Genomic DNA, 72,089 nt, shown 5'->3' on the forward strand with positions numbered 1-72,089 from the left:
ATAAAGTATGGTCCTGAGGGGACCAAAAAGCTAATTTAAATCCGGAATAGGGACGGAAGCGGCTCACAGGCTTGCGGCCAAGATGGCGGCGTCCTCCTCCTCCTCGCAGCACAGCACTCCTCGGGCTAAGAAATCTCTGCCCCTCAGCCAAAAAGCACAGGCTGATAAGGGTGAGACGGAATGTGATATTAATGACCCACAAATGGCAATGCAGTCTGACATGTTTAAAAATTTTTAATTTATGTTACAGAAAGCTCTCAAGCAGACTTATGATCATATTACAGATAAATTAACAAAAGAGATAAAAGAACTTGGTCAGAAAACCACTGAATTAGAACTGAGAGTAGATGAAATTGACAATCAAACACAGTATTGTATTTCTGAGTTCATGGCCCTTAAAGAGTCTAACATCTTACTATAGTCACGTTTGGAGGACCAAGAGAATAGAGACCGACGATCAAATTTGAGGATCAGAGGTATACCTGAATCCATACTGGACTTACAGGCGACAATCACGGCACTTTTCCAAGAATTAATGCTTGGCATCCCTATTGACAGGCTTGAAATGGACAGAGTGCATAGAGCCTTAGCACCACGTAAATCTAATGGTCCCCCCAGGGACATAATAACTAAATTGCACTATTACAAAACCAAAGAACAACTGTTAACAGCTGCCAGAGGAAAAGAATCTCTCAGCTTCCAGGGTCATTCCTATCAGATTTTTACGGATCTGTCCCCTCTCACGGTGGCAAAGAGGCGTGAACTCAAACCCCAACTGCAGGTGCTTCAGCATAATCAAATTACCTATCATTGAGGGCTTCCTTTCTGTCTTCGATTTACTCACTTGGAAACTAGATATGTCTGTCGCTCTTCAGAAGACCTATGCCGTGTACACACGAGCAGACTTTCGACAGACTGAACTCCGAAGGACTTTTTGACGGACTTTCGACGGAGTTTTGACGCAACGGACTTGCCTACACACGATTACACCAAAGTCCAATCATTTTGAATGTGATGACGTACGACCGGACTAAAATAAGGAAGTTCATAGCCAGTAGCCAATAGCTGCCCTAGCGTCGATTTTAGTCCGTCGGTCTAGCATACAGACGAACTTATTTTTCGACCGGACTCGAGTCCGTCGGAAAGATTTGAAACATGTTCCAAATCTAAAGTCCGTCTAATTTTTCGACAGCAAAGGTCCGATGAAGCCCACACACGATCGGATTGTCCGGCGGATTCGTTCCGTCGGGCCTTTGCTGTCGAAAAGTCCGGTCGTGTGTACACGGCATTACAGTCAGCCCTAATTGAAACGGGCTTAGTGGATGCAGCCTTACCTAATGATCAGTCTCGCAGACGTTTAACCACTCATTCTTCACAGCATAATAAAGATGCAGGATCCAGCTCTCCCTCCTCTTCACATCAAAATCTCCATAAGCGTGGCCGTTTTGAACATTCACCACCCAAAAATGAAGATTCAATGGACTGACATACGGTAATAGCTTTCATTAATTACCTTCTCTTATTACAGGTTCCCAGTTATTTGTGCTGGTTGAGTTCCTAAATTGACCATATTCTTGACTAGAATGAACTCTGGCGACATGGTTCTGTTTAAATTATAAAAAATTATTTGATTTCTCTTTTTTTCTTATTTCCATCTTTTTGGAAATAACAAAATATTATAGCAAATTGTTATACATTTCCATGATAGTTCTTAATTGGTTCCTGTAGTTCTCCGGTGTTGTTCTTCCCTTAGGAACTACTTGCTGCCCCCTTTTTTCCATCTGTAGACTCCTGCTATTACTATGGCGGACTCTGCTGGTGGGCCCGCATCCTCTCAGGGAGTTCTGAAAACTCCTATGAGATGCTCTCAAACCCTACTATACTGCTTCATTATTAAGTTGCATTGTTTAAATAATGGGTTAATAAGATTGTTTTATTTATTTTTTTCTTCCTTTTATTTTTAATTCTTTTTGATTCTCCAATCGGTGGTTCTGGCTCTCCGTAAGTACTGTTTTTGTTCTGATAGAATGATCATCCTAGTTGGTTTATGGTTCCCATAAATGTTCTTTCTTTAAATGTAAAGGGGTTTAATATCCCACATAAACTCACCAAGGCACTACGATCCTTTTCATCTAAAAAAGCTCATATTATATGTTTACAGGAAACCCATTTCACAGGTAAAGTTCCCCCTAGATTTCTCTCGTCCTCATATCCACAATTTTATACTGCCTCCGCCGTGGTACGCTTATTGGTTTCCATCGTTCCACTGCGTTTAATCTGATATCACAAGTGATAGATCCGGAGGGACGACACATACTTCTAACAGGTTTTATTTATGATAACCCTATTACTATTGTATCCTACTATGCTCCCAATAAACACCCAACAGCATTCCTATCTCACCTTTTCCAAGTCGTAGAGGCCCATAAATTTGGTACAGTTGTCATATGTGGGGATTCTAATGCAACAATTTTCCCATTTATAGATAAATCTCCTCCTGGGCCTACAACAGGCACAACAAACCTAACTTTTCAATGCTTACTTACTACTCATGGTTTGGTTGATACTTGGCGCGAAATTATTCCTACCAGTAGACAATTCACTCATTATTCCTACCCGCATAATTCTTTTTCATGGATAGATCATATCCTTATCCCATCTAGCATATTGACAGAAATTATCTCAGCCAAAATCATTCCCTTCCCATGGACTGATCATTGTGCAGTACTCACTAATATTGCTTCCACACTTCCTAGATCTCATGACAGTACTTGGTGCATGAAGGATTCCATTTTTACTCATCCATCTCTTAGTATTGAGATTGAGAGAACAATCTTGTAAACAATGACACAGGTGACATCTCTGCCCTTACGTTATGGGAGGCCCACAAAACTGTCATTAGGGGTAGAATGATAAAACAATCAACTATACTCAAAAGAGAACGCAAACTCTTGTTTGCAAAGCTTGAGACTACTTTTAATGACTCATCTGGCCTTTCAATCCTTCCCGACTGCTATTAATAACTCTAAACTAGAAAAAGCTTGTCTTGATTTAGATCTTTTTATGACTGATTCAGCAGACAAAATCTTACGCAAAGGCCAACATACTTTATATCTTAAGGCAAATAAGCCTGATATGCCTATGGCCAGAAGTCTAAAAATTACACAACACGCAAAGACACCTATCCGATTGAAAATATCCCGAGAAGCGCACACTAGTAACCCAGTAAAGATTCTAGAGGTTTTTCGTTCTAATTTGGCTAAGCTATATTCCCCAGCTTCTAATTTCGATAAGACAAAAGCGGATACCCTGTTTTCTAGCATCACGCTTCCTAACCTTGATCAAAAACAGCGAGAACTTCTTGAAGGCCCACCACTAATACTGAAGATTTGAACACTATGAAAATTTTAAAACTACATAAGAGACCAGGCCCGGATGGGGTTCTCGGCAGAGTACTACAAACAGTTTGCACATATCTTAGCGCCAATCCTTACTAGTGCCTTTAATTCGATCCTCAATGGACATTCATTTAGAACGGAGATGCTTACATCTATCATAGCCATGATCCCGAAACCACATTCGGACTCGACTTCCTGGACTAATTATCGTCCTATATCACTCCTTAATTTAGACAGTAAATTATTAGCTAAAATCCTGCCCACTAGATTGAATACTATCATGGGCCACCTAATCCATAAGGACATGAAATATGCTGATTATAAGTCTACAAAGTTTGACATAAGTAGAGGCACCAGACAAGGTTGTCCCCTTTCCCCGTTACTTTTTGCCTTACTAATAGAGCCCCTAGCACAACTAATTAGAACTAACCCAGATATCAAAGGTATTGAATTAGGTGGTCATCAGCACAAGGTATGCCTCTTTGCGGATGATACCCTTGTTTTTTTGTCTCACCCCCCATATATCTACCCTAAATCTACTTAATATATTAGATAACTTTGCCCATATTTCTGGACTTCATATTAATCCCACTAAATTGAACGCTTTAAATATTTCTTTGTCACAATCAGAACTCCAACATACAAAAACTGCCTTACCTTTTAATTGGGTTACAAAACAACTACCTTATTTAGGGGTGCAACTCACAATCTCTCTCAAGGACCTGTTTGCGGCCAATTATCTGCCTCTCCTGAAACAAACATCAGGCTACGTGAAGCAATGGGCCTCTCTTTCACTCTCATGGCTGGGTAGGATTAATGCTATAAAGATGTCTATATTGCCAACATTGTTATACCTATTTAGGGTGCTACCTATATCACTACCATCTTATTTTATAAGACTCACTCAACGTAGAATCCTGTCATTTATTTGGGGTACCACTAAACCTTGTATACCCAAATTTACACTTTACTTTAATAAATTAGGAGGTGGTTTAGGATTACACAACTTTTTCTCTTACTTCAACGCTGCTCAAATAGTACTCCTTCCCAAATATCATGCTACAGTTGAAACATCCTTATGGGTGGCTATTGAATCAGTGGATAGCGATCCTATTTTTGTGGCCAACATGTTATGGCTTCGTCCGGCTGATAGATTAAATCTATCTAATCCCATAACAAAACATACTCTAGCTATTTGGGATAAATTCAAGAATTTGCATAATCTCCAATCTCCACATAATCCCCTACTTTCATTCCTTAGCAATCTGGCCTTCTATCCCGCTTGGAAATTTCCAAGATCATTTTCTGTATGGTTCTCTAGGAACCTGAATCGCTTATACAAATTAACTTCTGTTACCACAATCCATTCCTTTCTTGTATTATGTGAAAACTTTGAGCTTCCTAGAAACTAAATATTCCGCTATTTACAAATGAAAAACTTTTACGAACCACTCCTTAGTACAGGCTCATCTCTTAATCAAATTTGAACGGATTTGTATAAGTGACCCACACATCAGAGGACTAATTTCAATATTATATCAACAACTCAATGGGAATTCTGACGAGATTTTACCCTCATATGCTACTAAATGGGCACATGATATGAATCAAGTGTTTGATACTAATGATTGGTCGAATATCTGGTTAGCCACCAAAACTTCTTCTCCAAATTGTTATACTGTAGAAACAAATTATAAAGTTCTAACACAGTGGTACCTTGTACCTGCTAGAATAGCAAAATTTGTTCCCACATATTCACCTAATTGCTTTAGAGGCTGTGACTCGCCAGGTACACATTTTCACATATGGTGGCAATGTCCTGTGGACCAGGAATTCTGGAAAAATATATTTTTAATGGCCTCTAAAGCCCTGGAAGTTTCTATTCTTCCGTATCCTGCCATAGCACTTCTAAATCTTAAGCCCACTACATTTTCCCACACTCAATTCCAATTACTTATTCAACTTAACACTTCAGCCAAACAAACGATTGCCAAGGCGTGGAAGTTCAAATCTCTAATCTTGGCAGAAGCTAAACATAGAATGAACAGAGCACTCATATTTGCTAAGATGACAGCTATGGAAGATAATAAGATCAATAAATTTCGCAAGATTTGGCAACCATGGGTTAAACACTACTACCCCACTGATTTTGACCAGTCTTTGTTATTACCACACTAGATTGTATAGTTAACTTAACTAAATGTGTATATCTATCGTGAGCCAGACCACCACTACTGAAACTTCTACCTTATATATTTTTTTTCCCTTTTTTGTTGTCATTTCTCTTTTTATTTCTCTCTTTACAAGCTACATATCTTACTACTGAAAATTGATACTTTGTCTATTTGTCTGATCATTATCTTTCTCTTTCATCCTTATATTCCTGAGTGTATAAATTAACATAGTGGTAAGATAGTTCTAATTTCCTATTATAATGTTAAATATATTGAATGTATGCTATGTATTCATGCTTTATATTGCTTTGTTTTTTTCTTGTGAAAACTCAATAAACATATTTAACAAGGAAGGGTATCAGAATTGGCTGCTCTTTCTTGTAAAGAGCCATATTTTTATTGTTCACAAGGTTAAGGTTGTATTGCATCATCATCCTAACTTTTTACCGAAGGTAATATCAGGTTTTTATCTAAACCAGGATGTTGTTTTACCTTAATTTTTCCAGAACCCTGTTCTATGGAAGAAAAATCACTACATTCTCTTAATGTGGTGAAAGCAGTCAAAGTCTACTTAAAGGCGACTGCTCAGGTTCGGAAAACGGATGTTATGTTCATGTTGCCTGAAGGTCCTAAAAGAGGACAGGCAGCATTGAAATCTACTATTTCTAAATGGATTAGACAAGTAATCATTCAAGCTTATGGTTTAAAGAGGTAGTTCTAACCTCTCAAATCAAAGTGCACTCCTCTAGGGCTGTTAGTGCTTCATGGGCAGTGCATCACCAAGCCTCCATGGCTCAATTCTGCAAGGCCGAAACTTGGTCTGCAATCCATACATTTACCAGATTCTATCTGGTGGATGTAAAAAGACATGAGGATGTCGCCTTTGGGCGCAGTGTACTGCAGGCAGCAGTATAAATCCTCTGATCTCATGGTGCCCTACTTGGTTGTGTCTCCCTCCCCTCAGTTGGCATTGCTCTGGGACATCCCACATAGTAATTACTATGGCTCTGTGTCCCTTGATGTACAATTAAAGAAAATAGGATTTTTATAACAGCTTACCTGTAAAATCTTTTTCTTTTGAAGTAAATCACGGGGCACAGAGGTCCCGCCCCTCTTTCTAGTATACACGTGAATTGCTTTGCTACAAAACTGAGATACTCCCAGTAGTGGGAGGGGTTCTATAGGGAGGCAACTTCCTGTGTAGGGTGTGCCAGTGTCCAGCACCTGAAGGTGAACTATAACCCACATAGTAATTACTATGGCTCTGTGTGCCCGTGATGTACTTCAAAAGAAAAGGATTTTACAGGTAAGCTGTTATAAAAATCCTATTTTCTTAACCTATGTATCTGTGAATAACTAACACTGATTGAGAGAACAGGAAAGAACAATGAAGAAACAGGAAGGCTCTAGCTAGGACTAAAGTACCTAGCACTAAACAGGAGGGCAGAACCATGGGGGAAACCAAAAATCACATAGTAAACAACTTGTAGTGACCCAAAACCTCCACAAAATGTCAGCATACCACAAAACAATTATATTCTGATCCAATTCAATACAAGTTAGAAAAATTACATAAAAGTGAGGCAGAGCGGGTACAATATAAACGGGTAAGTAAAAAAAAAAAATATTTGCTTGTCAACTGAAAATTCCTGTGCTCTCTGCTTGTGCTACAGTCTTATCAGTTATAGTGTATAGGGTGTGACTTATGACTCTAAGGCAGTCCATAGATATTAATTTTATCTGTTCAAGCAGCGGGTTGAAAAAAAAAAAAAAAAAAACCTGACTCGATTTCCCCATGCATATACTTGATATGGATAGGGGAATCCACCTGTTGTGCCTTTGTATTCTAATAGCGGGGAGACTTCCCTGCCACTAGAATACACTGATCAGTGCTGGCGACTATGGCCGGCAGCGCTGATCGAGCATACATTTTCAAACAGGGAGGTTGTACAGAAGTCAATTGGAAGATCGTCTTTACCCTGCTCATACATGGATAGAAATTTGGCCAGTCTCTGCTGAACCGGCCAAATTTCGATCCATGTATGGCCAGCTTAAGTTTGTGTCAACTTTCCTCAAAAAAGTATCACACAATAATATTCATATGGGTATGCGGAATTTTTTAGGCATATATCTAGCCAAATTCATATGTATATAAAATAATGAATCTTTTATTGTTGCAGAATAAAGTCGTGATAACATAAGAATTTTGGCTGACAGAGTATTAGTAGCACTCACCCCCTTACATAGGTTCTCCTTATTCCAGACTTGGTTCAAATGTCTTATACAGCTTTTATGTGTGGACAATGCCCAACTCTTTTCAAACAAGTCTTCATCAGAGTACCTTTATATCTACAATGTATACAGTATATAACATCAGTAATCCAACTCATAATGTACAGCAAATACTCTCAACTGTTAGATAAAATCAAAACTGGTCAGGGTGCCCCTGCGGATCTGTGTCCACAGCCAAAATGCCTACAATGGGCATGTGAGCATCAGAACTGGACCAGGGAGCAATGGAAAAAGGTGGTATGGTCTAATGAATCATGTTTTCTTTGACATCATGTGGATGTGTGGGTGCATGTGCATTGCTTACCTGAGAAGAGATGCCACCAGATTCAGTATGAGAAGAAGGCAAGCCAGTAGAGGCAGTGTGATGTTTTGGGCAATGTTCTGCTGGGAAACCTTGGGTCCTGCCATTCATGTGAATGTTACTAGACATCTACCTAAATATTGTTTCTGACCAAATACACCCCTTCATGGAAATGGTATTCCCTGATGACAGTGGCCTCTTAGCAGGATAATGTGACCTGCTACACTGAAAAAATGGTTCAAGGATGGTTTGAGAAACACAACAATGCATTTGAGGTGTTGACATGGCTTCCAAATTCTCCAGATCTTACTCTAATCAAACATCTGTGGGGTGTTCTGGAAAAGCAAGTCTAACCCATGGAGGCCCCACCTTGCAACTCACAGGACTTAAAGGATCTGCGACTGACAGCTTGGTACCAGATACCACAGCATACCTTCAGAGGTCTAGCAGCGTCCATGCCTCAGCGAGTCAAGGCTCTTTTGGCAGCAAAAGGAGGATCTACTGAATATTAGGTGAGTGGTGATAAAGTTATGGCTGATTGGTATTGTATAGAAAAAAGAAATGAAACTGCGCTAAGATAAGTATAACCACAAAATTAACTGTAAAAAATGGAAGCAGCTATTCTCCTGTGTAACATCAAACAGTGAAAAGTATGGGAAAAATATAGAACTGCGATCTGTATTGTAACCTGGGGGACAGGTAACAGGTACAAAAGCTTCCTGGGAATGGGATAAGCAGGCTTTCAGGCACAGATACCAGAACAAGTGAAGTAGTGACAATCAGTGAAGTGTTTAATGGTGATATTTACAAGTCTATAGAGGTGCTGTACATTCTTCAGAAAAAAACAAACAGAACAAAATAGACAAACAAAACCCTAGCCGTGTCTCGGCTCTAACTATACACTATGCAGACCCTAACTACCAGGCTGAGCAAGCCTACCGCTTGTCAGTTTCCACATAAACTGCTTAACAGCTTTTTACCAACCTTTTTGCTCTCACAGACCAGCGTTGTCTGTGTTTTCCAGGCAGAGAGCAAAGGCTGCCTGCTCAGGTGAGCTTAAATTAGCCTGGGGAAGAGGACCAAGACCTGAACTGGATCATGGATCATGGATCAGAGATTCCTGAATGTGTACGAGAGGAGCCTGGGAGACGTATAAACCCTGAACAGGACTTTTCCTGGCTCTCTCTGCTACAGATATATATATATATATATCTATATATATATATATATCTATATATATATATATATAGATATATATATATATATAGATATATATATATATAGATATATATATAGATATGTTTCCTCCGGGTACTCCGGTTTCCTCCCACACTCCAAAGACATGCTGGTAGGTTAATTAGATCCTGTCTAAATTGTCCCTAGTATGTATGAATGTGAGTTAGGGACCTTAGATTGTAAGCTCCTTGAGGGTAGGGACTGATGTGAATGTACAATGTATATGTAAAGCGCTGCGTAAATTGATGGCGCTATATAAGTACCTGAAATAAATAAATAAATAAATAAATAAATATATATCAGAGACTGCTCCTGACTCAGTCAGAACACTAAGATAGCCCATAGACAGATCATTTTTTTTCCCATTCCAAAAGAGTGGCATGGGTGCCTGTGGCAGATCCTGGCCTGAAGATCCTCCGGGCAATGCAAGAATACAGTGGACGCAGAACTGGAGCCCGTGCACAAGGCTGCCTTAGGAACTTGAAGGTACAGGATCTTGGAGCATTGTCGAGCAGGCAAAAGATGATGTTGGGTTACAAGCCAGGGTAGATAACGGGGGGTTAGGATCAGGCACTGTCAGAGGGTAAACAGAGACAAGGTACAGAGGAAAGGACAGTACTGGTCATGGATCACTGAAGCTGACCACTGAGCGTGTCTCCTAACTTCTGTAAAGCTTTAAATAGACCACAGGGAACCAAAACACCAGTGCCCAATGTGCATACTCATTCACGTTAAAGTGCATGCATGTAAGGGGGGGATGTGTAGTAGGGTAGGTGGCAGGGGGGGTGATACTTCCTCCCTGTTTCTCTCCTCATTGGGTGCCAAGCAAGGGTCACCTGAGAAGCCTACTCCGGAGTGGATTCTTCTGGGCTCTGCTAGGCACTTTGTACAGGGTCACTGATGTGCACATGAAGTACCTTTACTTGAACCACGATCACGACCAGGTAGGTAACGAACATAAATGAACTCTAATAAACTCTCTTGATATATTAAGCCTCACCATGGTTTTCATTACATAGTTACATAGTTAAATAGTAGGTGAGGTTGAAAAAAGACTCAAGTCCATCAAGTCCAACCTATGTCTGTGATTATATGTCAGTATTACATTGTATATCCCTGTATGTTGCGGTCGTTCATTGTGCATTTAGGAGGGACACGCAGAGCCAATGCCCTCTCCACCTGTCCAGCATATCACCGCTACCTCACTTCCAGTAAAGGTATGTGAAAGGAAATAGTAGGTATTCTGGATGACCACCCTTCTTGTACGTACACCAACAGAGCCCTCAGATATCTGGAGACACCGAATGAACGAGAGGCAGGTTGTGCATTCATATGTCTGTCTTTATTGAGCACGAAAGTAGCTTATATTCAGTATAGAACAAAGGAGGTGGAGTGGCTAGTTTAATGCATACATGTCTAGGGTTATACCAGTGTAACGAGCCCCTGCTCGCTCGGTTCCACTCTCCCGACACTCCTCTGCTGCTATAGAATCAGATTGCAGATCGCAACGTCTGATGGTTCAGTCATCCGATGCTCCGGAATTTGAACTACATCTATGTGCCATTCGAATCCAGTTGTGATAGCTCAGAACAAACACCAGGCAGGCTGTATGTAAGTTCAAACAGGGATCTCCTTTATTGAAAGGAATACAGGCTCTTTTATACAGTAAAAGAGGAGGTGCATACCTCCTGCTCATATTACTCTGAACATATACCTGTGACCAGAAACCTAATTAACATGGGCTAATTAACTAATCCCTTTTGACAGCCTAGATGACTCAGTCATGACCCTTAGGCCAGACTGGCCGTCTTATAGCTCATAAAACACAATCAACATTATCACAAATCAACACAGAACTCTTCTTCACACAATAGCTGAGTTAATTAACACAAAAAACAATGGGGATCTAATGACTCTTAGATCCCATACTAGACTTATTTACAATAAACACATTCTAGCAGGCAATAGGCAGACAGGTATCTGCAATTGACATCAGCATCTCCTAACAGTATTTGTCCCAGCATTATGAATCAGCCACTATTTCTAATATGGCAAATCTGGGGTCCCCAGAGTCTGTGTGTCCTGGGGGCCAGGACCCGAATCCACAGTAATACCACCTCAAGGGTCCCCAGGCATACAGCTCACAAAGAGCACCGTTCCCCCAAATGCCAGGGCCCATAATCGGTCGGCAAGAGGCTTGCATTCAGTCCCCTCCAAAAGCCTCTATCCCGGGTGAGTCTGTCACATTTCTCCCCCATCAAAGGTTGACTAACAAGGTCCCAGACCTCCACCTGGTCTGCACATGCGTTAGTCAGGCAGAGTGAACTCGCAAAGTCTGTCCACATGATCTCCTTTCTTGGCTGCAAGGAATAGTTGACCTCAGTAGGTGTGGGGCAGAGGTCATTGACTCTGTCTGGCTGTCAGCGCTTCAGCTGGGTGGTGTTTACCATTCCATGGCTTGGCCTGTTGCTGGACAGAGGGGCCCACTGTCCCAATTCCCTGAAGCTGAGAAGAAACTGTAGGTGCGAGGCAGAGGCCAGCAGCGCTCTGCCCTGTTGCCAGCGATTCAGCTGGGAGTAGCAGCTCCACTACATCAGCTTGTTGCTGGAGAGAGGGGCCGACTGCCCCGGCTCCTTGGATCTCCACAGTTGTTGCCGGTGCTGGGCAGAGGTTGTTAGCACTCTGCCCTGTTGCCAGCACTTATGCTGGGGACTTCACACCCTCTGCTCTGGCTAACCGTTGGGGCAGGAGGCTGGATTCTGTGGTACTGTCTCCCAGGTGCACGGATCTTTGCTGGGGAGGAAAGACCGGTTCCTCCACCCTGGCCAACTGTTGGGGAGGGACGAAGAACACCTCTCCTTTCTCCCCCTGTATCTGCTGCTGGGAAGTGATTGCCACCTTCTCACCCTGAGTCTCCGAAACTGCTACAGGGGTGGAGAAGAGGTCTTGGCCCCTCTGTCTGGTGACCAGCACTTCAGCTGGGGAAGTTCCTTGTAACTCCACAGATACTGCTGTTGGTGCTGAGCAGAGCACAGTGAAGTTTGGCCCTAATAACAGCTTTTCTTCTGCTGGAGGCTCACCAGGTTGTTCTTCCTCAGCAGAAAAGTCTATCAAATCCCCTGTCTCTGCAACTGGTGTCTGGGGATAAAGGTTCACCATCTCTTCTCCGTGGAACCCAGAACATGCTATCAGTGCTGGGCAGAGGTTAGCAGAGCTCTGCCCTGTTGTCAGCACTTCAGCTTTGGGGATAGCAATCTCCAGATTTTCCACTGCCAATTCTCTGTCACTCTGCTGGACTGGCACATTCCTCCATCCAAGATCATCCAATGCAGAAACAGGTTCATCAAGGTCAGTCAGCACTTGCTCCATCCGCCATAAGACCTCCACATCCATAGCTGTGGGGGCAGGTTGGCAAAGCACACTGTTACTCTACCACATTGTTGACTCTTCAGCCAGGATTTCAGAGTTGTCAACTGGTATTTCCTGATAGTCCCAGGCAAAGGGAGCCCCACCCTGCTGCTGAGCAGAGTCTAGCAGCTGTCTGTAGGCGATCTCCAGCTCCCATTCCTGAACAGCCAGAAACTCCAAATCTTCCTGTGCCCAGTGCACTTCCGAGACATTCAGTCTTCGCTCTCTGTGCTCCATTATTTCCTCCAAACACCACTCCTGATCGCTCCCAAAGTCAGGGTCCCTGGACAGCCTCCAGTACAACAATCCCAGGCCATCGTAGTCAAAGCCTTCCATGGGGCTGTCATCCGCTGTCCACGGGCACACTTGGGCTACATACCACTGGAGGGCTCTGTAGCTCTTGTCCAACTGCATTTCTGCCCAGATCAGCCTGCTTAACTCAGCTGTCCACTCCTGGTTCGGCTGTTCCCCCAATAACAGCATTCGCACTTCATACTGTGACCAGTACCTTACATGGATGGAGGGGAGAACTTTTCCCTGGTGTCGCTGCTCACGGGCTAGCGCTTCCTTCCAGAGTTCGCAGCGGATATAATCAAACCATCCCAGCAGGACCTGCTCTGATATTGGTCCTCTATGCTGTATCTGCATCTCTCGCAACCTCCTTCCGAATTCCTCTTTCATGGTGGCTGGTATCTATACCTCTCCTCTCCTGCTATCTGGACCTTGGATCCAGGTGATGGTTTGGATGTGTTCACGGCAAGGAAGCACGATCCCACCGGTCCCTCCCGGCTCTCAAGTAAGTCTTTCAGTGTGGCTCTCCTGCAGGCTGGTTTGGAGTGTCCCAGTAACTGGAAAGCAAATCCCACGGCTGCCAACCAATGTAACGAGCCCCTGCTCACTCGGTTCCACTCTCCCCAAAACACCTCTGTTGCTATAGAATCAGATTGCAGATCGCAACGTTTGATGGTTCAGTTATCCGATGCTCCGGGATTTGAACTACAGCTATGTGCCGTTCGAATCCAGTTGTGATAGCTCAGAACAAACACCAGGCAGGCTGTATGTAAGTTCAAACAGGGATCTCCTTTACTGAGGAATACGGGCTCTTTTATACAGTAAAAGAGGATGTGCATACCTCCTGCTTATATTACTCTGAACATACACCTGTGACCAGAAACCTAATTAACATGGGCTAATTAACTAATCCCTTAGATCCCATACTAGACTTATTTACAATAAACACATTCTAGCAGGCAACAGACAGACAGGTGTCTGGAATTGACATCAGCATCTCCTAACAGTATTTGTCCCAGCATTATGAATCAGCCACTATTTCTAATATGGCAAATCCAGGGTCCCCAGAGTCTGTGTGTCCTGGGGGACCAGGACCCGAATCCACAGTAATACCACCTCAAGGGTCCTCAGGCATACAGCTCACAAAGAGCACCGTTCCCCCAAATGCCAGGGCCCATAATCGGTCGGCAAGAGGCTTGCATTCAGTCCCCTCCAAAAGCCTCTATCCCGGGTGAGTCTGTCACAACCAGTTTCTAACTTGAACAGTTAGATAGGACATCTGGTCATTAGTAACATATCTTAGCTGATTGCCTAAGGCTAAACAGGATATACATCCCGAGAACAGGCTTGACCACAGTGAGCACATAAGGGAGGGGGGATGCTGTGCAAGCATTCTTACACAAGCTTAAACTTACACAACAAGGGACTTCATACAAAATGGCGGGGGTATAAAAATGGAGTCATGATGGTTCATTCATATTATTACAAAAAGGCGCAGTTCATATATTAGATTACAAAACACAAGGGGCTTTTTACATGATCCTTTCAATCCTCTCTTGTCAGGAACATGACAATCACAAACCCTGTTGCCCCCAATATGCCCCTGACATTCACCTGGACTACTTTCCCACAAATTTACCATTATCCTAAGCATGTAAAAATACAGAACACATAATCTCAGCTGCATAGCATTTGTCCATGAAATACAAAGGGGGAAGGGGCGTGACGGTCCATAAAAACAAGTGAAAGGGGCATGACAGCCTTTAGGCCAAATAAAAATCTCTTCTGAGTGTCCATTAAATTAATAAAAAGGAAGGAAAAGGAAATGTCCACAATATAATTCTCATTCTCCTAACCTTTTCTCAAAACGTTTGGTTTGATTCTGTGCTCATCCATATTTTACAGAGATCCTCCACCCCAAAAACCCTGCCTCTTTGTAAGGATAGAACTCAATATCCACAGACAGACTGGAACTGATGCATTGGGCTAGACTTGGGTCTTCGGGCTGTCGTATCTGGATCTCTCTCTTGTGATGCTCACTGGAATTTCGTAGACCTTGGGCGTGCGTCATTTGGCTAACCCTCAAGGTGTCATTCCCAGGAACATTTTCCAGCAGGAGTCCACCTTTACTCATCTCAGCACCTCCCATGGCATTTGAACAACAAAGATGAACAAAGAAGATTTCCATGTAATTATTTGGCCATTCCATTCATTCTTCATTTAGAAATGTTTTCCATATTTTCCCTTCGAACGCCTTTGAACACTTTTTCCCATTTTTTTTTCTTTCTCAACATCAACAAAAAATTTTTTTTATATAACAACATATTTTTTCCCTACATAAAACACAACTTGGTTCTTCTATAACACTATAATGCCATTTACTAAACACTGAGCCCAGGGCAATTAATCCGAAATATAGCACATTTGCTGAAAAAAAAAAACACCTTTCAACTTCAATAATGTAAGGATAGGCAATTACAATTAAAACAGTCCTTAAAGAGGAGTGCCAGTCAAAAAAAAATAAATTAAAAGTCAGCAGCTACAAATACTGCAGCTGCTGACTTTTAATTGGACACTTACCTGTCCCAGGGTCCAGTGATGCGGGGGATCGAAGCCCCGCTTGTCTCCCCCTCCATTCAGCGGCACCGGCATTGCAACTGTGGGCGCCGGGCTGTGGCTTCACAGCCTGGCACCCACTGCGCATGCGCGAGCGGCGCCGCACGCCGTGATTGGCTGCTCAGTCACCTGGGACCTGCAATGGGTCCCAGATGATTGACAGGAGGGAGGGAGCAGAGCTGAGCCCTTCCTGTGCCGAGATGGAAGTGATGTCACCAGCCCAGGCACTGAAAGAGGCAGACTACGAGGGACCCCCTAGCAACAGGCATTTAGAGGTGAGTAAAAAAAAAAAAAATATCCAAATGTTTTTTTGTTTTTTTTTTAGAATTTTTCATGTAGTTTTTTTGTTTTTTGGGTGGAAACCCCACTTTAAAGTCAGACTCTAACTGAAACAATCAAAATACCCAATACATAAGTTGAAATGCTACTCTTAAAAATTTGTATCTGATCAGATTCCTAGATAAAAACCATTTGGTACCATCGCATACATGTAATTTATCAGTGACGTGTCACATTCCCCTTTTAATGTTTCCAATTAACTATGCATTGGGCATGGGCTTAATATGTGCCCAACACATTTCATGAATAGACTGACAATAGTTGCAACATTTTAACATTAAACATGTATTTTTAATCTATAAAGATAACTTTTCTGAATTAAATCCTTCTTTAACATGCATTCTCCACCTCGGCAAGTCTCTCGGACTCGCTGAATATGGAATGCATATATAGCAGTATGCTTTGCGCAAAAGCGGTGGCAAAGTTATGGTCGGAGGTTTGATCCCCTTTTTCACTTGAAGCAACATAGCAGATCTATGCAACCGGATATGTACCTCTGTGTATTTTGCTAAACAATACTTTGGATAGGAGGAATCACTCAAATAGTAACTTGTCCTTGTCCAAATCCGCGATTCAATCCTCTTAAAGCACCACACACAGATGAGTAGCCTACTCTGTTCCTCTCACCTGCCCACTTTAGCAACGCTCTCCATCTTGGCAGGATCATAGGACATATATCAACTACCTAACAATTCATATGCATTCAGAAGAAAAAACAACTTATACTCTAAACTGGAATTCCAAGACAAGACAAAAATTCACATGCACATAAAATTAAGCACTTCTCTTTGAGCAGGGAAGAGAATTTCCTATACTAACAACTTTCCCTTAACTAATAACCAGTAATTCACTTTTTATTCATTTAACACTACCAACGAATATTATGCTAAATGGCAAGTTCCCCCTTTCTTAGTTTTACATTTTCCTTAATTTCTTCAGTCTTTTAAGAACTTTAAGTAATGACATACACACATTTGAATTACCTCCTTTCATTCTTTAAAAACTTAGCAGATTTATATAAACATACTTACAAAAGTACTTACCACTCTCACGATATTTGGATATAAGCAAGGGAGATTTCTAATTACTTTGTCCCTATTTCTGATTAAAAATTCCTGATCGATCACTTTTTTTTCCAGGAGCACCAAGCTACCAATGGACATGAACACTTTTCCACAGCGTTCCCAAAATGCTTAAAGCCAACCTGGGCATAACATTATAGAAACCCCAGGCTGCTACAAAACATACAAGTAATCTAGAAATACCAACCAGCAATCATAATTTATGTTACCAGTGTAGCAATACTAATTTGCACAAACTTCCTACACTGAGGCGTTTATCCTATAAGGATAAAGGATTTGGACCTGGATTTGGTGGAGGGATATAGTTCCCTTGTCTTTGACCGATAATACAAAATACTGTAGACCACTTTGACTGTCCTACCTTACCATCAGTGTATCTACACAACAAATCTTATTACTTCTATGCGACAGAAAGAAAAGCAAAGATTTAACGGTTGCTGTTGGTTACCTAAATACCCTTCTCAAAAGAATACTGAACTGCAGTTTCTAATATACGGAGTCTTAAATAAAGACTCGGTCTCCCTAAGACCCCACAATGTTACACTTACGTGAGTTTGTCTATTAAGGCGTGGTCCGTCCTTCCTTTCTCTTTAAATTTAAAAGGTTAAGACTTTACCCATTTGAAAGGAAATAGTAAGTATTTTGGATGACCACGACTTCTTGTAGGTACACCAACAGAGCCCTCAGATATCTGGAGACACTGAATGAACGAGAGGCATGTTGTGCATTCATATGTCTGTCTTTATTGAGCACGAAAGTAACTTATATTCAGTATAGAACAAAGGAGGGGGAGTGGTTAGTTTAATGCATACGTATCTAGGGTTATACCAGTTTGTAACTTGATGTATATCTATCAAAAGTTAGATATGACATCTGGTCATTAGTAACATCCTGTCCACCTTTAAGAGGTCCCTGAAAACTCACTTATTCAGGGAAGCCTATCCCACACCCACCTAACAACTGTCCCAGAGCTAACCCAATCAAATCATTCCCTGCATCTATTACCTTTTGTACCACCACTCCCTCCCTTTAGAATGTAAGCTCTACAAGCAGGGCCCTCCTGTCCCTTCTGTATTGAATTGTACTGTAATTGTGCTGTCCCCCCTCTACGTTGTAAAGCGCTGCATAAATTGGCGCTATATAAATCATGAATAATAATAATAATAGTAATAATAATAATAATAATATCTTAGCTGATTGCCTAAAGCTAAACAGGATATACATTACGAGAACAGGATTGACCACAGTGAGCACATAAGGGAGGGGGGATGCTGTGCAAGCTTTCTTACACAAGTTTGAACTTATACAATAAGGGACTTCATACAAAATGGTGGGGGTATAAAAATCGAGTCATGATGGTTCATTCATATTATTACATATACAAAATGGAGTCATGATGGTTCATTCATATTATTACAAAAAGGCGCAGTTCGTATATTAGATTACAAAACACAAGGGGCTTTTTATATGATCCTTTCAGTATGGGGTCCCACTGTGCACCTAGCGTGGAGTCCATGCGTGAACTTTACTTCACTTAATACCCTGTCTTCCATAACTGTGTACAGGATGAGGGCCTCGGCAGTGCAGATCTGCTCCAATTGCTATAGAAGACAGATCGTGGTCAAAGGAGTGCTGACAACATCTCCCTAGCTGCAACAGGCTATCTCACCTGCCACATGTACACGCTTAATGACAGGCTGCTAGAGAAACCATTGTTACCCTTGGAAACCACTGTATCTTCACACTATATTAACTCTTCTACTGATGTCATCATACTCCAGTGTGTGTGGAGTGACCCGAGCTGTAGACTATGTGTGCCAGTTACTTACATTGCACCTTTAGTAACTTCAGACCAAGCAAAGGCTCAAACAATTTACTTGAAGAATAAGTTAACACTATGACAGAGGCAAACGATAGTCCAAGATAAAGTACAAGCATTCCCTATCTTCCATAGTCCCTAACTACTGTACTGGCTTGTGGCTGCCCCAGCATACCTGCATGGGTAAGAGTCTACTACTGGCAGAGTCCATGATCAGGAAAGTCCATTAGGGCGATGCTCTAATGCATTGGTGGCTTCATGGAGGACTGCAGGTCCCAGCAATCCCCCTTACATGTGGAAGGCAGAGAGCCCTGGCAGAAGCAGCAGCTGGAAATTATATCTTGCTGGCTATCTGTGTCTTTTTAGCTGCAAACTGTCTGTCTGACTCCAGGCAGAGCCCCCCCTCTTTTAATTACAGCACAGGGAAAGAGAGGCAGAGCTCAGAGAAAGTGCAGGAACTGGGTTAACCCTTTCCCTCACTGCTGGGGCAGCATTAACCACTACCTGCCTGCGTGCACTTTTAGCAAACGCGTGTTGACATATGTACAGCCCAGATTCTGTGGATAGGTGAGTGAACTGTGTTATGCACATGTAACGCACCCCCTAAGGAGCCGCAAGTAGAAAGGGACCCCCCACCTTTCACAGCCAGGCACACTGCATCTTCACAGCACACTTGGGTTAGAAGAACAGTCCAGTGCTTTGTTTTATGTTTTATTGAGAACTTGGATAGAGATAGGGATATTATGGGATGACCACTTGATCAAAGTAGTAGAACTCTTCAGGGACATAACTATATACAGCCTGTATATACACCTCTCCTCCTACCTCCAGCACAATCTTGCTTGTAAAACAACAACTCCCAGCCTGCACTGTTTGGATAATCTAACAAAGGCTCAGTTACACAAGTAGCAAACCCCCCACCTGTGGTTACTGATCCCAGCACTACCTCTTCAGGCACTGCCTGCCCTCCTGGCTGCAGTTGCCCCTTTCACTTGTCCTCCTGGCTAAGACTCCACAGTACTTCCAGACTGACTCTGCATCCATCTCAGGCTGCTTGCACCCAGTCCTCTCAAGCATGCCTCTTAGTCCTCTTGACTGTAACACTCACCAGCCCACCTGGCTGTCTTCTTCCCTGGAGATTTCCTGGCAGTGTTCTCCTGCTGTCCTCCACTTGCTTCTGTACCTCTGGTCGGGACACCTCTTTGTGTTGTCAAGAGGGTCCCTTCCGCATCCAAGCCCAGACCCGGGGTCACCCTCCCTCCAGACTAGGGGCACCCTCAAGGGCCCGACAACATAACACTCCATGTCCAGCTTTCACCCGAACTCCACTGCATCAGCTGGGCTGAACCTAAGTATTTGAGAGGGCCTGACCCCTACCAACCCATCTGTTGGGGATTGGTCAGGGCCCTCAGAAAACTCCAGGCAGCTCCTCCTCTCCCATTCTTCTAGAATGTTCTGTAAATTTCTAGAATTAGAGGGAGGTCTCAGAGATGCTGCCAGTGAGTCATCCAGCCCTCCCTGAGTCACTCAAACCTTAACCCAGAAAAACACACAGGCTTGGCTGCCAACCAAGCTTGAACAATTTACGTAGTCTAACCACAAAATCCTAGCACTCTAGCAACACAGCTAGGGGGTGCTACACGCATGTGCACATCTTCGAGCATGGCCATGAACATGATCTTACTGACAGCTAGAGAGCAGGGGGTGGCGTAATCACAGATCATTTGGTGGTTAGAGGCCACTGCGTACATCTTCCTTGCCCATTTCTAAAAGGGACGGTGTCACCTTACTTTAGGATACAGTTTGGGTACTCTATGCCAAGTACAATGGGATCCACTCAAATCTGAGCACTCCAACGCTGGAATTTTAGTCCCCAACAATTACAAATACGCTGGTCGATGGGAAGGGTTTTTGTACAGACTGACAGACCCTTAGCTTCCTGCACCGCCCATTAGTAAGGACCTCCGTAGTTTCAGGGTACAGGTACAGAAACATATGGTCCTCCCATTGTATATATCGTCATACAAAATTGGTATCTGTTGTTTAATGTTATTGCCATTCTGTTTATTTCTTCGTTGGATGTATTGCACAAAATAAATATTCTCTCTTCAGCCTTGATGTGTCAGAGGGCCTGGTGCTGCCCAGAGGGTCATTGGCACTGGGAACAGGGGGCCGAGCAACAGCAGCTCCTTCAGGGGTAAGTGCTGCAGATGTAAAAAAAAAAAAAACAGGAAGTGTTTTGAGTGATTTTTTTCTTACTTCCCGTTTTGTCTGACCAAGAAGCAATCTGTGAAAATAGGGACAGCAATAAAAGGTTTGCAGGGGTTATTACCTTCCACACACATATCTTAGCCTAAAGAAGATCTTGGCTAGAGGTGAATTTTAATACTTCATCTCATAATGTAAAGTGAGTATCCCCCGAGACATGTACACTAAATTGGAATTGCAGCAAAGATTAGAAGGAATATTCTCCCTCTCCCTGGAACATATCTCAGTAAATGCGCTTTGTCTAGTGTTACTTGCTGTTCCATGTGGAGGCTCAGTGGCACTCTCTGTATCGAGGCCGGGAAATGTGTTCTTAGCTGCCAAGAGAGAAAGATGGATTTTCTGTCAAGGAAAACACAGCTGGAAAATGTTGCCCCCTTATTTCTTCCCCTGTCCTGGAAGGAAAATAACGGGGATTAAGTCAATCAGCTTTTTTGGATGTCGGTTTAGAATGGAGCATCCTATATATGGGCCGTTATGTGTGATCTGATGAGCTGTATATTGATATTCTGTGAGCTCTGGACACAGTCTCTAGTATTCCTATCATTAGTGAATTTCACTGAGCACCATTTGTATTTGAAATGGCAGTGTAATGGACAGACAGGTCTATGTGCTCTGTACAGCGCTCCTGAATTCAGTCAGTGTTATATGAGGAGAACAAATAAAATAAATATCACAGCCACAGCAAAACTACAACCCTTCTAATAAAAAAAGGAGGTCTCTGGGTTTCTAACCCAAAAAAACAAAAAAATACAACAATTTGTATTCAATACATTATATATCAATGTGACAGAACCAGCCAGGACAGGGGCTTTTAAAGGTGGCCTCTTACCCACAGACAATGGGCCCTGGCTTTTAAGGGAACACTACTCTTTGGGAGGTGTATGTCTGGGGGACCCTTGAAGTGGTCCTGTCTCGGATTCAAGTTCACGTCTCCCCAAAACACACAGACTCTGGGAATCTTGGCCCGGGATCCATGTTTAGGGCCTAGATGCCCTTTACCAACAATGACTGCTTCACACTGTGAGACTCATAGTAGATGTTAATATCATCAGCTCAATCCACCTGTCTGGGGTTTCCTGTTGTAATGTGTTTATTGTAAGTAGGTTTCTCCCATAGTGTGCCTCCTAGTGTCTTTCACGCATTGTTAATTGTGCTAATTAAGTCACCCATTGTTTCTGTCTGACTGATCATCTCTTGCAGAGGTGATTGTTCTTCCACTGTACCTTGTTATCCAACCATTGTGGGATGTTTATGTTTACGATAATGTGTAATGTACTTTGTAACCAAGGTGGGGTGCTTGCTGCCGAATAGTCTGGGTGGGCACTAAGTCACCCAGGTGGCTAGTTGTTAAATTAACTTAATGTTTTATAGTATATGTTGGCTGTCCCTTAGCTATGTTAATTATATTCCTGTTTACAGTTTGTATTGTTAAGGTAATATAATCAGGAGGGGAATGTCCTTCTGTAGGGTATAAAGTATGTGTCTGAGTTTCAATAAACAGTCATTCCTTTGGATTTTACTTTCAAAATACTATGATTGGGGTAAAATGGGCTGGTATTAGCTCTTTTCTTTTGGTTTGTATACTGCAGAGATCTACTGAATACTTTGATACACTATAGAACCTCCCAACAGTCCTGAATTCCACAAGACAGGGAATTGAAATTTTAACAAAATCTCAGATTTGGGATGTGCTCTGATGCCAGCTGGGTGCTTAAACACTCATTACTGCGCCCGGCTTCAGCTCCTTTGATATCTTTGTCAGATAGTGTAATCTCCTACCCTATATGAGCACTATAGTCCTGCGAGAGGGAGGCAGTGTCCAGGGATGCAGAGCATGGATAGGTAAGTAGTCCACAACTGTCAGTCTGTTGTGTGGTGTATTCTAGAATAATGTGTATAACTAGGAACATTTTTAATGCATCAGTGAGCTTCTGTAGGCTGCCCTGCCCTATTCTATTGACTTAAAGCAGAACTCCAGTCCCCATAATCAATTTTTTAATAAAAGCTTCATGGGGTTACATATTCATCATTTTAGATAATTACGGTGTATTCATTATATGGTTCACATTACTTGTATGAGCACTAAACGCCACTACCTTTACTTGACTTCTACATTCATATTTGGATGTGCAAATGTAAAGGTAGTGGCGTTTAGTGCTCATACAAGTAATGTGAACCATATAATGAATACACCGTAATTATCTAAAATGATGAATATATAACAGCAATCATAAAATATAATTCAATAGCATATTATGCAAAAGTAAAGTCCATAGGTGATAGGTCCCAACACCAAACAAATTGCTTCTATGTGTAGATAGCTTCTAGTTCTTTCACCACAGGTGCTCAGTGGAAAGGTAGCAACTCACCAGAGGTGTTTGACCCCTTTTTACAGGACGATCAAAAAACGCATTTGGAAAACCAGATTGATTCCACTGCTGGCAACATTCCACTCCACTTTACCCACAGGATAGAACTAGGAACTAAAAAGACTCCACAGGAAATATGTGAAAAGTCTCATAGTGTAATACATTTTATTGATTGATATAAAAGCAGTAAGGTAAGTGATGCACTCACATGTATGTCCCAGCACTAAGTGTACATATGGCTGTATCCTCCGGCTCTAGCATGCGATGCAAGCCTCGCTCTGGATGGTAAAGCCAATAGGGTATCTCACAGGACCCAGTAGTGCCGAATCCCCCTCCCGACGTACGTTTTGCCATGCTTAGCGTCTTCCCTTCCTGCGTGGCGCAGTTTGTTCATTAGAGGTTGCCATAGCAATGGCAGCAGCGGCAGAAGATCTTGCCCTGTTGTTATGGCAACCTGTTAATCAAAGGGCAACCCGGAAGGCAAGTGCAGTCAGTTTAGGTTTCCAGAAGACTCCTAGGATAGATGACACTAGTATCTCAGAAATCAATGGGAATCGCCCAATGACGTCATCACCTAGGTGGCCGAGACAGGAAGTGCCACCCATATATATCAAAAAAAGATATATAGAAACGCAAAAAAAGTATCCATTTAGGAATGTTCACCGGGGGCATTGAGAACATAGGAACTTGCAAAAAAGGGTGGAATGCCGCTTTAATGACGTAGCCAGGTATCATTGTCCCTTTAAGTGGAGGGGGTGTGCTACTCAGCACGACTCCACCTCTGAGGGGTGCTCACTCACACTGCTCTACTGCTGCAATTCCACTCTCTCTCCTCTCTGCACAAGCAGTGGAGAAGGAAGATTCCTTACGGCTGCAGCTACAACCCTGAGAAGACCGTCTATTAGTGTTGGGAGCTGCAAGGACTCAGTTAAGTGTGTGCTCCGTTCCAGGGCTTTTGGGTCTAGCCTACTTGCCAGTAATATACACTAAATATGGGAGAAGGCTGGGTTCAGGGCATTCTCTATCTGTCAACTCTAGGGGCAATACATGCTGTAAAATCGTGTGGAGGAGACATCAAGGTTCCGGAGAACATCCAAGCATAGGAAACACCAAGATGAACTACTAACTTTCAGAGGTATGCCTGGGCAGCCTTTCAGTTTTAGTCAAGTGTTTTAAGCCTGGTCTGAAATTATTCAAAGGAGTGTATGTTGGTTCTGGAGTATCAAAAGAACCAGGGTCTGTAAAGCAAAAAGGGGTATGAAGCTCAGCTGCCACAAAAGGGTTAACTCGGCAAAGCAAAAAGGAGAAATGTAGTTGCTATGAGTTATAAAATACTAGTTCAAGACACAAAGCAACTGGTCATTAGGAAATGTACCTGGTAAAGGTGACATATCCTCTGGTAGCAAGGGGGTTGATGTCTAGCTCCCTCCTTGCAATTGTAACTAATCCCGCATTAGGGCGATTCATGGACTGGTCACATGGCTACAGAAGAGAAGGAGTTAACAAGTGCATGCATGAGGTCTGCGCTATATGCGTGACTGGACCCCCATACCTAACAAAGGTACGCTGGACTGGTGGAGAGAGCGCATGCTCAGCAGCATTCTTCCTAATGCAACATACATCAGGCTACAGTGTGTAGTGACACGGGACAGCACTTTTCAGAGGAACTCTACACTTTTACTGCACACAGTTTAATGGCTCATCTCTAACTCAGGGAACTGGCATTATGTTAGACTTTTCACATTACCGCAGTCTCCGCCTGGTCCCAGTCATTGATGAGCGCGCTCCGTGTGAAAGGTACCCCCTCGTGCAGGCTGAGAATGCACTTTAATTGGGTATGGGGCATTCAATTAAAATGGAATATCATTTTACTATCCCCAATGGCTCCTCCTTAAGTGGCAAAAATGATTCCCTTTGTTGCGTTCTGTGGTCAGCAATGCTGCTGAAAGTGACTAATTCAAGGCTGGATTGCAGCCGCAAGCCAAATGTTAGGTTAGCAGTTGTGGTGCAGTACTAAATGCAGTATTCAAAAAGTATCTTTAGCCTTCAAAAACAAATTAAAAAAATGAATGTCTGTTGGCTGTGGCTGCAACGCTCACTTCAAAGAGCAACACAGGTATACAGCTGGTCATAAACTGCTTATTTATTTTTTTTGATTAGCCAGCAGGGTTATCAATAAAAATGAATGGATTGTCCCATTCACACAAGCTTAGTGGATAGAGAAATCCTCCCTGTCCCTCCACTGTATTCTAATGCCGTGTACACACGGTTGGATTTACCCGACGGGGAATGTTCGATGGGAGCTTGTTGTCGGAAATTCCGACCGTGTGTAGGCTCCATTGGACATTTTCCATCGGAATTTCCGACAAACAAAATTTGAGATCTGGATCTCAAATTTTCCAAAAACAAAATCCGTTGTCGTAAAGTCCGATCTTGTGTACACAATTCCGACTCACAAAGTTCCACTCATGCTCGGAATCAAGCAGAAGAGCCGCACTGGCTATTGAACTTCATTTTTTCTCGGCTTGTCGCAAGTGTTGTACGTCACCGCGTTCTTGGCGATTGTCATTTCCCACAAGATTTGTGTGACCGTGTGTATGCAAGACAAGTTTGAGCCAACATCCCTCGGAAAAAAAACATGGATTTTGTTGTCGGAATGTGCGATCGTGTGTACGCGGCATAACAGTGAGGACTCTCCACTGTGAGATTACACCGATCTGCGGCTGCAACTGCTGATAGAGAAAAATTTTCCAACATTCAGGCCAGGTTCACACTAGTGCAATGCCAGGCAACGCATTTGATTCGCACCGCATTGCTGTTCAGATCACATGCGATGTCTGTGTGATGCGATTTCAGCCATACAAACTGTATGGCTGAAATCGCATCACATTTGCACCAAAATGGTGCAGGACCCTTTTTTTGGTCCGCACTGGGTGTTCACACTTATGCAATCAGATTCTTGCACCATTTCACAGATCGCACTGTGATCTGCTGACCAATCTGGGGGTGTTGTTAACTTTACATTGACAACCCACAACGGTTTGTAGATCTCAGTGTGAACCACTATGCGATTCAGGTGCGATGCGGGAACCCGCACTGGATTCGCAGAATTACCGCATCGCACTAGTGTGAACCGCCACTCAACTGACAGAAGTCAGTTGTTAGATCGTGCGGGAGTGGGCACACATGGATCAAAATTCGGTAGGTCCCTTCTGAATTTTGATCTATCTACGGCCAGCTTATAGGCCAATCCACAATAGTGCGGTGACCAGCAATTTTTCAAACTGGAAGAACAGTCACTGCTAGGACGCACAGAAAATAAATGTTTTCTGTGTGTCATATTAGCACTGAAATGTAGCTCAGAGCTGCACTGCAATGATCTGCAATAAAATGCAGGCATGCCACATTTTATCACAGTGTGCTGAAGAGGATCACATGTCACTGAATAGCAGCATAGCATACCCCCAACATTGGAGTCAGTCGACACAAGAATAACCCGCAACATTGGTGTCAGTGGATGCAATAATAACCCCCAACATTGTAGACGGGGGACACAAGAATAACCCGTAACATTGGTGTCAGTGGATGCAATAATAACCCCCAACATTGGAGTCAGTCAACACAAGAATAACCCGCAACATTGGTGTCAGTGGATGCAATAATAACCCCCAACATTGTAGACGGGGGACACAAGAATAACCCGCAACATTGGTGTCAGTGGATGCAATAATAACCCCCAACATTGGAGTCAGTCAACACAAGAATAACCCGCAACATTGGTGTCAGTGGATGCAATAATAACCCCCAACATTGTAGACGGGGGACACAAGAATAACCCGCAAAACATTGGTGTCAGTGGATGCAATAATAACCCCCAACATTGTAGACGGGGGACACAAGAATAACCCGCAAAACATTGGTGTCAGTGGATGCAATAATAACCCCCAACATTGTAGACGGGGGACACAAGAATAACCCGCAACATTGGTGTCAGTGGCTGCAATAATAACACCCAAAATTTGTGCCAGTGAATGAAATAACATCCACAGCATTGGAGTCAATGTATGCAATAGTAACTCCCACATTGGAGGCAAGAATAACCCCCCCAACATGGTGTTAATGGATGCAATATTAACCCCCAGCATTGGAGTCACTGGAGGCACTGATGGCTATCAACTTAGTTACATTCGTCCTTAAAGGGGTCCTTTCTGGAATCTCTCTCTATGGCCAGCTTTACTCAGGAGTAAAGCTGGCCATACATGGATCGAAATTCATTTGGTTCAGTAGGACCCTTCTGAATTTTGATCCATCTATAGCTGTTCCTGTTCATGAGAACTTGATCTATCAATTCAGTTCTCATGAACGGTCCTGCTGGAAAATTTCCATTCGTTCAGTGCTTGCAGCTAATTGGCTGCAGTGCTGATCAGTGTATTATGACGGCGGGGGAGTGGCATTGCCAGAATACAATTGCACAGCAGAGAGGATTCCCAAATCCACATGGAATATGTGAATGGGGAATTGGTTCTGTTTTTTTTTTTGTTCAGCCTGCTGTATGGCCAGCTTATGTCTCTTTCTTGTTGCTGGAGAACACCATTCCATGGGTGGGCAGAGCTTGGGAATGCAATGAGCAAATCTTGCTACCGTAGCCCTAAAAAGATGGTTACTCTAGAAGATGATGACCACCCTTAACTGAAAATTCAGTTATAAGTAGAGCACCCTTTAATAATTTATCAGCTTAACTTGGCACATCCCGCTCAGTGCTATTTCAGCATAAAACACCAGGCTCAAACTGAATCCTGGCACGGTGCAGTAAAAATAAAGAAGCCGGTATAACTAAAACAAACAATGTGAACGTAAAAATATACCCACACATAGTTACAATTACTGATGTATACGTTCTACTGAGATAATAAACTTCCACTGTCTCCGTCACAGCCACACTGGGGTACTCATCTGCCTCTCTAATCCACCAGATGTTTTCACTGAAGGACTCCAGTAGAAATGAAAAGCAAGATATTGTTTTAACGGATTTGCTGATTAAATCGCTAAATACAATCAATCAACTCCTTGTAATATATTAGCAGTTTATATGCAACCACAGTCACCAAAACCTTCATAAACTATGAGTCTCTTTCCCTTTCTACAATGAAATGATGACTGAAATCATCACTTATAGGGGAGCAGATCAGGGAAAAATACCACTGCATCATGGGATGCAACATCACCTCCTGACCCATTACCTAGCGCACCCATTTACTTTGATCCTTTCATTTTACTACATAAGAAATGGGCCCATTTATCGATTGAATGCAGTTCTACCTAAATGTAAAATGCAATAGAGTCTGCATTTGACCTACTTTGCCTGCAATTTGAGCCGCTTTTAATAGAAACTGACTACATCCAACTAAATGCAAAGCGGGCAAGGCACAGCCTCTGATCTGTCACCCTCATTACATCATTAAAGTAAATGGACAGCTACAGACTTGCAATAAAACAGAGGAAGACAACAACTGGTAATATATTAAATTCTTCCTGCCTCTAAGTGCAAATCTTAACTCAGTCTGCCTGTTATAGGTGTGCTCAGCTCAAGGGGAACAATGTGCCAGTGCTGTAGGCACCTCTGAGGAAGTCGGGTGTTTTCGGTGAAACCCATTAGGCACCTGCACGCATCCACCATGACCTCCCCGATACTGTCTATGCCCAAAATCAGACATTCTTCTGGTAGCAATGGCAGGCGTGAGTATGTACAGTATATGTAAGTGAACATTTTGGTATGATTTATGGGTGTTCAACTTTAATACCAAATCAATGTATATTTGTAAATATGTTGATCCGGGACACTTGCCAAGCGGTGACAGTATAAGTCAATAAAATTGACCCACTGAGACTTGATTTTTCTGCCCAGTATCAAGACTGCAGTATCGAGACTGAATAACACTTATGCCCCATACACACGATCGGACTTTCCGCCAACAAAACCGTGGATTTGTGTTTGAAGGATGTTGGCTCAAACTTGTCTTGCATACACACGGTCACACAAATGTTGGCCAACAATTACGAATGTGAGAAAGCGGTGACATACAAGACGTACGACGAGCCGAGAAAAAGGAAGTTCAATAGCTCCTTCTGCTTGATTCCGAGCATGCATGAACTTTTGTGTGTCGGACTTGTGTATACACAATCGGACTTTCCGACAACAAATTTTTTTTGGTGGAAAATTTGAGAACCTGCTAGCAAACATTTGTTGGTGGAAAGTCCGACAGCAAATGTTCGATGGAGCATACACACGGTCGGACTTTCCAACAACAAGCTCACATCCAACATTTCCTGTCGGAAAATCCGACCATGTGTACGCGTCCGTAACAACTTTCGACAACAAGTTCACATCCTACATTTCCCGTCGGAAAATCCGACCGTGTGTACGCGTCCATAACAATAGTTTTGGCTTTATATTTAACTTTGTTCTTCATATACAGTATACGTATTTCATGAACTTTATACAGTAGCTGTCCACAACAGTCCATTAACGTAGTTTCTTATTGGCTTGGTTCATGTTAAATTTACAAGAGACTCCGAGCTCAAGATGGGCTGTGGGCCTTCAGCTTGGTATTAGGTAGTAGGGACAGTATGTGTAAAGTTGTCTTAATGTTTTGCCACCTTATGGTTCAGCAGGAACATTATCCTGTATATCCTGCCCTGAGCTGATTTATATAAAAGAGAAAGCTATTTTTTTTTTTTTGTGGTTTAAATTATAATGCTTCAATAAAAAATTTTCATAACTTGTATAAAATATTTATTCTGCAAATAAACATTGAATGCACAATTTTCTCATGATAGAATGTTTGTAAAACATGCTGGGCTTTCTTTTTAGAAAGTCCAGCAACAGCCACCTACTTTCTGCCCTTCTTAAGCCCCGTATATATGGAACAAATGCTGTGCAACATCGGGCAGTTCATTAAAAAACTATTTGGCCTGTGCGTATGACAGCCGGTCTGACAGACGCTGGAAAACCAGCAACCAATCGTCTCCCGATCAGCACTCTCAGCCAATGAGAGTGTTTTGGAGGGTGGCTGTCCCCCTGTCAGAACACAACAGCTCAGCAGGGGAGATCGCTGTATAACTTCGGACCATTGGTACAACGGCTCCGACCAGAGCGGACAGTTTATTTTTGGGTTGAACGGAAAAAACTCATAGTATGTACCAAGATTTAGTCTAATGACATGCCTCTTCCCCTGATTTCTCTGTCAGGATCAATAGCACTACTATCAGCCCATCCCCGCATGCCAAGGTTCTAGGTGTAACCCTGAACTCTGAACTATACTTTTGAATTATTCAGGTGCAAAACATCACCAAAAATATAATGGATAAAGACAGCAAGCTACAAACATAAATCGTTAGTGCGTGGTAATCTTGTGGATATTCGGTCCGACGCGTTTCAGGACATTTTTGGGGTCCTTTCATCAGGGGCGTTCAAGACAAAGTGAAACTACCATAGCACATTCTAAAAACAAAACAAAAGAATATACAATAGTACCGAATAATAGTAACTGAATCGGTAGGTGATCTCCCAATCTCGGTCTCAACGTTGCTCCTCTTCTCTTGACCCTTGCGCATGATGGGTTCTCTTTGTTTGCTCTTTACTTTTGTCTGTTTGCTCTCTACCATTACTATTATATATTCTTTTGTTTTGTTTTTAGAATGTGCTATGGTAGTTTCACTTTGTCTTGAACGCCCCTGATGAAAGGACCCCAAAAATGACCTGAAACGTGTTGGGCCGAATATCCACAAGGTTACCACGCACTAATGATTTATGTTTGTAACTTGCTGTTTTTATCCATTATATTTTTGGTGATGTTTTGCACCTGATTAATTTTATATCTTCTTTAATAAATAAACATTATTTATATAATTTTTTTTGTTCATATCCTTCTCCTTGTTACCTAAAAAGTCCCTAATACTCACCTGGGGGGTATTTTTCCTTCATACCAATTCCGGGATTGGCAAATACTAGCCCCTATTGGTGGATCTATACAAGTATTCAACTGAAGTATCCTTTTGGGCCCATGTCCAAACACTTTCCAAAATCTTGCCCCCTCAACCTCCGCAACATCTCCAAAAAACGCCCCTTCCTAACCAATGACACCACAAAGCTCCTAGTTCACTCCCTGGTCATCTCTCACCTTGACTACTGCCTCCTCACGGGATTACCTTTACATAGGCTATTTCCCCTTCAGTACATCATGAATGCTGCTGCCACGCTCATCCACCTTACCAACCGCTCAGTGTCTGCTATACCCCTCTCTGTGAATCCCTCCACTGGCTTCCACTCACCCAACGAACGACATTCAAAATTCTAACAACAACTTACAAAGCCATCCAAAATTCATCCCCCAGCTACATCACTAACCTAGTCTCAAAATACCAACCTACTTGTTCCCTTGGTTGCTCCAAAGACCCCCTTCTCTCTAGTTCCCTTGTCACCTCCTCCCATATCTGCCTCTAGGACTTTTCCTGAGCCTCTTTCATCCTCTGGAATGCCTTACCCCAATCTGTCCGACTATCCTCTACTCTGCTTGCTTTTAGGCTATCCCTGGAAACCCTCCTCTTCAGAGAAGCCTATCCTGCCCACACCTATAAACTGTACCTTTATTTTCTCCATCAGATCATCCCCCACAGTTATTACCTTTTGCATCACTTGACCCTCCCTCCTAGATTGTAAGTGCTAATGAGCAGGGTCCTCTAATTCTTCCTGTATTGTATTGTAACTGTACTGTCTGTCCTCATGTTGTAAAGCGCTGGGCAATTTTTTTGGCACTATATAAATCATGTATAATAATAATAATAATAATAAAAAAATTGAAGGTTCATATTGGGCGCAATGAACCAAATATCCCTTCTCTGAGTCTTTCAGCTGATTGTGGTTAGAATAGCACAGCAAAGTAATAGCAAAAAAGAGAAAAAATTGAAATGCACTGCTTGCCATATTACATATTTACAGTATGCACTTTTTTTTTTATTATTTGACTAAAACAAATGTAAAAAATAGCAAAAGTATACCAGAATGTAAAATGACCTGTATCAAAATGAGTTCATTAAAGTGTCACTAAACCCACATCATAAAAAAATATCAATAAATGGTGTTATACATGCTGTTCATACTCAGTCGCTATGAGATTTGTTTTCTGTATTCTGCAAAAAACCTGGTTGATCCTGCTGCTCTCTATCTCTCCCTTGTGTTCATGTCCCCAATTTAGCTCGGGATTTTGCAACTGTGCACATGCTCAGTTTTCAGGGAGTTTCTATGCTAAGCATTTCCTCCCTATCACATCTGAGCAGCCCATTTGACTATAGAGTCACATATGTGGGCATATACACAGTGGTAAATGACAGCTCACTCCCTCCCCCTTCCTCCATGCCCACTAACCAGCTAAACACAATGGGGAGGGATATTACATGTAGATTAATGGTGGCTTCACCTCCCTCCTATTTTAAGACACAGGCTGGAGGGGATTTAATTACATATATACAGTACCTGCTGGTCTTCCAAAATTCACTCAGCAACTAATGCCCTGTACACACGACCGGTTTTGCCATCGGATTAAACTCTGAAGATTTTTCCGATGGCGTTCCGACGGAATTCCGCTCAAGCTGTCTTGCATACACACAGTCACACCAAATTCCGACCGTCCAGAACATGGTGACGTACAACACGTACGACGGGACTAGAAAACGGAATTTCAATAGCAAGTAGCCAATAGCTTCCGTCTCGTACTTGCTTCAGAGCATGTGTCATTTTTGGTGCGTCAGAACAGCATACAGACGAGCGGGTTTCCCCGATAGGAATTGGTTCCGTCTGAAAAATATAGAACATGTTCTCTAAATCCATCTGAATTTTCGAAGGAAAAAGTCCGATGGGGCATACACACGGTCCGAATATACGATGAAAATCTCCCATCGGACTCTTTCTGTTGGAAATTCCGCTCTTGTGTCCTTTTGAGGGCTTGACAATACACTGAAAGGTGTCTGCCCTGCCCAGTTGTCTTTTGCTAAACTACTCAAACCCACCACTCTCCTCATCTCAACAATCATTCTGTAGTCCTAAGATAAAAACTTCTTTGAGTTAACACAGGAAGTGTGCAGAGGACGCAGGACAACTAGGAATTCATGACATTATCAATAGGGTTTTTATTGCATTTATTAAACAGATATAACAAAACGATTTGAGTGATATATCTACCAGACCAAAATGGAGCAAATAAGAGACGTTCATTGTTAGGGGTTCATTGTTAGGGTTTACAGCCACTTTAAGTGCACAACTAATATGTGAAAGTAGTTGTGAACATACGTTATAGACACTTTATAATACCATTATAAATATGCAGGTACCATAACTGCTTTTGCTTAGTTTTAGAGATGATCTTTCATACCTTATTTTCAAGATTAAAAATGTTCTGTCATATGACCATACATCTCTTCCTTCTGATAGTGGGGGCAGAGTTACAGGACACTGTGCAAACACACAGTGTACCTGTATTCCATAGTCTGTTCAGCCAGAGGCAGGCTGTGCTTGACAAAGGGGTGTGTGTTTAAGATGTAGACTGTGATTGGGAGGGGGTGTGTGCCAGAGACAGGCTGTGATTGGTCGGAGGACGTGGTGGCTGAACAAACTACCCAATACAAGAATGTTGTATGTCTGCACAGTGTCCTGTACCTGAATGGCCAGACAAAGGATAAAAAATGACCACGCAAGAACAGATCAGCTTCTGTACTTTGTGTGGTCAGTTTAGAAATAGGAAGAAAGGTGACAGTGAGGATCAAGGTAGAGACTATTTTTTTAGAATAGACATATGTGAACTCGCACATAGAAAACAATAAAATGTTTCGGATAACATACACTTTATTGTTGTCCTGAAACAATGTCTCTCTAAGGCTAACCATACGCATTTATCATGTAGACCAGGGATCTTCAAACTACGGCTCTCCAGCTGTTGTGGAACTACACATCCCATGAGGCATTGTAAAACTCTGACATTCACAGACATGACAAAGCATGATGGGAATTGTAGTTCCTGAACAACTGGAGGGCCGTAGTTTGAAGACCCCTGATGTAGACTGAACAGGAGCAATCAATAGATTCTGCCACCCAATCAGTGTGGATGAGGAATCTCCCTGCTAGCTATTGTATTCTGACAGCTGCTGCTCCAGCGGCCGTCTGAATACCTGAACAGTGACTGCGTCTGATTGCCTGCAGTCAGACCCCTTTCACACCGAGGGCGTTTTGCAGGCGCTATAGCGTTAAAAATAGCGCCTGCAATCCGCCCTCAAACAGCTGCAGCATTGTCTCCAGTGTGAAAGCCAGAGGGCTTTCACACCGGAGCGCTGCGCTGGCAGGACGGGAAAAAAAGTCCTGCCAGCAGCTTCTTTGGAGCGGTGAAGGAGTGGTGTGTTTACTGCTCCTCCACCGCTGCTCCCCATTGAAATCAATGGGGCAGCGCTGGGATACCGCCGGCAAAACGCCGCTATTGCGGCACATTGCGGGCGGTTTTAACCCTTTCTCGGCCGCTAGCGGGGGTAAAAGCGCCCCACTAGCGGCTGAAATGCGCCGCTAATCCGACGGTAAAACACCGCTAAAAATAGCAGCGTTTTACCGCCGACGCTATGGGCGGCCCGGTGTAAAAGGGCTCTCACTGTTTGGCAGAGAATTTTCCACTAGGCTCCCTCAATTTTTAGATCAAAGTTTGTCAAGCCAGGTGGTGCTACAGAGCCACTCATGGCTGAATTGGCTGAAATTCATGGCGTGTATTGGCCAGCACACATTGAAAGAATAACATTAACCTCCCTAGTTCTCATACTGTCAAAAATAAGTCAGCAATGGCAGTTCCCAATTTTCCTTGACTCCACCTGGAGAAGCCGAACAACGAGATGCATTTGAGGCCACAGGAAAAACTCTTTTTTTTTCTTTCCAACGCAACTGTATCTACCCGAAATCCAAGATCTGCAATAAACAAGAACAACAGAACGTAATTATAAAAAGTATAGGGTTCATTAAATGACATCATGGAAACACAGTTGCCAGTTTCCACGGCCCAGATCTCATCTTAATTACACATAATTTAAGCCAGTGCTTGGAAGAGGATGTTGTTTTACTTTCACTGGGCATCTTGAATATATTGGCATGCTTTTAAAACACCTTCACAAGAATTTGCATTTTCCCTAGGATGCAATTATCGCAGTGTATAAAACGATTCTTCGTAGGAAATTAGGCAGCTAGAACTCAAAGTGTACCTATAAACCCTTAGACTTCCATTCTTCGTGTTGGCCCAATATTCTCTTTGTCAAGTCAACTGTGAAATCACAACCTGAAACATATCTGGGCATCGTTATTTGGTTGAATATGAAACCAGAGCTTGGAAACCAACAAAAGCATGTCAGCATATTATTATTATGATTGGTTGTCCTTATTTCATATAGAGATCTCTGGCATTCAGCTTTAGGATGTTTATCTTTGAGGAAGGGGAATTTTGTTTCACCTTTTTTTTTTTGTACTTATGTCTTTATAACTTTTTGAAAAAAATAATTTATAATTTTGCTACTGAAAGGCTAAATTTTCAGTACTAAATTTATGTTATAGTATATAATTATACAAAAAATGTGTTGTTAAATATTATGGCATTGGCTTGTGATGTGTTGTGGTTATGGCTGCTGTACATTTATGCCATGGGAGGTTGACGTTAAGTTGGTGGTTAGATTAACGGTACAGCTTGCTATTGAAAAGTAGCTATGCAGATACTGTAAGAAAAATGGGTGGGAAAACATCTACTACCCAATCCTAAAGCAGTCATTCCTTATGCATGTCTTGGAATACCTTCAAGTGGTAGCGATAAATGTGCTCTTTACAACTTCCTTCAATTTATTCAGCAATTAGAAGGAAAACTGACCCCACTGCCTAGATAATAAAAAAAAAATAGGAAAACATCTGAGAGCAGTAATGGTGTTTCCAGCGTTGAAAGCACCTGACATTGTCTTCTAAGGTAGTTCTAAACTGTCCACAAATAACAATGGACAATCAAAATAGGATAGGACCTTTGTGGCCACACTGATGATAAGAGTTTAAGGTTGCAGAAAGGGTTAAATGTTGAATTGAAAGTTAGGGAATTGGGTACAGGGCTAGGATAAGGTCCTGGGGTTAGGATTTGATTGAGGGTTATGGGTTAAACTATTGGGTACATTAATGGTTAGCATAATTTATTTAGCTATAATTCAAGTATAATTGGGTGGGTGCATTCAGCTGCTTAAGCGCCAGCAAAAGGTTTCCCAGACCCCCCATCCCCTGTACCCCTCACTAGCAATAGTGCATCAGTTGGCCCTCCCACCAACCCCAGGGTCCATATGTTGCCAGACCTGGGGGTTCATATTACCCATAGCTAGCAGCACAGATAGGGTTGCCACCTCATCCCTTTAAAACGGAACACATATTAAATACACGGTTTCTGTGGCTGATTAAGGTGATAATTAAACTCACTTGGTGCCTTATCTGCATGAAATTAGCCTCAGAACCTGTGTATTTAATATGTGTTCGGGTTTAAAGGAATGAGGTGGCAACTCTAAGCACAGACCTAAGGGAAGCTGTCCAAGGATTCTCCTTGGCTGTGACATTCACCATGATAAAAAGCTGAGGGAATAATAGAGGTCCTAACCTCACTCTGTGATGAGTGCTTGCATGAGGTCTGATAGGGTTTTTGCATGCAGGAAAAGAGGGCGAATTTCGGCTTGCAGGATGCAATGGACAGAAGACAATTTTTTTTATTGGCAAAGAAATTGTTTTAGGAAGAGGGCCCTTTTGGGTAGCTGAATGGGTCCTGGGGAAATACTCTTAAACTTTATATTGAGTATATAAGGCCAAACATTACATACCCCTGAATGCTGCATTCCGAGCTCAGTGTTAAGTACGCCTGACCACTGTACTCTGTACGCTGCAAGGGTAACAGTCAAAAACATGCAAAGTACAACCAGGGCCGAGACAAGGGGTGGGCAGAAGGGACGGCTGCCCTGGGCACTGTGGTATCATGTGAGGTTGGGGCAGAGCACCGAGCAGGGGTTTTGGGGGGGGGGTTTGTTCTAGAAGCTGAAATGGGGGGGGGGGGCGGTGCTAAGAATGGTGATTTGTGTTGGAGAGAGATGGTGGAAGAAGATTTGTGCTAGGAGGGGGATTTAGGGGTTTGTGCTAGAAGAGGTGATATGGTAGAGGGGTAGGGAATTTGTGTTAGGCAGGGACATCTTTTGGGGGGAGGGGCAATTTGTGCTAGTAGGGATGAATGTATTTGTGCTAGGAGGGGAAATTTGTGAGGGATCTGTACTAGAAGGGAAGAATGTGTGCTGGGAGGGGTTATTTAAAGTGAAGGGGAGGATTTGTGCTAGGAGGGGTGTTTTTTTTTGCGGTTCGGGGGGGATTTGGAGAGAGAAAGGATTTGAGCTCGGAGGGGGATGGGGCAAAGATTTGTGCTGACAGGGGGGACTTCAGCAGGGTCGGCAGATTTGTACTGGGTAGAGGGAGAATTTATGCTTAGGGGTAAACATGCAGATTAGTGCTCAATTTTTTGGGGGGGGGTTCAGTTTTGTATGGTTTCCCTAGGCTCTAGATGACCTTGTCCCGGCACTGAGTACAACACATCATACAGAGTGGAGCAGTTTGTAGTGTGTTATTCACAATGTATGTTACAAACTCCTGACCATCATACTCTGTACTCTGGACTGTATGTTACATACATCTCCTAGAATCGTGCTACCTGCCCAAAATAGCCCTTAATAATAAAATATAAAAAGAAAAGAATTGCGCTCGGTGCGTAAACAGTAAAATATTATAAAATATTATTAATAACTGAAATTCGTGAGAAGAGTCCTGCAGCTGGACACTATAACCCCGATATAAGGGCAAAAAAGTGGATATAGAAAAAAGCAGTGCAGCACTGGACAAGTATCACAAGAGTGAAATGTGTTAAATAAGTAAATAAATTACCAACTGAAGAGAGTAACAACCGTTAAAGTAATAACGACTGGTATATATATTAATCAATCAATAAAGTGCTCATAAAGATATTGTAATGGCATAATAAAATATAATAAAGTGAACAACAATCAATATAATGAAATGAAAGTGAAAATAAAGTCCATAAACATTGGTGTTCAAATGTACATTCTGGATCAATGTTCCACCGCTGGTGCTGCCCACCACCTTGTGATAGCGTAATGGAGGCTTACCGGACAGCCTGCGACCACCCTTATTCAGGGGGGTCAAAACAGGCTCAGTAGAAATGTGTAGACCACAGGGGATATCCCACAGGGAGCTCTGTAAATGTTCCTTCACTTTCACTTCATTATATTGATTGTTGTTCACTTTATTATATTTTATTATGCCATTACAATATCTTTATGAGCACTTTATTGATTGATTAATATATATACCAGTCGTTATTACTTTAACGGTTGTTACTCACTTCAGTTGGTAATTTATTTACTTATTTAACACATTTTACTCTTGTGATACTTGTCCAGTGCTGCACTGCTTTTTTCTATAGCCCTTAATAATAGACAGGATAAGATAGAGACTCATGTGCTTGGATAGCCCCAGTACTCAGGCATTCAAATGTCCAATATAAGAAAAAAAAAATCTGGCACCATCTCAACAATAAAACATATACAATTTTATGAGCATGTTTCAGCTTTCTACATAGGCCTTAGTCATATTATGACTAAGGCCTATGTAAGAGCCTGAAACACGTCAATAATTACAGGTTATTGCTTCCTTTAAATGGATGGATCTAATAAAACCGTATATGTTTTATGATTGAGACATCGTGTTTTTTTTCTCTTATATTGTATGGTTCATACCCCTGACTATCATACACTGTTTGCCATATTTTGTTTTGCTTACGGTAATTTACATACCTATAGCCCCTGCATTCTGTAGGCATCGCTGTACTTTGTCTAATTATAACCGCTGTACTCTTTATGCTGAGCCATACAATACATATTCTTGACTCCTGAACAATGTAGGTTACATTCTCCTGACTTCTGCAATCTTTACAGTGTACTCCTGACCTCTGCTCTCTTTACATTTCATACTTTTTAGTCTTGTACTAGTATAAACACTATACTTCACATTACATACATACATAGGGTTTTAGTAGGATGAAACTTTTGTATGATACACAGTGGTAATCCAGTTAGGTTCAGTCTAGGTTTATTTCTATAGCTTTAAAGTGCACCGGTGCTCCCCCTATCACTCTGTTCACCCACCAGGATCAAAGAGAGAAAGCTGTTTGTGAGCTCCAAGTCTTGATATGAAGCTTACTCAAGACTGAGGATTCTCTCAACACCCCCATGTGACATTGCCGAGCACCTAAGTGGCCAGGGGAAGGCTAGAATCTTTTGGCCAGGGAAGCAAAAACAGCCAAATGGCACTTTCACAGTAGGGAGAGTTATTTGCTGTCAATCTGGCGTGTTGCATCCTTGATTCACTTTCACAAAAACATGTTGTATAAAGTTAATTGGTAATGTATTGTTAATGTATATAAAAAGGAACACACAGATGTGAACCAGCCCTGACACCCAGGTGCTTGCACTGACTGTGGGACTCACTCTGATTGAGGTCTGAATAGGGAAGTGGCTCCACTTAGAACCAACAGCCCAAAATATATAATTTGTACTGACCGGAGGGCAAATGCCTTCCAGCCCAGTCCTCCCCTGTTAGTAGCCACTCACCAAATACCAGCATGGTGACTTCATTTCCTTTTGAGAGAAAGGGGAGTGAGTCAGATGATCCTTCATACTTGAAAGTATCTGTAGCACTCTGGTGTTTAGGCAGGGGTGCTAAGTAAATTTAGTTTGCCAGGCACTAGTTGCCCTGGTTAATTGTTAGTAAATCCACTGATTCCTCTCTAGTTCTGGACTTGCTGCACCTTCTCTCTTCTGTCACTAGGTGGCTTTATGCTGGTGACATTGAATAGACAAGGACTTAGCAAGGTCAGGTTATGAATGGATGGGGTGTCCCAGCCAATTGGCTGGGTTTTTTTTAGTCCCTTGGCCTGCTGGGAGAGCCTATTTATTTGGGTGGAGTCAGGTGATCAGGTTGGGACTGCAGAATTGGAGTCCAACCGAGAGTAACGGTTCTGCTGGACGAGGAACTAGTTGTGGTCGGAGGTAGAGGGGAAGCTGTCGCCACTAAGGGACCGTCCACCTTGTTACCGGAGACCGCTGTGAGTAAGCTGGAGCCAGTACCAGAGCAGTCTTCTCACCAATCGGGGATGGTGAAGAAGTGGGAAAACTTCAGCAAGTGCCAAGCCAGGGACCCAGCAGGACAGCAGAGGTGACGCTTGAGGAGGTCACCATTAGGCCTCTAGTGGTCGGGGCCATCGCTAGATATCTGATAAATTCCTCATGCTTGTGGGAAAAGGGGTTGGGGGGGGGGGTATGGGCATTACAGAAAACCTGTTTTTGCCCTGCGACCTTGAATCACAGGTTTGCATTAAAAGTGTTGCAATAGCACTGTAAATAATCTGGGCCAGCCAATTCCTTCTAATCCAACTAAAAGCCTCAAAACTCAAAATTCTACAGTGGGAACACATAGTCATATAAATTATGAACATTTTTATTGTAAAGCAAAAATAAAATCATAAGACAATAATATTTGTTTGGCGCCAGGGAATGCAATCATTGCTGTCACTGACCTTGAGATCCCCACTAAATTTATGACGGCTATAAAGCGCGATAAATGAGGGTAAAAATGTTTTCATAGGAAGGGCTATCAGCTTCTAGAAAAACACAATGTCTGGATGGAGCGGACTTTGCTTGTTGCTCTTGGCATTTCTCAACGTGAGTCTTTTTGCAATTGTGTTCCCTGGCAGAGGCAAGCATTGTAATGCTGTTATTATATAAAGTGCGATGGAACGTGTGCGGGAGAGGCTGTGTTTGGATGTGCTAAAATAAAAGAGAGATTTTCATGTTTGCCTACAATCTAAAATGATGATCTACAGTTCTTGGAACAGGAGATGGGTAGACCCAAAATAACAAGAGACAAAAAAAAAAAATCTACCCAGTAATTGTCCTGCAGACAACAAAAATTCAAAGCAAATAACAAAAGAAATTCAGTGCAAAGATTTAAAGTAGACAGATACTCAACAAAAATAGATAAATAAAGCATAACAGAAGAACTGAAATTTTCACCTTTCCTGAACTCTAGGTTCTCAGATTCGCTGGTCACATGACTACTGTTAGTAGTCATACACAGAGATCATGTGACCAAGTGCCTAGTGACTTGTGGTTACACCCCTACACATAAGGGTGCCCAAAGCAACATTTGCTCCAGGAAAAGCAATTCAATCATTCTGTTACTTATTATTTTTCCATCTTGGCAGGACTGTTAAAGTAAAATTTTAGACAACAACTTTTAGTAAAAGACAAAACTTTTTTCATTTTGGCTAGAGTAAGGAAGGGTCATAACCCCTGTCAGTTTTTTTTTTGCCATCTGTGTCTCATTGGGGAAATTTCCCTTCACTTCCTGTCCCATAGATAAACAGGAAGTGAGAGGAAATCCCTGCAAATTAAGGGGATTCCATGGGGGCCCTCAGGTCACCAGAACTATTGTCTCTATTGTAAGATTTTCCCTCAATTACTTTTCTGGGGACAACCCAAAATTTGGTATTTTCTTTTACTTTCACTTTCAATGATAAATAATGGTAAACAGGACAAATAGAGAGAATTCATCTCCCTAACAGGGACACAGAGAGGAATAAAAACTGATCGTCAACCTGGGTACAACCAGCCTGAAGGATTTTAAATGCAATTATTCCTAGCAGTTGTTAAGGCCACTAGTAACATTTACTGCATTCTTCTGGTGGGGACAGCTTCCCCCACCCCTGCTGGAAAAAGACAATGGCTCAGGAGGAGGGATTGCCCCATCCACACTGACTGTGTGGATGGGGGAAATCAAGCAACTTTCTTTTCTGCAACCATGGGTTGCAGGAAAGAAAATTGCTCTGTCTATGGCTGACCTAAGCCTCTCACAACAGCACACCTGCTTGCCCCACAAGTTGCACCTCCCAAGGTAGTTCCCAATAGTTCATGCTCTAGTGGTGGTAGCATGTAGTGGCTGCAAAGCCTTCTTATCAGATCCAGCGACACAGCAGCAGTGGTCCCTTCAATCAGGTGTCTGGGGTTGCCCATGATGACTCCAGTAGGCAGTGCAGCAAGGCCCATATCCTGGCAGTGGCTCAGCAACATGACCCTCTCTCTCTTGCAGTCTCCCCTACACGCTACATGCTTGGTGGTTTTTCAGCAGCTCAGTCTCTGGGGGGAATTGTTCCACATGTTTCTCTCACTAACCTTCACCCAGAACACTTCACTGTCCTGTTGACTTTTTGCCCGGGCAAATCTTCCTCCCTCTTTCTTTAAAAGCAGGGTATAGTTCAGGTACCATGGGACTACATGTCCCATCATGCCCCTTGGATCTCTTCTGATTGGCTGCTTGTTCTGCTTAGCCAGAGGGAGGTGGAAGAACATGCAGCAATTAGACAGAGCCGGCTGCTGACAGGAGGAGGGGGTCGGGCCAGCGGGTTTCATGTACACAGGCAACTCACAGCTGCACCTCGCCCCCGTCATAGCACAGCCAATCAGAGACTCGAAGTGGCCTGTGCAGTGGTGGGAGGAGAGATTGTTGCTCAGCTACATTGATATGAATGACAGGCAGGTCGCGCGGGCCCCTGCATCTAGGAGTGACCCTAGATATTCCACCTGATTGGCTGCTTGTTCTGCTTAGCCTGAGGGGGAACAACAGGCAGCGATTTGAGAGAGTCGGCTGCTGACAGGAGGAGGAGGGGCGAGCGGGTTTAGTACAGACAACCGCAGCTGCGCCTCTCCACTGTTATAGCACAGCCAATCAGAGACCTGTAGTGGCCCGTGCAGCGGTGGGAGGGGAGATCGATCAGCTACACTAATGACAGGGAGGCCGCATGGGCCCCTGTAACTAGGAGCGATCCAAGATATTACACCTATGGTGAGCTCAAGGGGCAGCTGCTTTGAGCCCCACAAAAATGACTGGGTCCTGGGCAGCTGCCCCTTTTGCCCCGCAAAAAAAGACGGCCCTGCAAGGAGGAGCAGTCCTTTCTTTCTGCTGACTAAGGATGAGCTCAGGCATGTTCGCAACTCCACATGCCCAAGCCCACCAGGAAGCCTACACTGTGCAGATATGGTTGCCAGTTGCCACCTCATCCCTTTAAACCCGAACACATATTAATTACACAGGTTGTGTGGCTGATTAACCACTTCAAGACCGCCGCACGACGATGTACGTGCAAACTTTGAACGGGGATATCGTTGTTATGGCAGCAGCTAGCTGCCATAACCCCGGTATCCCCGTTTTCGTGCAACGGCCGGCTGTCAGATAAAAGTGGTTTCGCTGCAAGATCACTTTTATCGGTGGCGGGAGAGGGCCCCCCCCTCCCGCCGCGATCCGGTGCCCTCCGCCGCTTACCGGAGCCGTCGGTAGCGGCGGAGGCGATCGCGTCCTATCCTGTGGTGTGTCTGGAGACAAGTGAGGCCAAGATGGCGCTCACTCGTCTCCAATATACTGCTGGGAGGAAGCGACGTCAATACGTCACTTCCGTCCACGCCTCTTAAAAGGCACATTTTTTCAAATGTCATTTTTCTAAATGACTTTTTTTTTTGTTATTGCATTTTAGTGTAAATATGAGATCTGAGATCTTTTTGACCCCAGATCTCATATTTAAGAGGTCCTGCCATGCTTTTTTCTATTACAAGGGATGTGTACATTCCTTGTAATAGGAATAAAAGTGACACCATTTTTTTTTAAAAAAACAGTGTAAAATTAAATAAAATATTGTAAAATAAATAATAAAAATTAAAAAAAAAATTTTTAAAACCCCCCTGTCACGACAAGCTCGTGCGCAGAAGCGAACGCATACGCGAGTAGCGCCCGCATATGAAAATGGTGGTCAAACCACACATGTGAGGTATCGCCGCGACCGGTAGAGCGAGAGCAATAATTCTAGCCCTAGACCTCCTCTGTACTGCAAAATATGCAACCTGTAGAATTTTTTAAACGTCGCCTATGGAGATTTTTGAGGGTAAAAGTTTGACGCCATTCCACGAGCGGGCGCAATTTTCAAGCGTGACATGTTGGGTATCAATTTACTTGGCGTAACATTATATTTCACAATATTAAAAAAAATTGGGCTAACTTTACTGTTGTCTTATTTTTTTATTCAAAAAAGTGAATTTTTTCCAAAAATACGGTGCAAAAAAAAGTATTGCAATGACCGCCATTTTATTCTCTAGGGTGTTAGAAGAAAAACCATATATAATGTTTGGGGGTTCTAAGTAATTTTTTCTAGCAGAAAAACCTGTTTTAAACATGTAAACACCTAAAATCCAAAACGAGGCTGGTCCTTAAGTGGTTAAGGTGGTAATCAAACTCAGTGCCTTACCTGCATTTAATTAGCCTCAGAACCTATGTAATTCAAAGGTGTTCGGATTTAAAGGGATGAGGTGGCAACTCTATGCGCAGCGCTAATCACAGGCAGTGAGATATTTACCGATCTGTGCAGCCGCGGATTGGAAAATGTCTCACTGCCTGTGATTAGCGCTGCGGAGTGTAAGCTTCGTGGCAGGCTCGGGCATGTGGAGCTGCCAACATGCCTAAGCCCATCTTTACTGCTGACCATCAACATTAAAGCCTTTTTTTCTTTTAAAGTGGTTTATTTTTTAGTTTGTGTGCTAGTGCCTTCTTTTTAAATTTGGGGTTCTAAGGGGAGCATTAAAAAAAAGGGTTCTGCACCAATTTGGTGCGAATGTGATGCAATTTCAGCCATACAGTTTGTATGGCATGTGATCTGCACAGCAATGCGTTGTCTGTGTTCGCACCAGTGTACCTTACATGTCGCTGGACTATTGTTTGGAGCTACTTCAGTAGTAGGTGGGAAACTGAGGAGCACCAGATCGTTTTAGTAAAGGTCCATTTAAATTGAAACATGAAGTGAGATTGAACAATCTTAACGCTATCCAATAACTATTGTGCAAAGTGTGTAGCTTTCATCTAATTTTCTATAATTCATTGCAGTGATATCCAGTGGACTTCTTTTGTGGATTTTAGGTGAACATACAAGCTTAGCTTATAACTCCATGTCGTGCACTCTTCCTTTTTTGATCTACATAGCGGGCTTGCTATGAATCAGTAAACACAATGGGCTCATTGTTATTGAAAGTGTTAAGGTGCCCAAAGGCATCAGTTGCCAGTTATCCCATATAGAAAATTCAGAGATAAATGGGTGGGTTTTTGGACATAGCAGTCATCAGGAGGAGCTGTCAACTGCTGAGTAAAAGGCTATCAGGTAGATTTTAAATTCATGGGTAATAGACCAGTTGTCTCTCTCTCTTTCCTCGTCTTTCTAGTCACAGACTCTGCAAGATCTTTAAGAAAAAATAAATAAATAAAGTTACCTTTAACATACTTTCAATATACTGCACTTTAAGGATCTGAACTGTATAAATGCTAAAAATGCTACTCCTTATGCACAATATTGTTTTTTTACGTGGGTCACTCTGCAATAGGTATGCTGTATGTGGCAGACTATCCATCTTTCCCCTGCCTGCTTTCTTCTTTACCAGTGCCAGCAACTGGATTGGTGGAATTAAATTCGTCCACAGATTGGCAGACAAGGTGGTGACTACGTAGACACGGATTTTAGGGGAATTGAAAAACTTTGCTTTGCTTTGAATTTGCTTTACCAATATTATCGGTTGCCACTCTAATACCATGCAACCACCAGGGAATTGCTCTTGTCTGGAATTCCTCATTTCTCTATCTGGAGTTTCTTCATTCCACTAGAGACTGGTGATATAATAGGATAATATGAGTGTTGTTGCCACTTAAAAAGTGCTCCATTATGTTTCATGAGATCTGCAAGCCTGCGAGTCTTTGTCATTAGATTGCTCTGACTCTAGGGATGGTGCCATTTGCAAAATGTGCATGTAGCTGATAGGAGCAAGAGACCCAGTTCCTGTGCTCGCTCAGTCCACAGTTTCAAATTCAGTACAAGTGTTATTTTGCTCACAATCATTGTCTTGGGTGTCCCATAGGACAGGGATAGATACACCAATGGGAACCTGACTATCTATCCAAATGTAAAAGCAAGCTCAAGGCTCACAGTTAACTACACAGTTTAAATGTACTGTGTATGTGAGAGCTGTTTTAATTGGAAAAGGATTTGTATTTCTGTTTATCTAGTCCTGAAATTTACACAGTTCTGCTACACAGCACAACCGTTTCTAGCAAGGCAGAAGACCTACTATTTCTATGGTGGAATTAAGTAACACTAATAGGTCTTGCCCATCCCCCAGCCTGTGACTGGACAGTGAAGAAGCTCTCCATCAATCTGCTTTCTCCCCCTATCAGCATGAGCACTGCTGCACAAATGATTGGCTCCTTGTGCTGCTTCTTCTTCTCCCACTCTCCGAACTCTGCTGTACAGGGAATTGCAAGAGGTTGATATCAGGTTACATTCAGATACTTTCACTGCTTACATTTGAGAAATACTTTTAATGGTGTATGTTTATAATAATAATTATTAATTATTAATAATTAAGTTAATAATACCAGCTCCCCTCCATTTCTGCTAGGTTGAGCATACTTACATGCCATCAAGTCCAGCATTTTTATGCAGAAATCTGCTGACAGAGGCTGTACATCAGGTTACCATTTTCTCTGCTGACATCATTAGGTAGCTGGCTGGGTCTTAGCAGTTGGTCCCCTGATGATGCTCCACTGAACAAGCACAATGCAATGTTTTCTACATAGCTCCATGGGATGTGTGACGTGGGTATCCCAGGAGGTTTCATGTGGGGTGGGGGGGTGACATCATTCTTGCTAAGGTGAGAAAGGCAAAAGTGCAGGGTGCTCTCTGCTAGAAAATTTCCCACAAAAAATACATTTATTAAGATTTACTGAAAAAGGAGGGGGGTTGGAGCAGTAAAATTAAATAAATATGTACAAACCCAAGTCCCAAACATTCCCAGCCCTTCAAGCTAACCCTAACATCTGGGCCTTTACACACCAGGTGACCAACAAAATGGAGAAGGATGTCCCAATCTATCTTCTGGTCAACAGGAAGCAATGCGCTCCCTGCAACAAAACCACGATATAGTAACCCTCGGATAAAGGGGGCAATCTGGTAGTAATGGATTGTGCCAAATACAAAAATATGGTCATGGACCTTTTGAAAAATAGGGAATGGTATAAAAGGGTATCCGAAGGTTTTGTCAAAATTATTGAGAGCCAGTATAAGAAATTAATAGGTTCTGCCTACTATAGCAATCTTATTACGAAAAAAACATGGGAATTTCTGAATATACAATCACCTAAAACCCCAACACTTTACGCGCTGCCCAAAATCCATAAAAGTCAGACCCACCCGCCGGGTCGACCTATTGTCTCAGGCAATGGATGCTTGAGCGAAACAGCTGGCCAGATGGTGGACGACTACCTTCGTCCCCATGTGGAATCTCTGGCTTCCTACATCAGAGACACTGTAGACCTTCTGGGTGCCCTTGATGGAATTCATGTAATGCTCTGGGGCCCCTACAATGGAGACAGCACAGGTAAACAGACATCAAGTAGGTAGGAGGCAGACAAGGGGAGCTTCCCCTTTTGGGTGGAGCTCCGCATTAACTACATGAACAATCATTCTGTACAGGAAATAAACAGTGGGAAAATAAACATACATAAAGTAACAAAGCTGTCCTGTGCATAAAATATATCTGCTAGATTGTTGCCTCCCCAGCACTATGGCCTCTCTACACCCCAGATATCCCCCAGTACTCTAACCCCTCTACACCCCAGATATCCCCCCAGCACTCTGACCTCTCTACACCCCAGATATCCCCCCAGTACTGTGACCCCCTCTACACCCCAGACATCCCCCCAGTACTCTGAACCCTCCACATCCCAGATATCCCCCCCAGCACTCTGACCCCTCTACACTCCAGATATCCCCCAGCACTCTGACCCCTCTACACTCCAGATATCCCCCAGCACTCTGACCCCTCTACACTCCAGATATCCCCCAGCACTCTGACCCCTCTACATCCCAGATATTCCCCCAGCACTCTGACCTCTCTCCACCCCAGATATCCCCCCAGCACTCTGATCCCTTTACACCCCAGATATCCCCCCAGCATTCTGACCCCTCTACACCCCAGATATCCCCCCAGCACTCTGACCTCTCTCCACCCCAGATATCCCCCAGCACTCTGAACCCTCTACACCCCAGATATTCCCCCAGCACTCTGACCCCTCTACATCCCAGATATCCCCCAGCACTCTGACCCCTCTACACTTTAGAAATCCCCCCAGCACTCTGACCCCTCTATATCCCAGATATCCCCCCAGCACTCTGACCCCTCTACACCCCAGATATCCCCCCAGCACTCTGACCCCTCTACATCCCAGATATCCCCCCCAGCACTCTGACCCCTCTTCACACCAGATATCCCCCCAGCACTCTTACCCCTCTACATCCCCGATATCACCCCCAGCACTCTGACCCCTCTTCACACCAGATATCCCCCCAGCACTCTTTCCCCTCTACATCCCCGATATCCCCCCAGCACTCTGACCCCTCCACATCAAAGATATCCCCCCTAGCACTCTGACCCCTCTACACCCCAGATATCCCCCCCCAGCACTCTGACCCCTCCACATACCAGATATCCCCCCCCAGCACTCTGACCCCTCTACACCCCAGATATCCCCCCAGAACTCTGACCCCTCTACACCCCAGATATCTCCCAGCACTCTGACCCCTCTACACCCGAGATATCCCCCCAGCACTCTGACCACTCTACATCCCAGATATCCCCCCAGCACTGTTACCATATACCATAAGATACCCCTTGTATTGTGATCCCACTACATCCCTGATACCCCCTATACTGTGGCCTCTCTACATCCCTGATACCTCTAGCACTATAGCCACCCAAGATACCCCAAGCATTGCTACCCCCTATACACCCCAGATCCCCCCTCAGCATTGTTTTCCCCCATACACCCTTGATATCCCCCAGCACCATTATTCCATCCACGTAGTACCCCCTTTTCCAGGGAAGATACAGTGCATGTAAACTTTTGGCTATGTGCCCACCTCCAGCACTGGACTCACCTATACCAATCAAGCAGGCAGAAGGAGGGGCGGAGGAGGGAGCATCCCTCCGGGCATTCCAAACCCTTCGGTGCAAACAGCGCTGGACAGCTGGGCTCACCATGACACCACCCACAACGTTACTTCTGCAGGCAGGCTCTCAGCAGCTCCCACTCCAGCTCCTACCCTGTGGCCTCCGAGTCCCGAGCATTCAAGCTGCATGGGGCGGGGTCAGAGCATCACTGGCGCTCCGGTCCCACCCTTCCCTGCTGGCTGTGAAATAATAGGTATCGTTCTGCACAGCACGGCGCACTGCTGCCAGCCTGCCTCCGCTGTGTATCCATCACTCTCAGTGCCATCATGGTGCCCCACAATTTTGGCCAGCGTGGGCTCAAGGACCAGCTGCTTTGGGGAAGGTGCAGTGGCCCCCCATGCAGCTGGGGCCCCTGGGCAGTGCCCAGGTGTGCCCACTCATTAAGACAGCCCTGCATGTCAGGCTGGTTTCGAAATCTAAAATGGAAACCCCAATTAGCCGCCATATGGGCCTCTTCCATGCCTTTGATTTATCAAAGATGCAATTTTTTGCATTAGAGTATTTGCCAAGAAATGAGAGAGAAGGTGACAATGACAAATTGTTACTTCAGCGAGAAGCACGCTGGATTCATAATCTATCGGCTATCAAGCCGCCTGGACTGAATAATGCATTCAGTTTCAAGCCCTTCTTGTAAAACATACTAATTTGTTTAAAGTGTGAATCTCTTATCTCTTGTTTTTATTGCCTACTTCATGACTCCAATACATTCAGAATTTTTTAACTGAATGCACAAACCAAAGCGGTAATGGTGCTACTTTAACTCCATGTCTTTGATGTGATTTTGAGAATCCAATCAAAATAGACATTTCAATGAATAACCCTCAATTTGTTCTTTGTGCTTTATTCTATTTTCAGTGTATTTGTATCACATTTATTTTCTATTTTATTTTCCTTCCTTCTGATGAGGGTACACTGTATAGCCTATTTACTGTTCTGTGATTATATGTACATGCGTAACTGACTGTAGATGCCTTTTGTTTAGATGCTATTTAAAAGAACAATTTGATTGTTCACTTTTCCCTTTTTCTTTTTCTATTATTAAATGAAGCTGTCAGGTTTTAGGGAAGAATCAGTAACCTTATGGACGCCCTGGGCACTTGTGACAACAGTGCCCAACCAATCACCTGGTTTTTACCCTATAGGCACTGTTTTTTAGCCTGTCCATTCCCCTCTTTCCATTGTCCTGACTGTGGGCTGTTTCTCAGCCCCGGTGATACGCCCAGGGAGAGCCCATCTGACTGTTGTATTGTTTGGTAGGTTGGATTTCTATCCAACCATTCCTGACGTCAGCCCGGCATATGTGGAGTATCCAAGATGGCAGATAGGGACTAGACGCATCATGCGTGTGAGGTCACTTCTGCCGCTTGCATCACGGACATGCGGAATGAGCCATAAATGGTGTCATTCATACACCCTACACTATTGCAGCAGCGCTGTATGCCCCAAATGAATAGGGTCCTTTTCTCAATCAAGTTCATAAAGTGCAAAAAAGGGGAACAGATGATAGGAATCCCACTAGTCAATATTGCCATATTCTATGAGGGCAGTTAATCCATTCACCAAGCGATACACCACGTGTTGGGACCCCCAATGAAAAACTCACTCACCAGAAGTTCAACCAATATGAGCCTTGATTAGTAATAGTTGGTCTGCACCACTTTCCAAACGACCACCAGATGTCAGTCTAACTCTCAGTAGCTCCAATGAAATATGTGGGAGAGGGGCGTGGCCAGGCAGCGCATGTAGCAGGACGCACTTCTCCTCAGCTCCGCCGAAAATCCTGACTATCATCCTCTGTATCACCCATCCAGCCCGCTGATACCTCCGATCGGAACCGCACACTATCTGGGCCTCAGCCAACCCGTTTACCCGATTTGCGGCTGCAGAACATGCCAAAAAGGGGCAAGGATGGTGGCAGCCCGCCCGCAGTACAGGCCCAAGATGGCGCTCTGCCACAGCGATCACAAAAGGAGAAATATAAGGAGGCTGCCCAGAAGCTCCTGTTTGGCAATAAAACATCAAAAGAACTACCATCACCCACATCTGACCTCAGTGAAGAAGAAGGAAGCCAGCTGGAGATGGATAATACTATTCCACTGGAGGATGGCACTGGATCCCCTGCTGACTGGGCCGCAGTGAGTACAGTATCACATTCCTATCAGGGCACTCAGACACCAATTATGCCCCTGGATAATGCTGAACCCACGCTCAGAGACATTCTCTCAGCAGTGACTATATGCAACAGATCCATCTCAACCCTGACTGATGAAGTGAAAGGTGTTAAGGCTGAGATATCCTTTGTGAGACAGGACATGCAAAAACTAAGAGAGCGCACAGCTGCAATAGAGAGCAGGGTCAGTGTAATCGAAGATGATTTAGTACCCATGCAGAGAGATTTAAAGTACAACTGCCATCTTGCAGATCAGCATGCAGCGCGCTTAGGTGACTTGGAAAATCGCATGCGCCGCAACAATGTTCACGCCTTAGGATTCCCAGAAAGGATAGAGGGTAAAGACCCGGTCACTTTCATCGAACAATGGCTCCTCACTACATTTGGAAAAGAAGCTTTCTCTCCACTATTTGCGGAGGAGAGAGCGCATAGAGTGCCATCTCGTTCACTATCCCCTGGCAATCACCCTCATGCTTTTCTGTTTAAGCTCTTAAACTACAAAGACAGAGATGCCATCCTTGCTAAAGCCAGAACCATGGGAGGTAAGCTGAATATTGAAAACTCCAAAATTTCCCTGTTTCCGGATTTCTCGGCTGAACTCCAGAAGCAGCGAGCAAAATTTATGGATGTCAAGCGAAGACTAAGAGACCTTAACTTGCCATATGCGATGCTATATCCTGCCCGCCTCCGTGTGGTTGCACTCGGGGAAACCCGCTTTTTTGAACGCCCGGACATGGCGACTCAATGGCTAGATCGTGAGGATAGGGCCCTTAAAGCTGCCAGACCACAAAGAGATGTCCCTGCTTAAGTGATAAGTCCTAGATATGCAATAACCTGACAAGACCCGGTCTGTTTTTACTGGGACAGATGCCTGGGCCGTGAGGAGGTCTTAAGATTCAAGTTTGCTGTTTAAGGAGGACAGTTTCTATTCTCATATCCGATGTTCAGGCGGCCGAGGAGTACTGTTTGTTTGTTTCACCCTCCCCCCTTTTTCTTTTGCCCTTTTTTCCACATTTTTGTTTGCAATTATCGAAGAAATACGTGCCTACCGTAGCTGTGAAACCCCTGCGAGAACTAACCTACTGGTTAACTAGGAGTTTTCAAGGCTTTTACCCCCCCCCACACCTGTTGTGTGGGAAAAGTTAACACTGTAGCCATGTGGCTGTGCGAACTGCCGACCTTTAAATTGATGCCATACAGAGCAACATGCATTAAGTCAAAAATTTACTGTCCTCTGTACTTATACACTAACCTGCTAGAATATTTCTCTTTGCCTTGCAACATGATTCCATGTCTACAGATACCTAAATGTTCTCAGAAAGGAGAAATCAAGCATGATTTGGGGAGAGGGGGCTCATCTCCCCTTCCAGATAATATGCTATTGTATAACCTAGGAGGTCTGATGAGAGTTATGCTGGCCTGGTCAGTGCTTCCGAAACAAGATGGGGATGAGTAAATTGACCATTGTGACTTGGAATGTCAGAGGTCTGGGAAATCCAGTAAAACAAGTGGCGGTCCTTAGACATCTCAAGTCGCTGAATGCGGGGGCGGTCTGCCTACAGGAGACCCATTTCTCTGCGGACCCCCCTCCCAGTCTTAGCCCACGATTATATATAAACCAGTTTCATGCAACCCACTCCACTTACTCAAGGGGAGCAAGTATACTGTTCAGGAAAGATATTCAATTCAATTGCATTAGAAAACGCATTGACCCGGCTGGCAGATATGTCTTTCTTTTATGCACAGTGGCAGGCCTAAGATGTATTCTTGCTAGCATCTATATACCCCCACCGTATAACTCAGAGGTTATCAGGCACCTGGCAGGTTTTATGGCCCAATACCCAGAAGTACCCTTACTGGCAATGGGGGACTACAATAATTTTTTTAATTTTCTTAAGGATAAATTTCCTGTGCCTACAGCTAGCACATATCAGGTAAAAGGTAGTACCCCCTTTGCCAGAATACTTGAAGAATCGGGGCTGATAGATGTCTGGAGATCTAAACATCCAAACGATAAAAAATACTCCTGTCATTCAGCCTCATATGACGGGTTATCTAGAATAGATCTGGGCCTTGGGAATGACAAGATGCTCCACTTAATAGAGGAATCAGGCTATGCAGATAGGCATATATCTGACCACTCGGCCTTTTGGGTGACCATTTCATTACCAAGTAGGTACAGACGTCCAATATGGAAACTTAATCCCTTCTGGCTCTCGCTGTTTACTGAACCAGACCCTATAGGCGGAGCACTCACACTGTTTCTACAGGATAATATCGGTACGGCTAAGCTGGGGGTGGTCTGGGATGCAGCGAAGGCCTTTTTGAGAGGACAACTTATCAAAACAATATCACGGATTAAAACTGACACCAAGGCTTGGGAATTGTTGGTACGAAATAGAGTCACCGAGACTGAAAACGATTATATCAATGACCCCACAGGAGACACTAAGAGGGCATGGTTGAGTGCACAGACAATGTCTGGGCAGCTGGCGTTGCAGCTGGCGGAGAACAAACGTTTTTTTGTGCAACAATCACACTTTGAGGAGGGGGAGACGACTGGTCATATGCTTGCAGTAATGGCACGGTCTCAACAATCATCCTCTCTCATCTCCGCCATCTGCGACGCACAGGGCGCTCTGAAATGCTCTACTCCTGATATCCTGACGGTCTTTGGTGATTTCTATGCTGATCTCTATACTTCTAAAGTTACACCCACTGACAGTGCAATAGAAGACTTCTTAGACAGCTGTGAGCTCCCCAGACTGCCAATAGAAGATATGACCATGCTTAATGCCCCTCTAACTGCAGAAGAACTAGACATCGCCCTATCTCAAGCTAAAAATAATAAATCGCCAGGTATAGATGGTCTCCCATCAGAGATATACAAACGCTACGCTGACTCCATGCTCCCCACACTACTGAAAGTTTACAATGAGGCATTAAAAGAGGGCTCACTGCCAAGCTCGATGAACGAGGCGATCATTATTGTTATATTAAAACCGGGTAAAGATGCGAATTCCCCTGGATCCTATAGACCCATTTCATTGCTCACATCCGATATCAAGCTGCTGGCTCGGATGTTAGCAAACAGATTGGCCAAAGTAATTCATAAAATAGTACATAGAGACCAATCCGGGTTCATCCCCACGAGATCCACGGCCCAAAATATAAGACGACTATTCCTGAACTTACAACTCCCAGTGGACAACACAGGCAATAGGGCAATTTTTTTTCACTAGACGCAGCTAAGGCCTTCGACAGTGTCGAGTGGCCTTATCTGTGGAAAACGTTGCAGAACATGGGACTGGGAGACACCTTTATTCGGTGGGTACAGCTTTTGTATGCTGCGCCCACAGCCAGGATACGGATTAATGGGGAACTTTCAGAACCTTTTCCTTTATTTAGAGGCACCAGACAGGGGTGCCCATTGTCGCCCCTGCTGTTTGCCTTGGCCCTGGAACCTCTGGGAGCAAAAATTAGAGGTGACTCTAGAATAGCAGGATTTCAAAGAGGTATGAATAAAGACGTACTGTCCATGTACGCAGATGATACCTTGCTCTATTTAGGGGACACAAAAGATACACTACAAACAGTCATGTCCCTCATTAAGGATTTTGGGGAATTATCGGGCTTCTCCATTAACTGGGATAAGTCAGTGCTGATGCCGCTCGACCCCCTGAATACTCCACTACCCCTAGGTGCAGAGATGATACAACAAGTAAGCTCATTCCGCTACCTGGGGATCCAGGTGACCCCTAACACAGCCACTTATGTTGACCAGAACCTAACACCTCTGTTAACTAAATTCCGTGAAAAGAGCAGGGCCTGGTGTAAACTACCCCTGTCTGTTGTTGGTAGAATTAATCTTATTAAAATGGTCTGGGCACCACAACTGTTATATATTTTTAATAATTCCCCGGTATGGATACCTAAAAAATGGTTTGACAGAATAGAGATCCAATTCAGAGAACTCATATGGAGAAAAAAAATAGCGAGGATAAAACTATCAACACTACAGTATGGCAAAGAGGAGGGGGGACTTGCAGTCCCTCATCCCAGAACGTATTATTTCGCTTCCCAATTACAACAACTAGGAGGATGGGGCTTGCTGGATCCGAAAGACCCGATTCGTAGACTTGTAACACTAGAAGACAATAACTATTCAGCACTGGCAAATTTGGAGGCGGGATTCCTGCATTTAGACCCGGAAGCTCCTACGGTTAAATTGTTGATTTTACTTTGGTCCTATGTCAAGAAACTAATAGGCATCACGGGCTTTCTATCCAGCACGCCTCTTTGGCGAAATAGACAACTGAAAGAAATACAAAAACTAAAAGGCTTCAAGAGCTGGGAGGACGCAGGCATCAAATATATCTCACAATTATACCAAGATAACACTCTTAAATCATTTCAGCAGATTCAAATAGAGTTTGGGATCCCACATAATAATTTTTATAAATATCTCCAACTGCGTCATGCCTTACAAACCCAGAATAGAACTGTCAGGACCCAACAAACAGAACATCCGATTATACAGGATGTTTTTATGGATGAAGTTAAAAAGGGCATGATATCTAGATGCTATAATACACTTATAGCACGAATACAAGATCCCTCTAGACTACCATGCAGGCAGCGGTGGGAGGAGGATATAGGAGAAATGGATGGAGACAGTTGGGATATATGCCTTATGAATGCCCCCCTGGTATCAACTTCTGCATCCCAGAAACTTTCACACCTCTACTTACTACATAGGGCGTACAGAACCCCCCTTCAACTTTATAAATGGGGAATTAGAGATTCACCCCTGTGCCCAAAATGTGAACGTGATCATGGAGACTTACTCCACATGATCTGGAAATGCCCCAAGCTATTCAGATATTGGAAGGAAGTACTGGACACGATTTCGGAAGTATATATGATACCTCTTGAGAGAACTCCAGTGGTCTGTGTACTGAGGGTAATAGATGAAGAGTTAACACCCCCACCTACACGTATAGCGCTTATTCGTTTACTATACATAGCGAGGAAACGAATTGCCCAGTGGTGGATCACCCCGCGAGTTCCCACCAGAAGGCAATGGATAGACAGCGTGAACAGGCTCCTAATAAGAGAAAAAATTACTTACCAACATAGGAAGGCCCCACAAAAATTCCTTTCAATATGGCAGGCATGGTTAGACGTTCCTGGTTTGGCCCCACACCAATTAATCAAAGATAGGTTACTCTTGGGTTGATGTAGACTTGATTACTGTATAGAAACTGTACACATGCAAGGAAGCGGGAATTATAAGTAGGGACATTCCCTGTGAGATATATGACAGTATATGTGATGTGGTACTGTATGGCAAGGTTTTGATCTGTTCTGCTTCTATCTCTCCTTTTCTTTCTTTCCTTTCTTCTATTTCTTCTCTTCTTTCTCTTCTATTTTACTTTCTTTTCCACCGATGAATATTATATTGAATTAAACACAACGAATCTAGACAAGGTTGACGGAATCATAATGTAGTAAAGTTGATCTCGATGCTACTGTTAAATGAACAACAGGTTCTCTATTTTTATACTCTAAGGCTATCAGAGATCACTAGAGCTTTCAGCATATAAGGGTAACATTATTATAGCTGGTACTTGCTTAAATTGTACTTTATTTGGAGATATACTCCTTGCGAATTATATTACATGTTAGATCTATTATTATTAAAAGATAATGGTATGATAGGTGATATTCCTGATAGAATGTAATCAGAACCGTCTCATAATAATCTTAGGTAGCTGATAAATGTTCCCATAAAATGCTTTGAGAGAATTCCGAGATATGTATACGTTATGTACTTTTACCTGTACACTATATGTAATTGTTTCTTATGCAAAATAAAAACCTTTCTGATTTAAAAAAAAATATGTGGGAGAAATAGAATGTCCACATAGTGTGATACCGCTAAAACACTTTTATTAAAACATGCAAATATCTCCCTTTAAAAACATGCGTACCAGATAATCTATAAAGAATACCTTTTTTTTTTTTGTGGAAGGTGACCCATTCATGTAAAACAAGTGCCTACAGTGCTCAGAGCTACTCAGTGTGTGCGCTGCGAATATTACTCCGCAGCGCAGCCACCGAAAAACAAAAGGGAGCACCATAGGTATTCTAATATTCCGCAATAAAGAACTTGCATAGCAATTATACATCATACCAAACCCTCTTTCAGTATAATGACATAATAACCAATGGATAAAATGCATAGCAATTTTAGATATACGGAAACATATCAAACCAAAATGCTGAGTTATATCTTGAACCAGATAGAAGGAGAACTTCATACAACTAACTGAAGCATAAAAACGGAAATGATGGTATATCCAAATTACATACAATAAATTGCACTTAGTGAATATATTTAAAATGGCCGTACTGGAAAAATGGCCAAAATAGATTAAAATGATCAATATTGTTAAAATGATCAATACTATTAAAAACCAATATAGAGTCCATTATAAATGAAATAGGAAAATGTTAGAGAATGTTAAAATGTATATATTAAATTTCATAAAAGTTACCTAAGTGTCACTGATGAAGCAATTAATGTCGAGTTCTATGTTGAGGCCCTTGGGCTAAATCACATCCACAGAATAAATCCACTGAGTTTCGCGTTTGGATAACTCCCGGATGCAATTTATGCCTCTCCAATAGGGTTGGAGGTGTTCTACCCCCCAAAATTCTAATCCCGTCGGATCCCTATTATGTTTTAATGTGAAATGCAGTGAGACGTTGTGATCCTTATAGCCTATATTAATGTTGTGTATATGTTCAGCTATTCTCACACGCAATAATCTTTTGGTGCGGCCTATATAAATTAGACCGCATGGACATTTTAATGCGTAAGCTACAAAGGTACTGTTGCATGTAATAAACTGTTTAATTTCAAAACTGTGGTTATTCACCGGAGAATAGAAATTGTCAACACCTCTAAGAGGTCTCGAGACCTCTCTGCAGGCTTTGCATTTCCTGCATGCAAAGAAGCCATTACGGTCCCAAAATGTCAGAGGGCGCTTAGGAGGATCAATCACTTTTTTTACTATTCTGTCCCCAAAACTCGTGGTTTTCCTGTAGATAAATTGGGGTACCGGAGGTAGTACTGTAGTGAGTTTCTTATCCATCAAAAGTATGTGCCAGTGTCTTTTAAAAACTTCCTCAACTTCCTTGTATTGAACATGGAATTAATAAATAAAACCCCATTCTTTATTCTGATTAATTTGCATTTGTGATACGTCAGATCCCACTGGGCGTGTTTCTTGTAAGCATGTGAACCTAGGTATTGTTGCCACTTCTTCGACCACCTTCTTCAATATTATCGGGTCATAACCTCTGGCTTCAAACCTCTCTGTGAGAACTTTAGACTGGACCAAGAACTGTGCATCTTCAGAGCAGTTTCTTCTTACTCTCATAATCTGACCCTTCGGAATATTACGGAGCCATAACAGATGATGACCACTTGAGATGGGCAAGTAACTGTTCCTATCAGTTTTTTTAAAATAAACTTTTGTTTCGAATTTATCATTCACTCTATAAATGGTGACATCCAAAAAGTTTATTTCCTCTTTATGCCAGTCTGAAGTAAGCTTAATGTTGTTGCTATTATTATTTAAAGCCTGTATGACTGCTTCCAATGAATCAGATGTGCCATCCCAAATGAAGAACAGGTCATCAATGAAGCGCTTGTAAAATATTAATTCGGGCCTTTGTTCTCTGAAAATGGTCTTATCCTCCCATTCCGCCATAAATAAATTGGCGATGCTGGGCGCGAATTTCGTGCCCATCGCAACGCCTCTTTGTTGCGAGTAGAATGCACCGTCATACCAAAAATAATTATGACTAAGGCAGAAATCCAGGGCATTCCCCAAAAAAAATCTTTTGGCTATGGGGGAGATCTTCTCTTTGGCTAAGGGCCCAATTGAGTGCTAATAAGGCATCATCATGCTGTATAATGGAGTAAAGAGAGGAAACATCAGCTGTAACCAAAATTGCTTGCTCTCTTCCTGTCAAACTCACATTTTGCAAACAAAAAAATTCTTAGTGTCCCTTATGTATGAGCGAGTTTTAATAACACTTTTTTGCAATAACCGGTCCAAATACTGGCCCATTCTGGCAGAGACCGAGTCAATGCTGTTAACAATAGGTCTTGCCAGAGGGTTGGACGGGTCTTTGTGGATTTTTGGCAAGGTGTAGAACGTGGGGATCCGGCTACTGGAAGGTAGCAGGAATCTTTTTTCTTTTTCCGTTAAAACACCACTTCTTGAACCCATATGCACTAAAATGTCCAATTCTTCCCTATAAGGTTGGGTGGGGTCATTATCCAGACGTTTATATGTAACTTCATCTGAGAGCATATCCATAACCTGGTTATGATAATACTCCTTTGAGAGTATTACCCCCCCCCCTTATCTGCTGGTCTTATGATAATGTCTTTTCTTTCCTCCAACATAGTGATCCCCTCACTAATATGTCTCATGTTCATCTGTTTATTGGGTTTGAGATGTTCCAAATCTCGTAGAATTAATCCTTTGGAAACCTCCACTTGATGGTTGGGGTTATTAAGGGGCTTAAACAGGGACTTGTTTTTAAGGCCACTATTGATCTCAACCCCCGACTTTTGAGTCACTGTTGACATATTAGGAGTACATCCCAAAAAATATTTTTTGATGTTTATCTTTCTGATATACTTGTGGATGTCAATAAAGACATCGAACTTGTTCATTGGTTTTTTACACCACATTTTAAGCCTAAATTTAAAATATTCATTTCTTTGTGTGTTAATTGTTTGCTGGTCAAATTAAAGATGCCCTCTACTCCGACTCTCTTCTTCTTTTTTTGGGCCCTAGATCCTGCCCTGCAGCCCCGATATTTTCTTCCTTTGAATATGGGTGCTGTGGTTGATCTTTCGTTCATTGCTAATGTTGGTTTTTCCAATATGGGGTGTTGAAATTGTCCTGGGACTGCGGGTCCCTGTACTGAACCCATGGTTGAGGCCTCCCTCTGCGTGGGAGTTGGTTCCGACCTTTGGACGAGCGACCCCTCCCTTTCCCTAAAAAAGGACAAGGATGTGGGTAATTATTGGCATAATTATTGACATAATTTTCTTGGTTACCTTGGTATTCTTGTAAAGGTTTAAATCTATTGTGTATGGGTATGTCATAAGCATTGGATTGTGGGTATCCGTTTTGATTGGACCTTCTTCCATTTCCCCTTGATTTCCTTCCTCCTTTATATATGGGGGTAGAATACCCAATCGGTGAATTCACATACTCGGTATCCCCTATACGAGCATTCGGATGTATAGGATGATTGATAGGTAATGGTATCGGTGTGGGTCGCTTTGGCTGCTGTGGGGGTGCGGGTGGTTCACCAGTAAATCGCTCCCCTGCCTCATTTTTGCAAGATACTTGCTGCCATGAGTAAATGGAAAACCATGAGTAAAAAAAGTGATTGATCCTCCTAAGCGCCCTCCGACATTTTGGGACCGTAATGGCTTCTTTGCATGCAGGAAATGCAAAGCCTGCAGAGAGGTCTCGAGACCTCTTAGAGGTGTTGACAATTTCTATTCTCCGGTGAATAATCGCAGTTTTGAAATTAAACAGTTTATTACATGCAACAGTACCTTTTGTAGTGTACGCATTAAAATGTCCATGCGGTCTAATCTATATAGGCCGCACCAAAAGATTATTGCGTGTGAGAATAGCTGAACATATACACAACATTAAAATAGGCTATAAGGATCACAACGTCTCACTGCATTTCAAATTAAAACATAATAGGAATCCGACGGGATTAGAATTTTGGGGGGTAGAACACCTCCAACCCTATTGGAGAGGCATAAATTGCATCCGGGAGTTATCCAAATGCGAAACTCAGTGGATTTATTCTGTGGATGTGATTTCGCCCAAGGGCCTCAACATAGAACTCGGCATTAATTGCTTCATCAGTGACACTTAGGTACACCCTGGGGTATATAACTTTTATGAAATTTAATATATACTTTTTAACATTCTCTAACGTTTTCCTATTCCATTTATAATGGACTCTATATTGGTTTTTAATAATATTGATCATTTTAACAATATCGATCATTTTAATCTATTTTGGCCATTTTTCAAGTACGGCCATTTTAAATATATTCACTAAGTGCAATTTATTGTATGTAATTTGGATATACCATCATTTCCGTTTTTATGCTTCAGTTAGTTGTATGAAGTTCACCTTCTATCTGGTTCAAGATATAACTCAGCATTTTGGTTTGGTATGTCTCCATATATCTAAAATTGCTATGCATTTTATCCATTGGTTATTATGTCATTATACTGAAAGAGGGTTTGGTAGGATGTATAATATTGCACTATATGAGGGAATATATTTATGGCAATCTTAAAGAATACCTATGGTGCTCCCTTTTGTTTTTCGGTGGCTGCGCTGCGGAGTAATATTCACAGCGCACACACTGAGTAACTCTGAGCACTGTAGGCACTTGTTTTACATGAATGGGTCACCTTCCACAAAAAAAACGGTATAGATACGCTCTTTACGATCTATAGGAGGTGACGGTCTGGAGTTGGCTGATTCATCCACTGCTGACAGTATTCAGCATTGGGGCGGGAACCTAAGACCTTTCTCGGATCTGTATCTCTGCTGATTGGTAGCTGTGTCTATCACACACATAAATACCGGCCTCCTATCTGGTGTGTCACGCCCTCAGAAGAAGTCCAGGAAGGGACGAAATGTCAGGGACGTGACGCACCGGAAGTGACGCATGCGCTCCATCAACCGAGGAGGAATCAGGAAGCGTACAGCTGTAGTGACACACAGTGAGCGCTCCTGACATCCCTGTCAGATTGAAGGATGCAACAGGCACAGTGCACTTTGTTTTCTTTGCTCTTATTTATAGATTATCTGGTACGCATGTTTTTAAAGGGGGATATTTGGATGTTTTAATAAAAGTGTTTTAGCGGTATCACACTATGTGGACATTCTATTTCTCCCACATATTTCATTGGAGCTACCGAGAGTTAGACTGACATCTGGTGGTCATTTGGAAAGTGGTGCAGACCAACTATTACTAATCAAGGCTCATATTGGTTGAATTTCTGGTGAGTGAGTTTTTCATTGGGGGTCCCAATACGTGGTGTATCGCTTGGTGAATGGATTAACTGCCCTCACAGAATACGGCAGTATTGACTAGTGGGATTCCTATCATCTGTTCCCCTTTTTTGCACTTTATGAACTTGATTGAGAAAAGGACCCTATTCATTTGGGGCATAAAGCGCTGCTGCAATACTGAAGGAAATTTATTGATTTAATTGACTCATTATTGCCTACATACATATCACCTATTATTTAAGCAGCTGCTATTTATTTATTTATTGATTTATTTATGTGCTATATATACTGTTGGGTATATCGTTCTAAGCGCGGAGCATTGTTGTAGATAGGGCAGGCACACAAAACATTGATTTTGATACACCCTACACTGACAGGGAAACATCATGAGCAAGAGAGACTGCTTTGCTGTCTCTCTCCTTTTGTTCCTCTTCAGCTAACTTTGTTTGAGATTTCTTCTATTTCAGTAAGTACCTTTTAGAACTTGCTTCTCCATTCAGCCATTATGTTGGGTGGATTGGTTGCCCTGGATGTCTAGTGATCTGCTTTTGCAGCTAGGAAGGGGATGATAGTTGCAGAGCTTTGGGCCATTTTAAATGCCATCTGACCCCCCCTTGGGCTCTGCTTTTGCCACCTCTCCCCCTCTCCTTTATCAACTGACTCCTGGGTCAATCGCCCACCATGGATGGGAAGTTGGAACATGTTCAATTTCCCTATAGAGAACAATAACAACATATTAAATGAAACTTTTTCTTATTCAATAGGATAAATCTAGGTTTTCGTCTTCAACAATAAAGCCCTCTAGTAGGCGTACAATGTGTGTGTCTCTGGACATTGTGAAGACAAAAACAAGGGGCGGCATTTTCCATCTCCAGTCCTTTGTTTTTTTCTGTTTCATCAGGTCATCCCTTTAATTTAGGGATGGAAGATTAAATTGGTTCCACTTTTCCTACTATCTAGAATCGAGGTAAATGTTTTGCCCTATATATTATTCTACCCCTCATAAGATCAGTTTGATTTATATTAACATGTTTAATTTAATTTATCTTCTCTCTGGTTACAAAAGGTCTTCTCATTTTGTAAATCCTGGCTTCATTTTGTGAATCAGAATGAATACTTCATGAATACAAGCATCCGGTAGGCACTCATTCTCAGTTTATCATTATCCTGTATAAAATGTAATCTGTATAATATATGATTATTTCATTATAACAATGTATACAGGTATGTCTTATTAACATGTCATGTGATTTTATTCATGGCAATTTTCAAGCACAATCATTTATAATTGTTGTTTCTCTTATAGTGTATATTACTTCATGCGACACTTCCAAAAACTCCTGAGGAAGCTCTTCTGAGCGAAACATGTAAAGTAATAAGTGGTTGTATATGTCAAAAGAAATTATACGAGATTCTTGTAAATGTTTACTGCGATTGTAAAGAATTTGTTTAACCACTTGCCACCCGCCAAATAGCAGAATGACGGCGGCAAAGTGGTTTCAATATCCTGACTGGGCGTCATATGACGTCCTCAGGATATTAAGCCGCTGCGCGCCCCCGGGGGCGCGCATCGTGGCGATCATTGTTGCGGTGTGTCAGTCTGACACACTGCACCTCTGATCTAGGTAAAGAGTCTCTGACGGAGACTCTTTACCACGTAATCAGCCGTGTCCAATCACGGCTGATCACAATGTAAATAGGAAGAGCTGTTGATCGGCTTTTCCTCACTCGTGTCTGACAGACGCGAGTAGAGGAGAGCCGATTGGCTGCTCTCCTGACAGGGGGGTCTGTGCTGATTGTTTATCAGTGCAGCCCCCCCTCGGATCCCGCCCAGGACCACCATCATGACGCCCAGGACTACCAGGATGGCCATCCACACTGGACCACCAGGTATGCCCCCCCTAGACCCCCAGGTAAATACTATTCTGTGCCCAGGCAGCTGCCAATCAATGCCCAGGCAGCTGCCAATCAGTGCCCACTCACAATGCCTACCACTGCCAGTGCCACCAGGGATGCCTATCAGTGCCTCATATCAGTGCCGCGTATCAGTGCCCATCAATGCCCATCAGTGCCGCCTATCAGTGCCGCCTATCAGTGCCGCCTATCATTGCCAGCCATAAAAACCCATCTTTGCAGCCTTTCAGTGCCCATCAGTGTCGCCTATCAGTGCCCACCTGTGCCACCCATGATGCCCATCAGTGCCGCCTATCAATACCCATCAGTGCTGCATATCAGTGCCACCCATCAGTGCCGCCTACCAGTGCTGCATATCAGTGCCGCTCATTGGTGCCACCTCATCAGTGCTGCCTTATTAGTGCCTCTCAGTGCCGCAATATCAGTGTCCATCAGTGAAGGAGAAAACTTACTTATTTACCAAATTTTATAACAGAAACAAAAGCAAATCTTTTATTTTTCAAAATTTTCGGTCTTTTTTTATTTGTTTAGCAAAAAATAAAAACCGCAGAAGTGATCAAATACCACCAAAAGAAAGCTCTATTTGTGGGAACAAAATGATAAAAATTTAGTTTGGGTACAGTGATGGATGACCACACAATTGTCATTCAAACTGCGACAGCACTGAAAGCTGAAAATTGGTCTGGGCAGGAAGGTGTATAAGTGCCCGGTATTGAAGTGGTTAAATAAAATGTATATTTTTCAAATTGATTATTTATTCTACTCCCTGGTACCTTAAAAGTCCCGCCTGCCCCTACCTTCCCTCTTTTTCTGTTTAAATGGGATGTGGTACCACATTCTGATCTCCTATCACCCAGTTCTTAAATATAAATAAATATGTAATTGTGGGTGGAAGCCTGCTATAAATAAATGTCCTTTATTTAAAGAGACTGTCCCTCTTTAGCAACCAAATCCTTCAGTCCTTTTTTACTTTTCAATTGTCCTTTTAATCTGATGTATTATTTTATTAAAAAACTCTCTTTTTGTAAGTATAAATAAAAACATAGTGGTGAAACAAAAACAATAATTCTTTGCAAATTAAATCTTCGTCGTCTGCACAACTGGTGGTGTGGCAGGGTTGTGTCCATTGTCTTCAAACTTTGTGCTAAAAGGCATCCCTTTTTCTAATATCAGAATGTTGGAAGGTATGGGCCTAGTTCAAATTTTTGTATTGTTGGAATGCTTTGATTTTTTTTTCTTCTACTTTAAGTGGGGTTGCCCTTTAATTAATGTCCACACTCTGTATGGTTTAATACATTATGCCATCACATAGCAGTGATTATACTCAAGCTGGAGTGAGTTTGTTTAACACCCAGTAAGAAATCACAAATTATTTAGCCCTAATTAAAAGAAAAACAGTTTGACGATGACCTTGCATGTAAAAACTGATGTCTAGAGCCACTCTCTTTTTTCCATGCTGGAAGTAGATGTGTTTCTTAGCTACTGGTCAGACCAGCGCTGCCTGCCAAAAAGCTTTCAGGGAATTTCCTCACCATGTAACCAGTTTATGAGTCATATGAGAAACTGGGATTCGGTTCAAACAGCTGCCTGTAGTTGACTTGTAGATTTTACAACACCTCTGTGCATCATCTTTATAGCAGGCCAAAAGAAGATTTTATTGGAACATCAAATGGACTTAGATTCCATTAGGGGAAGCTCTGGGAATGGACAGCCGGGGAGAGATAAGCACACAGACAGAGACCTAATGCTGAATTATTCTTCCTGCCGGGGTGTTTTGAATGTAAAGTACATTAATAACAGAGTGGGACTGCACATGGCTTATATAAAAAAAAAAAATCTAATGGCTAGTTATTTTGTGAATTGTTCTGTCCACCAACAAGAAATAGGAATGGAATCCCCGATGGTTCTGGCTTAGGTGCCCCTTGGCCTGATATTTTCATTTTACTATTTACTAATGGCTGAACAATATATTTTTTTTAATCTCTGGATATCATAGGCGTTTATTATCCCTCTTAAACCCACTCAGGTCTTTTCATTAATTCACAATGTGAAAATGAAGGACAAAGTGGTTTGTCTCCAAGGAACACATCTGATAAAAGAAAACCTTAACTATCTAGAATCACCCTTTGTATCCTTACTGGTCCACAGATCCATGTTGTGGGACATGTAGTGACCCTGATTTCAATTTGTTTTAATTTTCTGAGATTTTTCCTTCCATAGAACAACAGAAACAAGCCCATGGACTGACTTCTGTCTAAGAATAAAAGTTGAAAATGCACATTGCCTGGCTGTGCAGTAACAGGGGGCCCAAAAATCCAGTGGGAGGTAGCACTACAACAGTAAGGTACTATGGCATGCATACAAGTTTATATCCTCCACTGTACCTTGTGTGTCTCTGTTCTTACTTTCCTGAGTGTTGTGAATCATAACATACCCGATAAAGCTCCATATTGTATATCCTGGCATCCATTATAATGCTTACATTAGTTAAATTTGGGGTCCTCATCTCTTCTGTCTTATGTTTGTCCATTTATTATGGGTTTTCCAATTCTTTATAGCCCACCCTAAATTTTGGCTTCTCCCATTACAAGTTCTTAGTCTACTTCTGACATTTTTTTCGCTCTGACCTTTGGCTTGTCTTTATTACTGTCCTGGTTTTCCTAGCAGATACTATATTTTATTCAAGGCTTCATTGTTCAGCTACTATAGTCTTCTACATACATCTTGTGGTAGTGTGGTACCCCACCAGGGTGATAATGCAGGATTCTCAACCAGGCAGGATGAGGGGCTCCAGGGGGGTTGCTTATTTGGGAGGAAACTGGCTTTTCAGTTTCCTCATTACTTAGAAAAGTCCACTTTGGAACCTTGAGTCCGGGGATTTCATAGTGATCCGGGTGGGATGAGATCCCCAGTTCTGGGTTCTGATTTTGAGAATCACCAGCACATTTTTCTTTTTTCTTTAATAAAAGTGGGCTAACAAGCCCTGAAATTGAACTATTTGGTGTGTACTGTACTTGCTACACTTGAGCTAAATAACCCCAACCTGTAGACATCCAAGTACTAGTGCATACATCAAGTTTTAAAGACATGGCAGCTTCTACGGGTGAAGAGCAGTCAAACAGCTGAACAGAATCAAATATTCTCACAGGCCATTTCACATGGAAGATGATTAACCTTTTTTTGTCAGGGAGAAAACTGAAGCAAACATGAAAGTATACACACTCCATAAATATATGAGTTCTTAGAAGACCTCAAACACTGGTAGACAAAAATGCTAACCCTTTCATCGCTATACTGCCAAATACATAGGTTGTGGTAGAGAAGTCATCTGCACCCAACACATAGGGGCTTTGCAGGAACGAATAGAACTGGTCAGAAAAGCCTGAACCTATTTAAAAAATGCTGCTAAAATGGCACCACTGCAACAAGCTTCAAAGAAAGGCAATACCGTATGTACTGCATAAGTTCTCCAAAACGCTTCATACACTTTTGAGCCAGACAGGTGCATCTGTAATGGAAGAATTGTGTCACAAGTCTGCTCCTACATGCTGTGATTGCATTGGGCTGGGATTGGTAAAGGCAGTTTACTCAAAATAAATGTAACCCAAATGGAAATTGAAGCACTACACCACTGCTAAGAGGTCCAGATACAGCTTTAATCCAATAAAAGTCAAGGGGGCAATCCAAAAAGTAGCCAATGGGCTGCGTGGGTCCAAAAGTATCCCTCCTTCATCAGGGTTGAAAAGAATATAAGATCATCTCCATATCAGTCTGATCAATACAATATCCTCCCCTTGGGGTCGTATTGGGGTTGCCAAAATTAATATACAAAAACTTTAGACAAATATAAGAACATGAATACAGCATGAAACTCAATAAGAATAGTAACAATTGGTTTTTATCATTCGTTTTTCTTTTTACCCAATTGATGTGCGGAAATAGTATAGTTTAGTATTCATGTTCTCATATTTGTCTGAAGTTTTTGTAGATTATTCTTGATACTTTAAATACTATGGGCTAATTGGTTTTAAATATGACCCCGAGCAGAGGGTATTGTATTGATATCGGATTGATATGGATATGTGATAATGTTCTTTCAAGCTCTGATGAAGGGTGTGCTCTAGGACCCCCAAAATGTGTTGGCTAATTTTTGGACGGTCCCCTAACAATCCAAAAAGTAGCCCTGACAAGTTGTATCTGGACCTCTTAGCAGTGGTGTAGAACTTCAATTCAAATTTTTGTTACGTTATACTGCAAGGCAAAGAGGCTGGGGAGATCTTAGGTGTGTAGAAGAGTTACCGGCCTAGAAATAAGATCATTTACATCAGCATCAGTACTTTAGAGTAGCAATATCAGTTAGATGACCCTATGGGTCCAGCGCTATTTTTCTACTTTCCTCAAGTGTGTTAAAGTGCTCACCAATGCATGTGCATCAATGTAAAGGGGCCCTTAAGGCAAATCTGCTATTTACCATTGCTAAGACACAAATTGCCACTGGAGAACCTACTATAAAATAATAGGATTATAGTTAAAAAGAAAATGAATGTAAAAGTAATTCTGTGACACACACGGGCAATTCAATTAAAGCAACTGATGAAAAAAATCAAATACAAGAACTTCAATTTAATGGAAACTGCAGATCTAAACACTTTGTTTGAACTTTACTTTGAAAATCTGAGGTTGGTTCTGCCCATCAAACCACTTTGTTGGTTTTCACTTTGACATTGGGCATTCTCCTAGGCCAATAGGATAGCTGAGGAAATGTTTATGCATTTTAATCTTCTGTTAAAGTTGAATTTCCTACAATAGTGTTCCATTCACCATAAGGAAAACATTAAAAGTCAGCACAGTACACATCACAGGCTGATATTATACAACAGAAATTGACATTTAGGAAATACTAAAGTTCCCTGTTTTAGTATCAATCTGATCCTTAATTTACTGATTCCTTTAAATATCAGACAGATCCAATGTTTCCCTATGCGTTGTAGGCTCTTTCTTTGACAGCTACAGCTTGATGGTGTCTACCGATAGCCCACACCCCTTCTGGTTCTATTGGAGACCTCACAGGTCCTCACTGGATACCTCAATGGTCTCAGTCATCAGTTCTCTGCTGTTCCCTGCCATCCCCGTGCTTACTGGAGCGCTGGGCTGTAGAGGGGGTGGAAGTTTCAGGCTCAGGCTCTCAGCACCTTGCTGAGAGGTTGTGCCTTTCCAGGCATGTGGGCAGATCCAGACCATATGGTTGCAATCTTTCCCGAGCCTGGACTGGCTCTGTGACCAGGTCTGTGACATCAGCCACAGGAGAAGTACAGCCAAACGAGCTATGGCTGTACTTCTCCTTTAACGTGTACTTAGAGCCAAAACCTTTTTTTTTTTTTTTTTTTTTTTTAGTTTTGCATACAGTAAGGAGGGCTTAAAACTCCTGTTTCCATTAGGAAGATTTGTCTTTACTTCCTCTCCTATATAAACAGTAGGGATGAGCTTGGAGTTCGAGTCGAACGTAAGTTCAACTCAAACATCGGGTGTTCGCCAAACAGCAGATTTTATTTTTGTGGCAAATTCGAGCACCCCATAATGTACTGCAAGACCGCAGTGCATTGCTGTATGATGATTGGCCAAAGCATCCCCCTGAACTGCATGCTTTGGCCAATCACAGCACGCTCCTCAGCGAGAGTCATAATTGGCCAAAGGCAGGGTGCTTTTGGCCAATTTGGCTCAGGGAGACTAAGTCCATGCCCCACACTATATAAGGCTGCTTATACAGCACCCATATAGTGTGTTATAGTGGACAGAGATAGAGAGATTGAGCTAGATTAGGCAGGCAGGTTAGTTAGTGGCAGTGTATTTGAGAATATATATATTCAATTGATGGCACAGTAGCTGTGTATGATGGCACAGTGGTGGCAAATGATGGGCACAGTAGCTGTGTTTGATGGCACAGTGGCAGCAATTGATGGGCACAGTAGCTGTGTATGATGGCACAGTGGTGGCAATTGATGGCACAGTAGCTATGTTTGATGGCACAATGGCGGCAATTGATGGGCACAGTAGCTGTGTTTGATGGCACAGTGGCAGCAATTGATTTTTTTTTTCTGAATTTTTCAGTTTGTTTGCACCCCCCAAAAAATTTTGAGCACCAGCCACCACTGATGTGAACCTGATTGAAAGCTCCATGTAGGTCTACAGGAGTCCAGATATGAATTGACTTGGGCATTCAGGTCAAAAATAAATAAATGGAAAAGAACATTCTTTTCTATTTTTCCAGACCTAAATGTGACAGATCAGAAGTAGCCTGATGTAAATGTACACAAGTATGTGGTGTATGAGGACACAAACTGAATGGGCACAGATGTCAAAACACTGACATCTCTCCCATTCAGATTCAGTTATGATCGGTGGAGTGCTGTAAAGCTTCCTGGTGGTAAAGCTATCGTGGATTTAGACTACGGTTCGAACACGCCTGAGCTCATCCCAGCTAATTAGCTGTCAAAAAAGTTCTAAAATAAGACATCTCTGCTGCTTTATGATAGTGTAAAAAGTTTAGAATAATAATGGTTATTAAAGGTTCACTTTTTGGAACATGTTACATGTTTCAGCTCCTGCCACCATTCCCCCAGATTTTGTGACAGAATGGGGTCAGGGGCGGAGCCAGGGGTGGGGTTGTGGGTGGGACCAAGGAGCCCTGTCAGGTACGCTGTACGGGGCCCCATGATTTCTAAAAGCGGCTCTGCCCCTTTCTGTCCAGACCAATTTCCAGCTTTCAGTGCTCTCACACTTTGTATGACAATTACTCAGTCATGCAACACTGTACCCATATGAAATTTGCATCCTTTTTTTCACACAAATAGAGCTTTCTTTTGGTGGTATTTAATCACTAGTGGGTTTTTTATTTGTTGTGTTATAAATAAAAAAAGACCTTAAATTTTGTGAAAAAAATGCCTTTTCTTGTTCTCTGCT

This window comes from Aquarana catesbeiana, linkage group LG04 (assembly GCF_042186555.1).
Source record: "Aquarana catesbeiana isolate 2022-GZ linkage group LG04, ASM4218655v1, whole genome shotgun sequence".
Taxonomy (NCBI): Eukaryota; Metazoa; Chordata; class Amphibia; order Anura; family Ranidae; genus Aquarana; species Aquarana catesbeiana.